The sequence below is a fragment of the Hylobates moloch genome, unplaced genomic scaffold (genome assembly GCF_009828535.3).
Source record: "Hylobates moloch isolate HMO894 unplaced genomic scaffold, HMol_V3 SCAFFOLD_27, whole genome shotgun sequence".
NCBI lineage: Eukaryota > Metazoa > Chordata > Mammalia > Primates > Hylobatidae > Hylobates > Hylobates moloch.
Window position 1 is genome coordinate 1,782,789 of NW_026652302.1, and position 72,089 is coordinate 1,854,877.

A 72,089-nucleotide genomic window follows, 5' to 3' on the forward strand; every position below is an offset into this window, starting at 1 on the left:
TTTTAAAAAGCAACCTTGCAAAATTAGAAGTAAAATAAAACAAATGAACCTCTGTCTTAGAGTAGCATGACCAAACTGAGAGGAGCTATTCCAAGAGACTTTAAAAAATAATAATTTGATTGTACATACCTGATTGAGTTACTGATATGGATTGGCTCTTTGTCCCCATCCAAATCTCATCTTGAATTGTAATCCAAATTGTAATTCGCAGGTGTTGAGGGAGGGATGTGGTGGGAGGTGATTGGATTATAGGTGCGGTTTCCGCCATGCCGTTCTCCTGAAAGTGAGTGAGTTCTCACAAGATTTGGTTGTTTGATAAGTGTCTAGCACTTCCCCCCTCTCATTTGCTCTCCTGCGGCCTTGTGAAGAAGGTGCCTGCTTCCCCTTCTGCCATCATTATAAGTTTCCTGAGGCCTCCCGAGCAGAACTGTGAGTCAATTAAACCTCCTTTGTAAATTATCCAGTCTCAGGTAGTATCTTCATAGCAGTGTGAAAATGGACTAATACTGTTACCCTATGGAAAAAAGAACAGCAATAAATCATAAACTATTTTCAGTAATGTGTTGGCAGGAGTATGAGAATTATACTGAGATTGTTATGTGTATAATACAGTATAAAAAAATGAATCATTGTTAGTGTTGTGGAGATTCAAGATTTTTGGCATAATTGAAAGGAGATACAGTTGTAAGATCAATGAGTTTAAATAAATAGTCTATAATCCTAAGTTTTAATTTGAAATATCAGTATGAGCTCATAATGTATTTTTCTCTTTTAAAAAAACCCATAATTTTTAGCTCTATGAAAAGATTTAGAGCAATGATTGACCCAATTGCAATGAGATCTCTATCATCCAAATTTATTCTCGAATACTATTTCCCAGTAAAAGGAACTAGGGCTCCTTGAAGAAATGCCTGATTCTAGGTTTAAAATCTTGTTTGTCAACAACAGCAGTAAATGAACAAAATGGACCTGGAAATTTTTTTCATATCAGAAAGCAAGGAATTTATCAAAGATGATTAAGATCATGCCAAAAAAAATCAGTGGCCAACCTGAATAAGTTCTCATCAGGCAAAGATGGAATAATTTGAGCATCACCAATAAGGATGATAACTGAATTGAGTTGAAACCCATCACATATGTTTAAACTCATAAGCTCATCTAATATTGTAATAAAACCTTAATTGGTAACCTTTAAAGAATGTTAGAGAACCACTTCCTTATTCTGAAAACTGGCACATATAGGGAGTGTATCAAACACTTTTTATGTTTTTTTCTATATGATCTGTACCTGAGGAAACAAAATCATTCAGGAGGAGGGGTTTCTTTATACACATATTCCAGCTAAGTAAATTACAGTATCATTAATGCAACTTCTAATAAAATAAAGTATCTGAACCAGCAGATTTCTGGGTATGGGCTGCTGAACATCCCTAGGACCCTTTTAGGGAAATCACAAGTTCAATGTTATTTTCATGGCAATGCTAAAACGTTATTGGCCTTTTTCCCTTTGTTCACATTTATATTGGTGATACAAAAGCAATGGTGGACAAAAAAGCTGGTGCCTCAGCACAAATCAAGGCGGTGGCACCAACTGTGCTACTGGCAGTTATATTCTCTACCACCACATGCTGCAGGAGGAAAGGCCAGTTTAATGTAAGAATTTCCTTCATGGAGCAGTAAAAATTATTACTTGTATTGAATCTTGAAATTTGCGTCCTTAAAAAAAAAATCCATGTAATAAAATGTGAAAAACACATGAGGCATTTGTGCTGCATTCTGACCCATGCTGGTCATCTCCTTGAAAACCACTCATGTGATTGTTTGAGTTGCCAGCTAAACTAGCCACATTTTTCATGGTACATGATTTTCACTTTAAGAAGTGACAGACAGAAAAATTATGGTTATACAGATTTGGATCTGGCAGATATATTTTTGAAAATGAGTAGAATAAATCTGACACTTCAAGTAAACTGACAGTACTTACTGCTCAAGATAAGATTCAAGCTTTAAATTAAAAATTTTGGAAAACTTCCATTTGCCAGCATTATTTGGACAGCTTCCCAATATTGACAGGCTTTTCTACCTAATAACATTGATAGTTACTAATGCATGTGGTGTTTCTTTGACATTGAATAATGAAATTTTTCCACATTTGTAAGATCCCATATATTAGTGACTCAATATTTTCCAACTAATATCACAAAATAAGGCAAGGGTAAGATATCTATTAAAAGACTAAGATAAACCAAGGGATTTTAATGTAACAGAATGAAAGTTTGTTGACATGGTTTCAGATTATACACTGCAACTAACCTTTAATAAATTACCATTTCTCAAGTTTTGGTAAAGAAAAATATGTACAATTAACCGAAAAAGATGCTAAAATAATTTTAACACTTTTAAATGTACATCTTTGTGAGGTTGAAGTTCTTTAGATACTTTAACTAAAGCAACAGATTGCAACAGATTGAATGGAGAAGCAGAAAGGAGAATACAAATGTCTACTATTAAATAGACAGAAAGTAAAAAGATGTAAAAATCTAAAACTGTGTCCCTCTTCTTAAACATTTTTTATTTTTGAAAATAATTATTTTCAATAAAAATATTTCTGTCATCTTATAAGGGCTTGTTAGTTTAAATTAATAAATATTTTAAAGCTCCTTTCTCTTTAATTCCTAATATAATAAATATGAATAGATAAAACCCACATTAAAAAAAAGCTCTGCAGGACACTCAGTAATTTTTAAGAATGTAATACGCTCATAAGAAAAAGTTTGATAACTGCTGATCTAAGTAATATCATCAATGGCTGTTGCTGATAGCATCAAAAAATAGAGAAATTCAGGCATTATTATTACTTTCTTCTGAAAGTAGACAACACCACCTATGAAGTAGTCTTGCCAGAAGTTATACTGAGCTTGAATCTGATCAAAGCTGCGAATGTAACTACCAACTTATAGGAAATACAACGGATGAACACATGGGAGATGAAATCAGCAAAACCCAGAGTGAGGGAGACTGTGAAGAAAAGAATGACCTGGTTTCCTAAAAAAAAAAAAAAAAAAAAAGTGGGTGCAGAAGAGAAAGAGAGGAACTGAGAGAGGGAGAGAATTCCACAAGAGACATAAAAGGTAGATCAGCCAATTTTTAAAATGTGGAACTTTTCTGGAACCTGATTCAAACAAACATTGTTAAAAATTATTATAAAAAAACAAAATAATGTGTATACTGACCAGAAATTTGTTAATATTTAAAAAATAATTGTTAATGTTTAGCTGTGATCATGGTTTTGTAGTTATGTACATTTTCCTTTTTTGATAAATGTAGAGATTCTTTATACATTAAAGATGAAACTTTTACAGATGAAGTCATATAATGCTTGGGGTTTGCTGCAAAATAATCCCAGAAGGGAGTAAGTGATAACATAATACACAAAGTCAGATTAGCCATGGGTTCATTGTTGAAGCTGAGTGATATTGCATTGGGTTCATTTTACTACTCTCTTTACTAGTTTATGTGTTTGCAAATTTCCATAATATGTTAAACAAATATACAGGTTATGAAAACTCCACATTGCCCTATAGGATGACCTGTAACCCTGTAGATAGGCACAAGATAGTCTATTGTAGTTAAAACAGAAAATGTGCCCTCTCTCAGGGAGTGAAATTGATGATAACAAAGATCAGAGATGTCATGTATAGGTCAGCATTGAGGAGGCCTAGAACTAGAACTACAAAAGGAGCTGTTATGGCCTGAATGTGTGTGTGCCCCCCAAAATTCATATGTTGAAGCCCTAACCCCCTGTGTGATATACTATGAGGCAGGGCCTTTGGGAGGTCATTAGGTTTAGGTGAGGTCATGGAACCCCCACCATGGGATTGCTACCACTGTAAGGAGACCAGAGAGTACACTTGTTCGAGTTCTCTCTCTCTCCCTGTCTATCCCCCTGACCTCCACCATGTGAGGACACAGCAAGAAGTCAGCCATCTGCAAGCCAGGAAGAAGACTCTCCCCAGGCTCTTGTTGGCACCTTGATCTTTGACTTCCTAGCCTCCAGAAGTGTGAAAAATACATTTCTGTTGTTTAAGCCACCCAGTTGCTGCCACAAAAACAAAACAAAACATAGTTTTTTGTAATAGCAGCCTGATATGGTTTGTCTGTGTCTCCACCCAAATCTCATTTTGAATTGTAGTTCCCATAATCCCCATGTGTCATGGGAGTGACCCAGGGGGAGGTAATTTAATCATGGGGGCAGCTTCCCCTATGCTGTTCTCAAGACAGAGAGTGAATTCTCATAAGATCTAATGGTTTTATAAGGGGCTTCCCCCTTCACTCAGTTTTTACTCTTCTCTCTCCTGCCACCATGGAAATAAGGATGTGTTTGCTTCCCCTTCTACAATGACTGCAAGTTTTCTGAGGCCTCCCCAGCCTTGAGAAACTGTGAGTGAATTAAACCTCTTTCCTTTATAAATTACCCAGTCTCAGGTATGTTTTTATTAGCAGCGTGAGAATGGTCTGATACACAGCCCAAGCAGACAAATACAAGAGCTCTATATAAAAGAATATGGCCACTATCCAGTGTGACAGAGGGGTGGAATCAGAACTGAAAATTTGGAAAATGCCTTATACCATTGATTAACTGTCTTGTCACTTAATATCTACTGAGCATCTATTATTATTTCAGCACTTCTCTCAGCATAGAGATGCAGCAGTGCCCAAGAGAGACAACGTTTCTCTCCTCGTAGAGCTTAAATAAATATATCATTTAGGTGAAGATGATATATTTTTTTCTCATCTTTTTTTAATGAAGAAAATAAAGATGAAAAAAAATAAAGTAGAGAAAGGAATAAAACATGTCATGAAGTACCTGGAGGAAGGAGTGTCTGGATAGAAGGAGCAGCAAACGCAAGGGTACTGAGGCAGCACCCAGGACGGTGTGTTTTGGGAGCAGCAAGAAGGCCTGTGTGCTGGAACAAAGTGAGAGTGGCAGCAATCGGTATTGGGGAGACAGGGCCAAATCACTGTAAGGGCGTTGGAGCTTGTTCCAAATGTGTTGGGAGCCACTGGAGGGTTTTGAGCAGGGGAGCAATATGAGCTGATTCATGATTTAACAGGACTACTCTGGCTGCCGCATGGAATAGAGACCACAGGGACAGAGAACAGAATCAGCGAGGCCACTTAGGAAGCTGCTTCATAGGCCAGGCAAGAGATGAGAATGACTTGGACTCAGGCATGATGATAGTGGTACAGTTAGTAAGAAGTGAACAGAATTTATGATACACTGTGATATGCGCTGAAAGCAGACTGAGAAAAAGAGAGAAACCAAAGTTGACTTCTAAATTCTTGGCATGAGCAAGTGAGTGAATGCATTGCCACATCCTAAGATAGAGAAGATAGAAGATGAGTGATTTTGGGAGTGGGGGGTGGGGAGGAACAAGCGATTTCTTTCAAACACAAAGCCTCAAATGGAGCTGTCCAGATGAGTCTGTAGCTAGGGGAGACAGGTCGCAGAGATATACTTGGGCCATTTCAGCATATAGTTGGTATTGAAAGTCACAGGACAGACTAGATGGAACAAGGCCAAGACTAAAACTTAGGCCACTCCAACATGCAGAACCTAAAAGGGACTCTGAGGAGCGGGAGGAGGGGAGGGAAGGAAAAAGAACAGCCAGTGAGGTCGAGATCTAGAATCTGTGAATAAAGCTGTTTCAAAAAGGGACTGGGCCACTGCGTCCAATGCTGCTGACGGTTCCTGAGAGGCGAGAACTGAAATTGACTTTAAATTGGACACCACAGAGGTCAGTTTCTGACTTTGTCAGGAGCAGTTTCAGCTGGAGCAGTCTCGAGAGACTCAGAGGAGGAAGTGGAGGTGGTAGTATGAGCAATTGTTCTAAGGAGTCATACTGCGAGGGATATGAGAAATGGGGCAAGGGCTGGAGAAGGGTGAGCAGCAAAGGAAGAGTCTCTCTCTTCTAATGGTGGGAGATGATCTATTCAAGCCATAGTTATCAAAGGCTAAATTTTCAGTGTAAGATAAATGGAGTATTCTTCATTATCCCAAAAGGATGAGTAAACTCATATATGTATCACTTGTGCTACGTATCTTAAGATGTGTTTCCAAGAGCATCTGAAATTTCATTTGTACATATATCTTGATCATTTATAAAGCCACTGTGATGTATAAATCAAGAAAATCCACTGTCATGACCATTTGTAAAAGTCAAAAATTAAGACATCCTTAATTAAAAAGTTTCAAATCTAGACATTAAACGTGTGTGAATGTACAAAGATAACAAACCATTTCTAATGCTGTTATATACTCGAGAAATTTTGTTTTGCTTGCTGTTTTAACTTGACAGGTGAAAGGCTTTAGTTGACTTCATATTGTAAGAACTGTTAATAAAAGTTGTCAGCTAAAAAGCCCTATATCTAAAAATACCTTATGAACAGTTATTCTATCAACTTTTAAAGGTTTTTAAACCTGCCCAGAAATTAGCTCGGTATCTGAAGTTTCCCTCTGTCTCCTCCTCTAATTACGCTTGTTATTTGTTATGCACCAGCATTGGAGATAATACAATTTCTTGTTCTGTGTAAAAAACAAAAACAAACAAAATTATCCCAGGTGGGTCTGCAGAAAGGAACAATAGAGGAGAGAGGAAGAAGCTGGTGGTGCAGGAACAAAGTCTTTAGGTGGCTGGGAGGGGATGGAATCCAAGGCATGAGTGGAGGACCTGGCCTTGGGTAGGAGCCCAGATGGTCCATGCATTTGTAACAGCTGGGAAGGTAGAGTCTGTGAATACAGATGCAAAGTGAGTTTGTAGATTTATTGATGGGAGGATGTGGAAGTTCTATTTTGATTGGTGACCACAGGCAAGGTCATCTGCTGAGAGAGCAGGAGGGCAAGGGAGCTGGAGATGGTGCAGAAATAGTCATCCCAAGGAGAGTGAAGGGCTAGATAAACGGAGCAGGGGTGCCAGGAATCCCAGGGTCACACTTGAAGCTGATGGTCATTAGCTCCAGTGAGACCAGTCAGCAGGATTGTGTGTTCTCCTTCAGTTACATTAAGATGCTCAGGTGCAGGTGCAGAGCTAGTGGAGGGTTTACTCTAACCAAACCTGGATTCGGAAGAAAACACAGAGTAAAATGCAAGAGAGGATTTTCACATAGGAAATGAAAAACCGGAACAGTCACACAAACCAGCTTAGAACTAGAACAGTCTTTCTGTTATTCAGCAGAGAGCAAAGGAAGAGTTATCTAGTTCACCAAATAATATGATGAATAAAAACTTCATAATACAGGATCATAACCTTTTTTTTTTTCCTTGAGACACAGTCTCACTCTGTTGCCCAGGCTGGAGTACAGTGGCGTGATCTCAGCTCACTGCAACCACTGCTTCCCAGGTTCAAGTGATTCTCCTGCCTCAGCCTCCCGGGTAGCTGGGACTACAGATGCATGCCACCATGCCCGGCTAATTTTTGCATTTTTAGTAGAGATGAGGTTTCACCATGTTGTCCAGGCTGGTCTTGAACTCCTGACCTCAAGTGATCCACCCACCTCAGTTTCCTAAAGTGCTGGGATTACAGGGGTAAGCCACCGTGCCCAGCTAAGGATCATAAACTTCTTTAAGTTTTAAAGATTTAGTATGATAAAGTACCTACTTAAAGCATACTGGCAACCTTCTTGATGATTCTGAAGACCCCTGGTACCTTGGGGTTATGAGCACCAATTACTGCACTAGTGAAAGAAGTAACTGTCGTGATATTAGAGAGATGAAGAAGAGTTGACTATACTTAATGGAATTCCAGAGAACCCAACTTACATTCTAATCAAAATCACCTTGATATAACCTACCACCCTGAAAATGCTTTAGGAAAGGAAATCACAGGCCTCAAGAAATCTTTTTCCAGGGCCTGAGATCAATGGTGTAGATGGGCAAAGATGATTTACAAGTCACTGACTGCAGGCACAGAGAGACATAAATTTCAGGTACAAAAGAAATGAGCACAAAAGCTATATGAAAGGATGAATTTCTTCTTTAAGTTTTATTGCATTAATTTAATTCTATTCCTGGAAATAATGGGAAATGACTTAAGGCAATTTTTTTTTTCTTTCCAGGAAATTCTGAAAGATTGTGCTTTTGATTGGTAAAAGGAAAGTGGGAATAACTTATAAAAATCACCATGAAAGATTTATAAAATATAAAACCTATAAAGTAGACTTTTCTGAAGAGGTAGACATTTAAGATCTTTGAAAAAAACTATGTTCTCTAAGAAGGTCCACGAGATTAATACAGAAAAGGTTTAAATTTTTTTTGACAAAAACTTAAGGTCCACATGAAAATGGAAATTTGCTGAGGAAGATACCAGATGATAAATAAGACTACAACAATAAATTATATAACCTTGAAAGAACTTAACGTGCACATATCTTGCAGTTCCTTATGGAATTGCTAGGTAAGGGCAGGTTTCTTTGAAGCAAATGGTGTCAATGTTAGTGTGTGGTAGAAAGATACAGGATTGTGCCTTTCTTTAAAATACACACAGCTCCTTTAAAAAAAACCACATACCTCCTATACTTTCAAAGGAACTCTTAAGTGATATGATGAACTAAGGGAATTAGCTAATTTTTTGTTTGTAAAAGCCTTGCACAGTACAGAGTAATCTATAAGCAAAATATTTTAACCTATGTTTCAGTAAGATTCCATTTTTTTCCTGACTATATTACATTCAGAATTTCTTCTTCATATAGGCATGTCACATTTCCTACAATCAAGTTAAGACAAAAAGGATGAATGAAATATTTTCTACAGACAAAAGAAAAACAGAGGTTGTGCATTTCCTACTACCAATACAAACTAAAAGCCTCTGTTGAAGACACTGATAAAATATAAATTTTCAGACCTGGCAGCCTCTGCTTGGTTTTGTCTGACCCTAACATCTTGCAGTCTAGGACACTGATCCTTTCTGTTATCCACCCTCCCCTTGGCCTTGGTGACCCTCCACGGGTTTCCCTCTTGCAGCTATACTTTTCTGAGCCTCCTCTCCCAGCCCTCTTGAGAAGAGGACGCTTATTCACTTACTGCTAAATCAACTTCTTTTCTGTAGTGCTCTCAATTTACTTCCTCCCCATGCAATTCACTGATTTGCTAGTAACAACTCAAAAGCTACAACTGAAACTTAGTCCCGAAACTATCTGTTCTGCTTTTAAATCCAAGGTTTTAGGTTTCCGGAAGGAAAAATATACATGACTCTCTCACTATCAATTAACTTGATAATTGAATTCCATTTGCCCAAAATATAATCATCTTACTTCCCAAACTGATTCTTCAACCCTCTGTTCACTTTCTTTTCTTTTTTTTTTTTTTTTCTGAGGCAGGGTCTCACTGTGTTGCCCAGGCTGGAGAGCAGTGGTTTGATCTCGGCTCACTGTAGCCTCAACCTCCCCAGGCTCAGGTGATCCTCCCATGTCAGCCTCCCAAGTAGCTGGGACCACAGGCATGTGCCACCACACCTGGCTAATTTTTGTAATTTTGTAGAGATGGGGTTTCAGCATGTTGCCCTGGCTGGTCTCCAACTCCTGGTCTCAAGTGATCCTCCTGCCTTGGCCTCCCAAAGTGCTAAGATTACAGGTATAAGCCACCACATCGGGCCTCTTCTCTCTTTAGTAGAGTCAACAACCACGTAGTGAGTACACTGTGAGAGGCCCTCTTGCTATAAAAAGTGAGTAACACCCCTCACTACCTTTGAGGACTTGCTGTACAATGGGAAGCACAAATACTAAACCCTGATGATAACACAATGAATACATGCTTGGCTGGTTATGAGAATGAAGGGCTGTGGTTTCCTAGCCAGTTGCATGCCAAGCAGCTTGGCCTTCATCTTGTATGTAGAGATGATCTATCTGACTTGTGGTTTTAGATGCTGCCATGACTATGTGAAGAATATGCTGGAAAATGCCAGCTATTACCTGGCCAGGTATAATAAAATGCCAAGTATAATGCCAAGTATACTATATAGATAGATGATAGGTAGGTGGGTAGGTGGGTAGGTAGGTAGGTAGGTTACATAGATGATAGCTAGCTAGCTAGCTAGATAGACAGACAGACAGACAGACAGATAGAGAGACTTCATGTATTGCTGGGAGGTGAAGTAAAGACGCATTTAAAGATTCAACAATTCCACTCCAGCATGTGTATATGTATGTGTATGTGTGTGTGTATGTATATATATCCCAAATATGTTCTTGCAAAGGTCTATAAGGATATTCATTGCAATGTTACTTGTGATGATGGGGCCACAGAGGCAACCTGCTGTTCACAGGAGGGTGGATAGGTAAAGACATGGGGTTTGTGCAGCATGGTGTAGCATCCAGTAGTTAGACTGTATGATGGGAAGAACACATTCTTTTGTCACTCAGAATAGAAGGCACCGATAAGGAACTGAGGGCAGAGAAAGAGAAACTTAAACGTAGCATCTCTAATATGGGCATACGACAGAAAAAATGGAGAGATGGAGGCTGCGATGGTCTTAATTTATCCTCCAACTTGAAGAGGATTTGTTAAAAGATCAGATCCAGCTAAGCCTGTGTCTTAGGCTGTGGCTGAGAACTTGGAAGGGTAAAATGTATCCTCCCACCACAACCCTCAAGTCCTGTTCTGGGAAGGTCTCTCTGGTAACCCCACCCTCCCTAGAGAGTTTTACAATGGATCCCCCTGTCGGAGCACCTACCACACAGGGCTGGAATCTTTGGGGAGATGGCAGAGAGAATGGTGAGGTATCTGAACTTTTAGTGACACTGCCTGGTTTAGCATCGTGACTAAATCCATATGGTCACGTGGCCCTGGGCAAGTTATTGAACCTCTCTGAGCTACGGGATTTCCTCTTTCAAGTGGTGCTTATGGTACCCGCTTCACAGGCTGCCCACAGAACTAATCAGATAATCCAGGGAAAGTACTCAGAATGGAGTCTGGCCCATAGTAAAAGCTCCATAAATGTTGATGAATATTATACTTATTAAGCTTCTTAAGACACAAACTAGACTTTTATAGCTTTGTATACACAGCAGCAACCCAAGTTAACATCTGTTGGTGAAGATGAAACTTACTTGTGTATTGACCCAATGGTATATAAGTTTTCTACCTATGTTTTTCACAATATAGTTAAGTTGTAAGAACAAATGAGGTCTTAAGAAAACGTCATAGAACAGGCCACAGGCCTGTTTGCTTGCTTTCTCTCTCTCTCTCTCTCTTTTCTTTCTCTCTCTCTCTCTTTTTTTTTTTTTTTTTTGATGGAGTTTTGCTCTTGTTGCCCAGGCTGGAGTGCAGTGGTGACATCTCAGCTCACTGCAACCTCCGCCTCCTGGGTTCAAGCAATTCTCCTGCCTCAGCCCCCCAGCAGCTGAGAGTACAGGTGCCAGCCACCACATCCGGCTAATTTTTCGCACTTTTAGTAAAGACGGGGTTTCACCATGTTGGCCAGGCTGGTCTCGAACTCCTGACCTCAGGTGATTCACCCGCCTTGGCCTCCCAAAGTGCTGGGATTACAGGCGTGAGCCACCGCCCCCGACCCACATACCTTCTTTCAAAGTCATTTGCTCTGGTGTGTGTCTATGTGTGTGTGTGCGTGCACATGATTCCAATGTCTGTCCCTGCAGGATATCCCCAATTCCCAGACACTTTTGTAATGGGTAATGGGCATAACCTCATTATTTTATATCAGTAACTAGCAAAGATTTACTTTTTAATTAATTCAAGTGCTTACAGTGCCATATCCACTATCAACTTTTAATAAATTGTGGCATAAATAAACAATTATCTCTATGTGAACATGGGCAACTGGGGCAGGGATTGTCGACCTTTTTCTGTAAAAAACCAGATAGTAAATGTTTCAGGCTTTGTGTTCTGCACAAAGATCTGAACAAACTCAAGCTGATGATTCCACAAAGTAAAGGGTCCAAAATGCATTTCCCTCTTTAAAAATAAACGTCCATCTGGATACATTTGTATTGATTATTTCACTCAAGTGTCTCTGATGCAAACGCAGTGGAAATATGTTCACATGATTCCATGATCCAAAGTTGGCCTTCTTTTGATGAGCCAGGCGGGGATTTACTGGGGACCACCTTGAGAACCAAGGTCTTTCAAGGTCCTTGGACACTGGAGGCTTTCTTTGCAACACCCACAGCAGTGACTACCTTTCCCTTATGATAGACCTAACTTCATTCATTTTATAGTGGAACTATGTGAGTTGATATGTACCATATAGAGTACAATGAAACAGATATGAGCAAGGAAGACTAGGAAACAGGCAAGACAGGACAGATAATTCCTTTTCTTGTTTTCTCCTGACTGGTGGTAATAAAAAGTCATTTGAAATATACCAGTAAGGAGTTTTGAGAAGGTGAGAGTTATAGGGATAAATAAATCCCACTCTATCAGTCTTTAAAGCATCATTGTCAAACCTCCTTGAAAATTTTTAAACAGGAATGTTTGTGATTCTTTCTGAATTTAACAAGTTCTTTAAGCACCTGAAACATAGAAGTGGGAAAAGGATGTGGATTTCCAAATGTACATTGTATTCTTTGCAGAGTGAGGTAGGAACCATTGCTTCCTTGGTGATTCTTAACTCTACAGACGCACTGAACCAGGTCAAGTTGGAATCCAGCAGTTTCTTGACAGCAAAGTGAAAATAGATGTGGCAAAAATAACACTTCTCTAACAAAGAAATATAGATTTGCAAGATTTTACAAAGCATAGTAGTTTCAGTTCTGTTTTTTAAAAAACAGAATAGGCTTAAAGCATCACCAGTGATGAAAGGGAAAATTGAATAGGAATGTTAACTTTTCTATATAAAAACTTTAAAAAGAATGATTGTAGCAAGATTTCATGGACAAAAAGGTACACGTAAAGTAACTGAAGTTACTAAAATGTACAACAGGAAAAAATTTATCATTTTTTAAATAATTTTTTTCTTTTCTTTTTTTAAATTGGAAACAGAGCCTCACTCTGTTGCCCAGGCTGGAGTTCAGTGGTGTGATCTTGGCTCACTGCAACCTCCGTCTCCCAGGTTCAAGTGATTCTCCTGCCTCAGCCTCCTGAGTAACTGAGATTACAGGCACCCACCACCACAACTGGCTAATTCTTGTATTTTTAGTAGGGACTGGGTTTCACCATGTTGGCCAGGGTGGTCTCAAACTCCTGACCTCAGATGATCCACCCACCTCGACCTCCCAAAGTGCTGGGATTACATGCGTGAGCCACCGTGCCTGGCCATATTCATTTTTTTTTCTAACTATCCAGACAGGAAGAAACAAAAATATTAAGTGATTGCCTTAGGATGGTGAGGCCATGAGTGAATTTTAATTTGTGTTATATTTAGCTGTATTTTTAATTTTTTGCAATTACCATGGGTCTGTAAGCAAATATAAACAATAATAAAGCAAGAAATATTCTTTTCTTAAGATTCATATTACTCTGGCATAATTTTCTCCAGGAAAGCTTCCTAATCACACCCTACTCCTCTGAAAGGGATTAGAGACTACAACAGAGAGTCTGGCTTGAGTTTTGATGATTGACTGCTGACGGTTTGATGCCTCACCCGTTCCTTTCCCCTTGTGTGTCACAACTAGCCAAGCTGATATGAAAGCCCGAGTTCCCCCTCCTTAGGATCTAGTGGGAGATTCAAACTCAGCCCCTCACCACAATAAAAACCCAGAGCCAGTCTTCTTTCCTTGCCTCGTCAAGCCATTTTGGCCCTGCTAGAGGGGGCTGCCTTGCTCTCACCAGAGACCTGTGTCATGCAAGTAATAAAGCTTCCCATTCCCTCTTGGGGTGTTTGTGGCATCATCAATCTTGACATCTGATCCAAAATTTGGGTGGGGCTCCCTCTTGCTTTTTCAGACTAGCCACAACAGGGAAGGCCCCTTTATCCTGTATTCCCATAATGCCATGATGTACCCCTGTCTATCATTGCACTTATTAAACTGTATATTATCTATTCATGTGTCTGTATGCCCTACTACTTGCGAACAAGGGTATGTATCATTCTTTTTTATTCTTTATCTAGCAGTCCCAGGGTTATAGTAGGTATTTGTAAACACACAATAGTTAGGAATTGCTCCACAAATTTCAAAAGAGTGAAACATTTCTTTGTTTTCCTAAAATTGGGCCACCCTTATGAGGTGGCAGGAAGGATAAAATCTATTTCAAGGTTGCCCACTGCCTCCAACTTTGTCATGGTCATAGTAGAAGAACCCAGAGGCTCTGTACACCAGGAAATTGGAAAAAGACAAAAGAAGGACTAAAGGCTTCCGTTTGCCCTGGCTGCATTTCTTTTTCTTTCTTCTCTTTACTTTTTTTTTTTTTTTTTTTTGAGACAGAGTCTCACTTTGTCACCCAGATTGGTGGAGTGCAATGGCGCGATCTTGGCTCACTACAACCTCCGCCTCCCAGGTTCAAGTGATTCTTCCACCTCAGCCTCCCTCGTCACTGGAATTACAGGCACCTGCCATCATGCCCGGCTAATTTTTGTATTTTTAGTTGAGATGGGTTTTCACCATGTTGGCCAGGCTGATCTTGAACTCTTGACCTCAGGTGATCTGCCCGCCACAGCCTCCCAATGTGCTGGGATTGCAGGCATGAGCCACCACACCTGGACTTCCGTGGCTGCATTTCTTTGTCCAGTCCCTTGTGGGGTCTCTGCTGGTGACATCTCTAATGCCAAGCTCAGTCTCAGTGTACATAGGCCCCAGCTAAATACAAAAAGTTCTCTGAGTGGGGTTCTCCACCTCTTCATTGCATTCCAAACGGTTGCAAGTCTTCTCCACTGGTAGAATCTGCCATTAGACAGTCATCTTCCCATCCCTCCTCTACCCCCATTTCCTTTGCCATATCCCATCTGTTATGGACTGAATGTTTGTTTCCTCCCCAAAATTTATATGTTGAAGCCCAAACCCCCAGTGTGGCTGTATTTGACATCAGGCCTTTAAGTATATAGTTAAGATTAAATGCAGTCATGATGATAGGGCCCTGATCCAATAGGATTAGTGTCCTTATAAGAAGAGACACTACAGAGAGACCCCACTTACTCTTTCCACGATGCATAAAGGAAAGGCCACAGAAGAACAAAGCAAGATGGCAGCCATCCACAAACCTAGAGAGGAGGCCTCACAATGAATTCTAACTTACCAGTCTCTTGGTCTTGGACTTCCCATCTTTCAGAACTGTGAAAAATACATTTTTATTGTGTAAATCATCCGGTGTGGGATATTTTGTTATGGTTGCTTGAGAAAAAAGCCCCCAGACTCAAAGTCCTGGCTTGCCTTCTTGGTTAGCAATTAATTTTCAATAAAGTCTGTTACAAATAATTGTTCAATGAATAAAAGAAAAATTAATTACTTAAATGTTTAATCCAATCTAAGTTTCTTCTTTTAGTATTGGCGTGGTGGAAAGGAAAGATAGACTCAGTTATTGTGGTAAGTGGTATCTTTTTATGCAGTTGTTGCCATCTTTTAAAAATACATTTATTACCTAGGAATCAAACTTACAAGGGATGCGAAGGACCTCTTCAAGGAGAATTACAAACCACTGCTCAACAAAATAAAAGAGGATACAAACAAATGGAAGAACATTTCATGCTCATGGATAGGAAGAATCAATATTGTGAAAATGGCCATACTGCCGAAGGTAATTTATAGATTCAATGCCATCCCCATAAAGCTACCAATGACTTTCTTCACAGAATTGGAAAAAACTACTTTAAAGTTTGTATGGAATCAAAAAAGAGCCTGCATTGCCAAGACAATCCTAAGCAAAAACAACAAAGCTGGAGGCATCACGCTACCTGACTTCAAACTATACTACAAGGCTACAGTAACCAAAACAGCATCGTACTAGTACAAAAACAGATATATGGACAAATGGAACAGAACAGAGCCCTCAGAAATAATGCCACACATCTACAACCATCTGATCTTTGACAAACCTGACAAAAACAAGAAATGGGGAAAGGATTCCCTATTTAATAAATGGTACTGGGAAAACTGACTAGCCATATGTAGAAAGCTGAAAGTGGATCCCTTCCTTACACCTTATACAAAAATTAATTCAAGATGGATTAAAGACTTAAATGTCAGACCTAAAACCATAAAAACCCTAGAAGAAAACCTAGGCAATATCACTCAGGCCATAGGCATGAGCAAGGATTTCATGTCTAAAACACCAAAAGCAATGGCAACAAAAGCCAAAATTGACAAATGGGATCTAATTAGACTAAAGAGCTTCTGCACAGCAAAAGAAACTACTGTCAGAGTGAACAGGCAACCTACAGAATGGGAGAAAATTTTTCCAATCTACCCATCTGACAAAGGGCTGATATCCAGAATCTACAAAGAACTTAAACAAATTTACAAGAAAAAATCAAATAACCCCATCAAAACGTAGGCGAAGGATATAAACAGACACTTCTCAAAAGAACACATGTATGCAGCCAACAGACACATGAAAAAATGCTCATCATCACTGGACATCAGAAGAATGCAAATCAAAACCACAATGAGATACCATCTCACACCAGTTAGAATGGCGATCATTAAAAAGTCAGGAAACAACAGGTGCTAGAGAGGATGTGGAGAAATAGGAACACTTTTACACTGTTGGTAGGACTGTAAACTAGTTCAACCATTGCGGAAGACAGTGTGGCGATTCCTCAGGGATCTAGAACTAGAAATACCATTTGACCCAGCAATCCCATTACTGGGCATATACCCAAAGGATTATAAATCATGCTGCTATAAAGACATGTGTACACGTATGTTTATTGTGGCACTATTCACAATAGCAAAGAGTTGGAACCAACCCAAATGTCCATCAATGATAGACTGGATTAAGAAAATGTGGCACATATACACCATGGAATACCATGCAGCCATAAAAAAGGGATGAGTTCATGTCCTTTGTAGGGACGTGGATGAAGCTGGAAACCATCATTCTCAGCAAACTATCCCAAGGACAGAAAACAAAACACCGCATGTTCTCACTCATAGGTGGGAACTGAACAATGAGAACACTTGGACACAGGATGGGGAACGTCACACACCTGGGCCTGTCATGGAGTGGGGGGAGCGGGGAGCGGGGAGGGATAGCATTAGGAGATATACCTAATGTAAATGATGAGTTAATGGGTGCAGCACACCAACATGGCACATGTATACATATGTAACAACCCTGCACGTTGTGCACATGTACCTTAGAACTTAAAGTATAATAATAAAAAATACATTTATAGGACTTCCTTTATGTTTAAATATTAAAAAGGTATATTTAGGTATAATTTACATCCAATAACACTCACCCATTTGCATTGTATAGTTCTATGAATTTTGTCATACATACATAATCCTGTAACTAGTACCACAATTAAGACATAACATTCCCATCACCCCAAAAAGTTCATCTTTCCTCTTTGTTGTCAATTCCCACTCATACCCTAGCCCCAGGCAACCACTGTTGTGCTTTCCTAACATGATTCTGTCATTTCTAGAATTTCATATAAATGGAATCACAAAATATGTGGTCTTTAGTGTCTGGCTTTTATTGTGTAGCAAAATGTATTTAAGATTTGCTACATTTTGTGTAGCAAAATGAATGTAAGATTCATCCTTTTTGTTGTGTGAATCTGTAATTAGTACCCTTAGATTGAGTAGTATTCTAGTGTAAGAATAGGCCACAGTTCACACTGCCCAAAGTAATTTATAGATTCAATGCCATCCTCATCAAACTACTATTGACTTTCTTCACAGAATTGAAAAAAAACTACTTTAAATTTCATGTGGAACCAAAAAAGAGCTTGCATAGCCAAGACAATCCTAAGCAAAAAGAACAAAGCTGGAGGCATCACACTACCTGACTTCAAACTATACTACAAGGCTACAGTTACCAAAACAGCATGGTACTGGTACAAAAACAGATATATAGACCAAGGGAACAGAACAGAGGCCTCAGAAATAATGCCGCACATCTACAACAATCTGATCTTTAAGAAACCTGACAAAAACAAGAAATGTGGAAAGGATTCCCTATTTAATAAATGGTGTTGGGAAAACTGGATAACCATATGCAGAAAGCTGAAACTGGATCCTTTCCTTACACCTTATACAAAAATTAACTCAAGATGGATTAAAGACTTAAACATAAGACCTGAAACCATAAAAATCCTAGAAGAAAACCTAGGCAATACTATTCAGGACATAGGCATGGGCAAGGACTTCATGACTAAAACACCAAAAGCAATGGCAACAAAAGCCAAAATTGACACATGGGATCTAATTAAACCAAAGAGCTTCTGCACAGCAAAAGAAAATACCATCAGAGTGAACAAGCAACATACAGAATGGGAGAAAATTTTTGCAATCTATCCATCTGACAAAGGGCTAATATCCAGAATCTACAAATAACTTAAACAAATTTACAAGAAAAAAACAAACAACCCCATCAAAAAGTGAGTGAAAAATATGAACAGACACTTCTCAAATGAAGACATTTATGCAGCCAACAAACATGAAAAAATGCTCATCACTGGTCATTAGAGAAATGCAAACCAAAACCACAATGAGATATCATCTCATGCCACTTAGAATGGTGATCATTAAAAAGTCAGGAGACAACAGATGCTGGAGAGGATGTGGGGAAATAGGAACGCTTTTACACTGTTGGTGGGAGTGTAAATTAGTTCAACCATTGTGGAAGACAGTGTGGCAATTCCTCAAGGATCTAGAACTAGAAATACCATTTGACCCAGCAATCCCATTACTGGGTATATACCCAAAGGTTTATAAATCATTCGACTACAAAGACACATGCACACGTATGTTTATTGTGGCACTACTCACAATAGCAAAGACTTGGAACCAACCCAAATGCCCATCAAAGATAGACTGGATAAAGAAAATGTGGCACATATACACCATGGAATACTATGGAACCATAAAAAAGTATGAATTCATGTCCTTTGCAGGGATGTGGATGAAGCTGGAAACCATCATCCTCAGCAAACTAACACAAGAACAGAAAACCAAACACCACATGTTCTCACTCATAAGTGGGAGCTGAACAATAAGAACACATGGACACAGGGAGGGGAACATCACACACCAGGGCCTGTGGTGGGGTTGGGGGCTGGGGGAGGGATAGCATTAGGAGAAATACCTAATGTAGATGACGGGTTGATTGGTGCAGCAAACCACCATGGCACATGTATACCTATATAAAAAACCTGCATGTGTACCCGAGAACTTAAAGTATAATTAAAAAAAAAAAGAAGAATAGGCCACTGTTTATCCATGTAATAGCTGATGGATGTTTGTGTCAACCCCAAAGGAAAAAATTGATGTTCTTTCTAGTTCTTGGCTTTTATGAATGCTGCTGCTATGAACATTTGAGCACTAATCTTTCCATGAATTGATGCTATGCTTTCATTTATCTTGGGTAAAAACCTAGGAGTGAAATTGCTGAGTCATATGGTAAGAATAAGAAACTGTCAAAATGTTTTCCAAAGTGACTGAATGACTTTGCATTCCGACACGTGATGTGGGAGAGTTTGATTTGCTACACATCATCCACAGCACTCACCATTGTCAGCTCTTTTAACTTTCACTGAATGTATTTAATTTCAACTGGATGTGCAGTTGCATTTCTGTTGTGATTAATGATATTGACTATACTTACCTGTGCTTATATCTTTTTTGGTGAAGTGTCAAATTTTTGCCCATTTTATTTTATCAAGTTTTTTTAATATGAGGTAACAAAAGTTCTTAGAAAATCTGGATACATGATTTTTATCAGATATTTATACATCATGAATAATTTTTCTCAGTATGTGGCTTGTCTTTTCACTTTCTTTACATAGTTTTTTTAGGACAAAATTCTTAAATTTTGTTTAATTTATCCATGTTTTTCTCTTGGGGTTCACATTTTTTGTGTCTTGTGATGGTTACTTTCTTTTTTTTTTTTTTTTTTTTTTTTGATATGGAGTCTTGCTCTGTCACCCAGGCTGGAGTGCAATGGCGCGATCTCAGCTCACTGAGACCTCCGCCTCCAGGATTCAAGTGATTCCCATGCTTCAGCCTCCCAAGCAGCTGTGATTACAGGCATGCACCACCATGCCTGGCTAATCTTTGTATTTTTAATAGAGACAGTGTTTCACCATGTTGCCCAGGCTGGTCTTGAACTCTTGACCTTAGGTGATCCACCCACCTTGGCCTCCCAAAGTGCTGAGATTATAGGCATGAGCCACCATGCCCAGCTGTGATGGTTAATTTTATGCATCAACTGGACTGGGCTAAGGGATTCCCAGATAGCTGGGAAAATATTATTTCTGGTGTGTCTGTGAGGGTGTTTCTGGGAGAAATTAGCATTTACATCAATAAACTCAGTGAAGAATATACACCTCACTAATGTGGGCATGATCCAATCTGTTGAGGGCCTAAATAGAACACACTCTGCGTGAGCTGGGACATCCTTTTCCTGCCTTTAAATATTATAGCTCCTGGTTCTCATAGATTGAAAACCTCAATATGTTAAACTTCAATTTTCCCCAATTTGATCTATAGATCCAGGCTTTATTACTATTGTTATTATTATATGTAGAGACTGACAAGCTCATTCTAACATGTACATAAAATTGCAAAAAATTTCGAATAGCCATAACAACTTAGAAAAAGAAGAATAAACCAGAAGTATATCTGATTTCAAGACTTTCCATACAGCAACAGTAATAAAAAAAAAAGTTTAGTATTGGCCTAGATACAGACATATAACTCAATGGGACAGAACAGATAGTTCAGAAACGTTCCCACATGTATATGATCAATTGATTTTCAACAAAAAATCATGACATTTTAATGGAGAAAGAATAATCTTTTCAATAAATGTAGTCTTCAATGTACAGTTTCTGTAAACATTAGTAAAAGTTTATTCCTAAGTATTTCATATTTAGATATTGTAAACATTGCTTTAAAAAATTCCAACTTCTGATAATTTATTGGCCTTAGAAAGAAATACAATTGATTTTTTCACATTTACCTGGTGTCCTGTGACCTTGCTAAATTCGCTTCTTAGTTTGAGTAGGGATTTTTATTTGTTTGTTCGCAGGTTTCCTCGAATTTTTACATAGACAATCATGTTACTTGAGAATAAATGAAGCTTTACTTCTTTTGCAAATTATGTCATTTCTTCTGGTTTTATTGCTCTGGGTAGGCCATCTAGTATAAAGTTGAACATAAGGGGTGAAAGCAAACATCCTTGCCTTGCTGCCTCAAGAGAAGAGAACAGCTTCTTGGTTCCTCTTCCTAAGTACAGCAGAGGCCTACGTCTCCTACAACTTTGAAGCTAGGTTTGGTTTGCCCTGAGGATTCCTGTTCCTCCTCCTACCTTATTAAATAAAGACTTTCTGAATTGCATGCTCAACTACCACTCCTTTGGGTGATTGTCATGATAGTACCTTATGCATAGTTTTTAACACTTTTAGGTGACCTCAGAATCACTGTTCTGCCCTGACCTTTCATCATCTCCTGCCAAGATGACGACAGTAGCTCTTCATTCGTCTCCTTGCTTCTGCCCTTGCTACCATACCATATGTTCCGATCCAGCAGCCATAGTGATCCTCTTAAGATGGAAGTCATGCCATGTCTATCTTCTGCTCAATGCCCACCATTTTTGGTTTTCTTTCAGAGTAGAAGCCAATGGTCTCACAAAGTTCTACAAAGCCACAAAAGATGCTACCACATCTAGCTCCACCAACCTTCTCACATCCTTATTCCACCCAGGGACACTTGTCTCACTGCTAATCCACAAATGCACACATGCTGTCCCCTCAGGACCTTTACTCTTGCTGCTTCCACTGCCTGGAATGTTCTTCCCCCAGGTATCTGCAGCGCCCACTCCTTCAAGTCTTTTCTTAAAAGGGCTTTCCCTAGCCACCCTAATTAAATTACCAAACAAACAAATAAATAAACAAAATCCCTAGCCCACCACCTCACACACTTTGTCCCTTCTTGGCTTTCGTTTTTCTTACTGGAACTTACTATCATCTAGCATAATATTTAATGTAGGTTCAATGACAGCAGAGATTTCTTCGGGGTGGGAGGAAAGTGACTGTTTTGTGTATTGCTATATACTCACGGCCTAGAACACTAGCACGTGGTAAGTGTTCGATGAATATTTTTTGAGTGAATGAGGGGTGATTAGCCATGTAGATGTTCTTAAATAGATCAGGAGAGATATGTTTGGTGGAGAAATCCATAAGGCACGTCTAGACCTAAGAGGCTAGTGTGAAAGAGTTTGTACAATTTCCACAAATTCTTATTAAAGAAAATACTTTGATTAAGTACATAATGAGCAACATTACTCCAATTATTTGGAAACCCAAACATAAGCAGAAGTCAAAGACACTTATTTATTATGATTTTAAAAGGCCTCTATTTAAGTTATCTGGCTCTCTTGGTCTATTCCTCTAAATTAATTTATTTTGATACATGTGGTGCCTAATGTGTTTACGGATTTACAGCAGTGTGATTATAGCAGCTTCAAAGAACTTTGCAATAAAACAAAAATTGGTCTTTTTCTTACTAGCTCTTTATAACACTTTTCTAATTTATCTCCGTCGCTTCATTGTTCAGAGTTTAGTGTGCCATGTTGCATGCTCCTCTGCCTAGAACTGCACCTGTACCCCACAGATAAACTGGAATAGAATGAGGTACTAATGTGTGGGCTCCAGAGCATGGTTGAATCTGGGTTTTAGCATAAACTGAGAATATTAACAAAGACAAAATAGCAGATTCAATTATAGATGTGGAAAGCCTCAGAGACACTAGGAGGAAGGGAAGACAAAGAAACATTCAGTCTTAAAATAACAATAGTGTTAGTATTTCACTGTACAAAGTACTTTTGAGAACTTTATCTTTTGTGAGCCTCATTCACTCTTTGAAATAAGCATTTTTATCCCTTTAAAGATGTGGGAACTAAAGCTCACAGAGGCTGTGAATCCTTAATAGCCACATAACTATTAAGTGACAAAGGATTACCAACTCCACGTCCACCAGCTCTAAATTATATGCCCTTTTCACTGCATTAGGTTCACATACTAATTGATCCTTGATCAAAAATTATTAAAGTGTCTAAAATAAACTGCTTTTTAAAAAGCAGTGCAAAAGCAGTAAAAGAGCACGAAACCTTGCAAACAGGAGGGCTTGTATAATAATTTTAAGTAAAAGGAAGAGGTCAAGATATAGGAAGGAAACCAATGGTCAGTGTCAAAATGAAAAGAAATGTCAAAATAAAGTAAAAACCAGAGACATAACAGAAACAATGATAGTAATAGCGGAGATAAATGGCTTCTCATGTGCTGTCTACATTTCTGTGGATCCACTGTGAAAAGAGAGTTCTTTTGAGCTGAAGAACTTCCTGAGCACTCAAAAAACGATTGCCATTATTATTAAAGGCAGGAAGGAGCTTAAAGTTAAATGAGCCCCTCTGTGTGGTAGATTGTTAAGCAGTCTTAATAATGCCACAATCTAGTATGTTATTTCCTTATAGTAGTCTCATAAAATATTGCCTAATGTATTTTTTACATTATAAACATTTTGGCCTGGTTTTCTGCTATCACGCTAGAGGTCAATGCTCAAAAAAATAATAGACCCATGTTATAAATTTGGATATAGTCAGAATTTCAGAAACAAAGCCAGTGCTTTGCTGATGTGGAAAATATTTCATTAATGAATTGAATGTCTCGTGCATTTTTTAAAATACAAGAAAATAAATATCTTATAAAAATAAAGTAGCAGATCCCGCTGTTGGCGTAAGTTACATAGCCAATATAGTCTTTCTTCTTTCATATTTCAGGGAAAAAAGTTGTTCTAGAAGATAATAATGAAAATTAAATTAAATATAAAACCATTGTGTTGTTTGCAAGACCATTTATAATATAAATGAGTTTATGAGATAAATGTGAAAGAAAGACTGAGTTTATTTCAAATTTTTCAAAGCAGAGTGTATAATAAATTAATTATCTACAAGGATAAATTACACTTTTGTATTCTAGGCATTTTTTTTGTCACCAACTTGATAGATTCTAGTTATAAGTTTTAAGATGGACAACCTGTAAGATGGTAGAATTATTACATTTAATATTTCTTAAACATTTGGTTCACACACTTTTAGTTTACCACAAGGCTTTTCATTTTATCATAATTTATACACCTAATGTAATTTTTGTGAATATACATAAATCAGTTGATTGAGTTATATATTCATATGCAATGCTTGCAGGTTCAGCAACAAGGCAAGCTATTCTCTTTAAAAAAATGGCCTGTAATTTTATTTTTTAATCTTCAAAATTATAAACTAGGTTTTGGAATAAACATTCTTGCTTAAAATGGTGAATATAGAAAGTCAAAACTCTTACAGACATATGTCTTTTCAGACTATACTGCACTTTCATCCATGAATAAGAATTCTCTTTTTCCTTATCAAAGTATTTTTAGAAGATAATTATCATGAGGAATAATATCTGCACATGTTTGATGAAGTTTTGATAGATTCACTTGTTTAAAAAGAAAATACTTAAACTTGCTTTTTTAAAATTTCAATAGTTTTGGGGGTACAGGTGGTTTTTGGTTACATTGATAAGCTTTTTAGCAGTGATTTCTGAGATTTTGGTGCACCCATAACCGAAGCAGTGTACACTGTACCCAACAGGTAGTCTTTTATCCCTCACTCCCTCACCCTCCTTCCTGCTTGAGTGCCCAGTGTCCATTATAGCATTCTTATGCCTTTGGATCTTCTTAGCTTTCACTTATAAGTGAGAACATATGATACTTGGTTTTCCATTCCTGAATTACTTCACTTAGAATAATAGCCTCCAGCTCCATTCAAATTGCTGCAAAAGACATTATTTCATTCCTTTCTATGGCTGAGTAGTATTCCATGGTGTATATATACCATATTTTCCTCATCTACTCATTGGTTGATGAGCATTTAGGTTGGTTTAATATTTTTGCAATTGTGAATTGTCCTGCTATAAACATGTGTGTGGATGTGTCTTTTTCATATGACTTCTTTCCCTTTGAGTAGATACCCAGCAGTGGGATTACTGAATCACACAGTAGTTCTACTTTTTATTCTTCAAGGACTCTCTACAGTTTCCCACAGTGGTTGTACTAGTTTACATTCCCACCAGCAGTGTAAAAGTGTTCCCTTTTCATCCCATTCACACCAACATCTATTATTTTTTTACTTTTTGGTTAAGACTATTTTGCAGGAGTAAGATGGTATCTCATTGTGGTTTTCATTTTTATTTCCCTGATAATTAGTGATGTTGAACATGTTTTCATATGTTTGCCAGCTGTTTGTATATTCTTTTGAGAATTGTCTACTCATGTCCTTTGTCCACTTTGTAATAGGATTATTTGTTTTGTTTTGTTTTGTTTTGTTTTCTCACTGATTTGAGTTCCTTGTATATTCTGTAAATTAGTCCTCTGTGGGATGCATAGTTTGTGAATATTTCCTCCCAGTCTGTGGTTTGTCTGTTTACTCTGCTGATTATCTCTTTTGCTGTGCAGAAGCTTTTTAGTTTAATTAGGTCCCATTTATTTATTTTTTGTTTTGTTGCATTTGCTTTTAGGGTCTTCATCATTAATTCTTTGCCTAAGCCAATGTCTAAAAGAGTTTTTCTGATGTTATCTTCCAGAATTTTTATGGTTTCAGGTTTTAGATTTAAGTCTTTGATCCATCTTGAGTTGATTTTTATACAATGTGAGAGATAAGCATCCAGTTTCATTCTTCTACATGTAGCTTGCCAGTTTTCCCAGCACCATTTATTGAATAGGGTGTCCTTTCTACACTTTATGTTTTTGTATGCTTTGTCAAATATCATTTGGCTATAAGTATTTGGCTTTACTTCTCTGTTGTCTATTCTGATCCATTGGTCTACAGGCCTATTTTTATACCAGTACCATGCTGTTTTGATAATAATAGCCTTGTAGTATAATTTGAAGTCAGGTAATGTGATGCCTTCAGATTTGTTATTTTTGCTTAGTATTGTGTTGGCTATGAAGGCACCTTTTTGGTTCCATATAAATTTTAGGATTGTTTTTTCTAGTTCTGTGGAGAATGATAAAGTTATTTTGATGGGAATTGCATTGAATCTGTAGATTTGCTTGGGCAGTATGGTCATTTTCACAATATTGATTCTACCCATCCATGAGTGTGGGATGTATTTCCATTTGTTTGTGTCATCTATGATTTCTTTCAGCAGTGTTTGGTAGTTTTCCTTGTAGAGATTTTTCACCTCCTTGGTTAAGTATATTCCTAAGTATTTTATTTTATTTTATTTTTTGAAGCTCTTGTAAAGGGACTGAGTCTTTTATTGATTCTCAGCTTAGTTGTTGGTGTACAGCACATTTCTCAGCAGAAACCTTACAAGCCAGAAAGGACTGGGGCCCCATCTTTAGTCTCCTTAAACATAATAATTGTCAGCCAAGAATTTTGTATCAATCAAAACTAAGCTTCATAAATGAAGGAGAGATAAAAGTCTTTTTCAGACAAACAAATGCTGAAGAAATTTGCCACTACCAAACCAGCACTACAAGAAATGCTAAAAGGAATTCTAAATTTTGAAGCAAAACCTTGATATACACCAAAATAGAACCTCCTTAAAGCATAAATTTCACAGGGCCTATAAAACAATAACACAATGAACAAAAAAACAAAGTATCTAGACAACAACTAACATGATGAATAGAACAGTACCTTACATCTCAATATTAACATTGACTGTAAATGGCCTAAATGCTCCACTTAAAAGATACAGAATGGCAGAATGGACAAAAACAAACAAACAACAAAAAAAACCACACCAACCAAATATTATCTGTCTTCAAGAGACTCACCTAACACATAAGAAATCACATAAACTTAAGGTAAAGGGGTGAAAATATACATTCCATGCAGGGCTGGGCATGATGGCTCACACCTATGATCCCAGCACTTTGGGAGGCCAAGGTGGGTGGATCACCTGAGGTCAGGAGTTTGAGACGAGCCTGGACAACATGGTGAAACCCCATTCCTACTAAAAATACAAAAATTACCTGGTCGTGGTGCCAGGTGCCTGTAATCCCAGCTACTTGGGAGGCTGAGGCAGGAGAATCATTTGAACCCAGGAGGCAGAGGCTGCAGGGAGCTGAGACCGTGCCATTGCACTCCAGCCTGGGAGGCAAGAGTGAAACTCCATCTCAAAAAAATAAAAATAAATAAATAAATAAAATAAAGGATACTCCATCCAAATGGAAACCAAAAGCAAGCAGGAGTAGCTATCCTTATATCAGACAAAACAGATTTTAAAGCAACAACAGTTTAAAAAAGACAAAGAAGGACATTATGTAATGATAAAAGGATCAGTCCACCAGGAAGATATTACAATCCTAAATTTATATGCACCTAACACTGGAGCTCCCAAATTTATAAAGCAATTACTACTAGACCTAAGAAACAAGATAGGCAGCAACACAATAATAGTGAGGGACTTCAGTACTCCGCTGGCAGCGCTAGACAGATCATCAAGACAGAACGTCAACAAAGAAACAATGGACTTAAAGTATACCCTAGAACAAATGGACTTAACAGATATTTACAGAACATTCTTCCTAACAACTACAGAGTATACATTATTCTCATCGGCACATAAAGCATTCTCCAAGATAGACGATATGATAGGCCACAAAACAAGTCTCAATAAATTTAAAAAATCAAAGTCATATCAAGTGTCTCCTCAGATGACAGTGAAATAAAACTGGAAGTCAATTCCAAAAGGAATCCTCAAAACTATACAAATACATGGAAATTAAATGATCTGCTCTTGAATGAGTTCGGGGTCAACAATGAAATCAAGATGAAAATTTAAAAATTATTTGAAATGAATAATAATAGTGACACAACTTATCAAAACTGAAATACAGCAAAAGTTGTGCTAAGAGGAAAGTTTAAACTTATATTAAAAGAAATATATACTTTTGTTGAAAATCTAGATACTAAATGACAAAGAAGAAAATAGGACTTATTTATAATCTCATCAACCATGGATAAACACTGTTAACATTTTGGTACATTTTCTTCCCACTTTTATATCTACATATAACATGTAAATTTTCTTCCACTAGTATAGACATATAATTAATATCTTTACACATTCTCCTTTGTTCACATTTCTGATTATTTTCTTAGGTTCAGTTCCTAAAAAAGGAATTACACCATTAAAATGTCTGATACATATTGCTAAAATTACTTTCCATAAAGATTCTACCAGTTTCCCCTCCACCAAAGATGCATATGTCTTACTCAGTTCTAGGCAATATAAGTAATTTAAAATTTTTTCAACAACCAAAATTAACATACCAATATTGTTTATACCTTTATCTCTTTGATTACTAGACAAGTTACACTTTTCGAAATGTTTAGTAATAATTTGCATTTCTTCTTGGTAAACTATTATTATTATTATTTTTTTTTTAGATGAGTCTCTCTCTGTCGCCCAGGCTGGAGTGCAGTGGCACGATCTCAGCTCACTGCAAGCTCCACCTCCTGGGTTCACACCATTCTCCTGCCTCAGCCTCCCGAGTAGCTGGGACTACAGGCGCCCACCACCACGCCCGCTAATTTTTTTTTTGTATTTTTAGTAGAGAAGGGGTTTCACTGTGTTAGCCAGGATGGTCTGGATCTCCTGACCTCGTGATCTGCCCACCTCGGCCTCCCAAAGTGCTGGGATTACAGGCGTGAGCCACCGCACCCGGCCAGTTCTTGGCAAACTATTTGTTCATATAATTGGTCTATTTTTACCAACTGGTACTTTTAAAATTTATTTTACAGAGTGCTTTATTTATTTATGATATTGTACCCAGTTTGTCTTTTAATTTTACCTATAGTTTTTTTGAAACAAAAATTTAACATTTTATGTAGTCAAATTATTTATTCTCTATTTTTACTTTAAGAAGTCATTTCCCAGTCAAAGATGAGCTAACTAGGTAAAGAATCTCTTTAGCTTTTATATCATTTGATTTTTTTCTACTTAACCCTTTAATTCATCTTAAATTTGGTTATAGTATATTGTTAAGTGAGAATATAGTTTAAAAAATAATAACTAGCTATTTTATTAGCTTATCTATTTGACGATCCTTTTTTCTCCACTAGTTTGTGATGCCAACATTTTCTAATTTGGGGTCTGCTGCTACACTGTTTTCTGCTCTGTTCATTAGCTTATCTGTTCTTATGCCAATACTATACAAACTTAATTTTTATTATCTTTTAATCTGCTTAGAATCTGTCTTATAATTTTAACCAAGCCTATGTATTCTTCCCAGTACATTTTACAATCATTTTGTTAAATTCCTTTTATAATGTAATATTTTTGAATACAATAGCCTTAAATCAGTCTTCTACTTCAGGAATAGAGTATAGAGTGTATCTTACTTTTTCTTTTGGTCACTTTCAGTAGCGTTTTTGTATTTTTCTTCAAATGGTTTCCAAACTTTCTGGAATGGGTTTACCTTGATTGACCACCCTGAAGTATTAAACCCCAAACCCTCTTTATCTTACTATTTTTAATGCAAATTCCTTCATGTCTATGATTCTCCCAATCATTTGCATATGCAAATGGGTTCCCTTCTATTTTAGTAAGATATTATTTAATAATTAAAATCCTTCTAGTTTATACTGTTGTTTCACTGCACTTATCTTTAGTAGAATTTGCTTTTTTATCTTATGAGCCTCAAGTACTAAGGCTCAGAAATAATGTAGGTATCCACCTTGCTTCCCTTAATTCCTTGCAAAAATAGGTACAATTAGCTGAGACCCTCCCCATCTACCAAAATTTGCCAACCTACCTGTCTCCCCTTCTTGCTCTCGGCTCACTGCAACCTCTGCCTCCCAGGTTCAAGCGATTCTCCTGCCTCAGACTCCTGAGTAGCTGGGATTACAGGTGTGCCACAATGCCTGGCTAATTTTTGTATTTTTAGTAGAGACGGGGTTTCACCATGTTGGTCAGGCTGGTCTCGAATTTCTGACCTCGTGATCCGCCCTCCTTGACCTCCCAAAGTGCTGGGATTACAGGCGTGAGCCCCCATGTCCGGCCACCTGCCTCCCCTTCTATTGTAGTGGGAGAAGCATTCATGTCCTGAACTCCAACAACCTCTCCACCAGAGTGACAGCGGTCCATTCCTGCATTGTCTACAAGACTCTGCTTCTGCAATTTTACCTTCTCTTTCCTATGTCAGTTTCTCTATCTCAATTGAATTATTCTCATCTGCATACAAACTTCTCTAACATTCCCTTTCTTAAATACTTCCTGGGCTCTATGGCCTGCTCTGGGTACAACACTATTTCCTGTTATTCTTTTAGTGGAACTCTCGAAGTTTTTAATCTAGTCCCCATTTTTTCCTCTTTCCTTAACTTCTCCCAGTCAAACACCTTTTCTCTCCACTCTTCTTGAAAGGTTACCAATGATTTCTGTGTTGTCCAATCCAAAGGGCTCCTCTCTGTTCTCTCAGCAGAACAGAATTAACCACTCCTTCCTCTGGAAATACTTCTTTTCTTGGTTTCTGTATCACTAAACCATCCCGGAAAACACACATATGCCATGCTTTCTAAATCTAGGCGAAGAGGGATGGAATTTAAGGAGTTTAAGCCCTGGGCTTTCCCGCAAGTGACCACAAGGTGTAGGACTAGACAACATCAGCCTGACTCCTGTGTGTCTCAGTCTGCAGTGCCAGGCATGTTGGAGGCAGGTTAGAAAAGCAGACAAGCCACTTTCCTCCCAGAGCTCCTCACATTTGTTGAGAATAAATAGATTCTACTAAAACCACCTTGGAAAAATAAACAATCAAACTTTTACTTTTGTCAAATCCTCATTAACCAAATATGGCAAAATGGGTCTTTAAGGTTTTACAGACAGATGAAAATGTTACGAGTGTTGGATACAGTCACAGACTTTGTCCAGAATGTCCTTTGAACACTGACCATAATTCAGGTTCAAAATCGTTTGTTGAACCCACATAGTCTTAGATCCTATCATTACATACTGTTTATATTAGATCCTGTTATTGCTGTAATATATCCTAGAAGCAAACTAATTAAGTGCCTTTTGATTTGAGTGAAGTGAGAACAGTTAGAGAGGCCAGATTCTAATTTGCTTGTAAAGTTAATGGAGTCATGGACTGGTGGGAAGTAAAGGTGTTGAAGGAGAAACTCAGCAGGGAGAGAGAGCAGAAAGACCCCCATCCTCCTCCCAAATTAGGCTACTTCCTTTGTCAGAGAGGAACACTTGTTAATTATGAAATACTCATAAATCTGCCTCAACTTAAGTGCCCAAGAGCCGAGGATAATGGAATGAAAAACAATTTAAATCACATTATATAGCAAGCAACTGAATAATGTATTTTTGTACCGTCTCAGTGCATTTCATTACTTCAAGGCCACAGATTTGCTCCTGCAGCTTCAAATAGCAGAAGGTAACACACTTGGGTTGTATTGTTCTTTATGATTCATGGGTTCTCAGCAGTAAGCAGAGCTTTTGCTGCCAGAGGGTTTTTCCTTTTCAATGCCTGCTACCAATTTATGGGTTGTTTTTTGAAGGGCTTTGAAAGTGTTGAATCTGCTGAAAATATAGTTAGCTTGGAATGTTATCAGAAATTTTAGAATTTCTATGACTAACAACTCCTTTAAGGAAACCTAAACCATATCTTAAAAAGAAAAAGCTAGTAGTTATGAATTATTTTCAAGGACATAACATTGTTATTTTATCTCTTCTGGGTACTATTAAAATCCATGAGAAGAAAAAAAACCTTTTACTTTGGCATATTTTGTTTTACTTTTATAATATTTGAAAATGGAGTTACAGTAGTCATTAATCAGATGTACAGACCCCAATGTAAGAACTCCCTTAGCTGAGAGAAAATGAATGAGCCACTCAGGTCAGAGAAAAGCTATACATTTGAGTAGAACTATCTCATCCTTACTGATATAACTCTCTGAATGCGATTAATAACAATCAAAGATCCCATCCAATTAAAACTTATTGCACCTAAGAGTCATGGACATTTATTGCCAGAAAGGTCCATAGAGGTCATTTGGTCTAACTTCCTCATTTTTCACAGATGAAGTTACTAAGACACAGAGGGAATTAAAGACTTACCAAAGGTCATGCTGCTAGAACCAGATCAAATTCAATATTTTTTAACTTCAACTGGAGTGAAATTAAAGAGATATTAATTAGGTTCCATTGCAGGCCACCTTATAGACTAAATGTCCAGAAGAAAGGAAAATTGCTGTAAAAAGTGTTAAAGTATTTTACAATGCATGGTTGAGCTGGCAGAAAAATACAAATAATAAGAAGGGCACGAATGATAAGAAAGTACACATTGAGAGTTGCATATAAATGCTGGAGTTGTGTCTGTTCATGGTATTTGCCAATCCCTGGGATCTCCAGTCCTAGAATTTAAGGAGCCACATGCAAAATCTGGAGCCTGAGCTGGGTGGGGTTTGGGGCAACTGACCTCCACATAAAGCAGCAACTTTAAAGATGATAACCTGAGCAATAGTGTGAAGTAGAAAGAGTTAATAAATTCACCTTTTGTCAAATTTGGCTCTGAGTGTCGGGCGAACATTCAGATTTGCTCCTGCAGCTTCAAATAGCAGAAGGAAACACACTTGGGTTTTCTCAAAAACACAGGTTTTCCTGGGAGATTCCTTTCAAGAAACTGGCACTCAGCGGGGTTTGGAACAGGAATGCATGCACTTCCACTGTGGTAAATCTTCACCTACAAATTTAGCTCCAAGTGACCATGGCTTGGCAGCATTTCCAAAGATCTGGCAGAAGCAAAGCCACATACTCTCTGAATACCTTCAAATAAGCTTCACGTCAGACCTGCAATTAAAGTTCCAAGAAACCAAACAAAAGCTGAGCCTCACCCTTTTGAGGTTATGCCTCTATGATATGTAAAAAGAAAATGCAAGAAAAATAGACCTGTGAAGACTTCAGATATTAAAGTGATCAGATACTGAATAAGTTCTGTGCCTATGAGTCTGAATCTGCTGTCTTTTTTTTAAATAATAGAATGTATTTTTAGAGCAGTTTTTGGTTCACAGCAAAATTGAACAGAAGATACAGAGATTTCCTGTATACTTCTGCACCCACACATGCACAGCCTCCCTCAGTATCAACACCCAAACACCACCAGAATGGTGCATTTGCTGCAATTGATGAACCTACATCAACGCATCACTATCATCCAGTCTATAGTTTACATTAGGGTTCATCCTTGGTGGTGTACATTCTGTGGGTTTAAACAAATGTATAACTACATGTGTCCACCGTTATAATATCATACAGAGTATCTTCATTGCCCTCAAAGATCCTCTTTACTCCTCCTCTTCATCTCTCCCTCCCCACTAACTCTTGGCAACCACTGATCTTTTTACTGCCTCCATTGTTTTGCCTTTTCCAGAGGCCATATGGTTGGAATAATACAGTATGTAGCCTTTTCTTATTGGCTTCTTTCACTTAGTGATATGCATTTAGGTTTCCTCAATGTCTTTTCATAGTTTGATAGCTCATTTCTTTTTAGCACTGAATAATATTCCATTGTCTAGATGTGCTACAGTTTTCTTATCATTTACCTACTGAAGAACATCTTGGTTGCTTCCAGGTTTTGGCAGTTGTGAGTAAAACTGCTATAAACTTTGTGTGGGCATAAGTTTTTAGCTCCTTTGGGTAAACACCAACGAGTACAATGGCTAGATTATATGGTAAGAGTGTGTTTTAGTTTTGTAAGAAACTTCCAAACTGTTTTCTAAAGTGGCTGTACCATGTTGCATTCTCACCAGCAATGTTGCTCCATGTCCTTGTAAGCATTTAGTGCCTTCAGTGTTCTAGATTTTGGCCATGTCAATAGATGTGTACCAGTATCTTTTCTTGTTTTAATTTGCATTTCCCTGATGATATGTGATGTGGATCATCTTTTCATATGCTTATTTGTCGGCTGTACATATTCTTTGGTAAGGTATCTGTTAAAGTCTTTGGCCAATTTTTTAGTTGCATTGTTTGCTTTCTTATTGTTGAGTTTTAAATGTTCTTTGTATATTTTGGATAATAGTCTTATCAGATATGTGTTTTAAAAATATTTTCTCCCTTGGCCAGGCGCGGTGGCTCACGCCTGTAATCCCAGCACTTTGGGAGGCCGAGGCGGGCAGATCACGAGGTCAGGAGATCGAGACCATCCTGGCTAACACAGTGAAACCCCGTCTCTACTAAAAATACAAAAAATTAGCCGGGCGAGGTGGCAGGCGCCTGTAGTCCCAGCTACGTGGGAGGCTGAGGCAGGAGAATGGCGGGAACCCCAGGGGGCGGAGCCTGCAGTGAGCCGAGATCGCGCCACTGCACTCCAGCCTGGGTGAAAGAGCGAGACTCCGTCTCAAAAAAATTTTCTCCCTGTCTGTGGCTTGTCTTTTTAATCTCTTAACAGTGTGTTTTGCAGAGCAGAAAATTTAATTTCAATGAAGTCCAGCTTATCAGTCTCTCTTTCATACATTGTACCTTCGGTGCTGTATCTAAAGAGTCACTGCCAAATCCAAGGTCATTTACATTTTATGCTATCTTCTAGTTTTATAGTTTTGTGTTTCACATTTAGGTTTGTGATCTGATCATGTTTCATACTAAGAAAAAGTATTAAACCATGAACAACTAAGCCAGTATGGAAAAAAATACTAACAGGATTTTACATAATTAAAAATATACTGTAATTGAAGTTAAAATTTAATTGATGGAATGAACAGTGCAAAAATGAAATTATAAAAAATTCCTTTTTACAATAGCATAAAAATAATAAAGTGCTTAGAAATAAATGTAATAAAAGTACAAAAATCTATATTCTGAAAATTGTAAAACATTGCTTAAGGAAATTAAGGAAGACCTAATTAACTGGAAAGACATCACATGTTTGTGAATCAGAAGACTTAGTGTTGCTAAGATGACAATATTCCCCAAATTAATATCCAGATTCAACATAGTCTTTATCAGAATTCCAGATGACTTCTTGCAGAAATTGGTAAGACAATTATAAAATTCATATGTAAATTCAAAGAATAGGGAGAGGAAGAAAGGGAGAAAGGAAAGAAGAAAAAAAGAGACAGAAAGCAAAGAAAAAGAACAATGTTGGAAGACTCCCATTTCCTGATTTCTAAAGTTACTACAAAGTTACAATGAAGTGTGGCATAAAGATAGACATGGCGATTCACGGTCTAGAATTGAGCATCAAAAAAAACAAAAAAACAAAAAACCCTAACATTTATGGTCTATTGATTTTTGACAAGGATGCCAAGACCGTTCAACAGGGGGAAAGAATGGTCTTTTCAGCAAATGGTACTGGAACAACTGCATAGTCACATGCAAAGGAATGAAATTGAACCCCTGCTTTACACTGTACAGAAAAATTAAGTTAAAAGCAATCAAATACCTCAGAGAAGAAGAGCTAAAACTATAGAATTCTTAACATAAAACATAGACACAAACTTTTCTTTACCTTGGTTTAGCTAACAGTTTCTTAACTATGACACTAAACATGAAAGCAACCAAATAAAAAATAGGTAAGTTGGATTTCATCAAAATTAAAAAAAAAACCATGTATTTCAAAGGACACATCACAAAAGTAAAAAAGACAACAGAATGGAAAAAATTTGCAAATAATTTTCCGATAAAAGACTAGTATCTAGAATGTATAAAGAACACTTAAAATTCAACAATAAAAGGACAAATAATCCAGTTTTTTAAAAGGCAAGATATTTGAATAGACTATTCTCCAAACAAGATATATGAATACACAATAATTACCTGGAAAGATGCTCAACAAACAACATTAACCATCAGAACAATTGAAATGACAGAAATGATCATGATATACAACTGATAGGATGGTTATAATGAAAAGACAGATGATAACAACTGTTGGCAAGGATGTGGAGAAATTGGAACACTTATACAGTGCTGGTGGCATTGCAAAATGATGCACCTGTTTTGAAAAAAACGTTTGGCAGTTTCTTAAAGTGTTAATGTAGAGTTACTACATCACATGACCAGCAATTCCACTTGTAGGTATATACATATCAAAGCATATATTCAAACAAAAACTGATACAGGAATGTTTATAGGAGCATTATTTATAATAATCAAAATGTGAAAACAATCTAAACATCCATTAAGTGATGAATGGATAAATGCAATGTGGAGGCCAGGTGCGGTGACTCACGCTTGTAATCTCAGCACTTTGGGAGGCCGAGGCAGGCGGATCATGAGGTCAAGAGATGGAGATCATCCTGGCCAACATGGTGAAACCCCATCTCTATTAAAAATACAAAAATTAGCTAGGTGTGGTGGCACACACCTGTAGTCCCAGCTTCTCAGGAGGCTGAGGCAGGATAATCACTTGAACCCGGGAGGCAGATGTTGCAGTGAGCCAAGATTGCACCACTGCACTCCAGCCTGGTGACAGGGCAAGACTCCATCTCAAAAAAAAAAAAAAAGCGTCGTCCAAAAAAAAGTGCAATGTAGAATATACACACAGTAGAATATTATTCAGCAATAAAAGGATGAAGTACAGATATATGCAAAAACATAGGACCCTTGAAGATATTATGATAACTGAAAGAAGCTAGTTACAAAAGACTATATTGTAGTTTCAACTTATATGAAATGTGCAGACAGGCAAATCTGTAGAAACAGAAAGTAGATTAGTATTGACTAGGGCTGGGACATACAGGTTAGGAGATGACTGCTTATGGCTATGGAATTTCTTCTAGGGGTGATGAAAATGTCTTACAATTCATGTTGGTGGTGGTTGCATAACTTTTTGAATATATTAAAAGCCATTTGATTGTATACCTTAAATAGGTGAGTTTTATGGTATGCAAATTATATATCAATAGAGCTGTTTAAAAAAATCAGTGGAGGATTTTTGTTCTAGGAAAGATGGAATGAGCACATGCCACTTTCTTCAACTAGTAATTATGAACATTCTGCAAACTTATTTTTTAAAAACTAGAAGATATAAAAAAAGAATCAAGCTGAAATTTTAAAATCAAAAAAGAAAATAACCAAGATCAGGAACAAGGCAAGGATGTTCATTCACCCTTATCATTCCTATTGACCGTAGTACAGAAAGTCTTAGCCAGTGCAATAATGCAAAGTGATAGATAGATAGATGGATGGATGAATGGATAGATAGATGGATAGATGGCTATCCTTGTCAAAAATTGGCATGCTTGTGAAAAATCAATAGACCATAAATGTGAGGGTTTTTTTAGATGCTCAATTCTAGACCATGAATCTCCATGTCTATCTTTATGCCACTCTGTCATTGTAATTTTGTGGTCACTTCTGAAATCAGGAAATGAGAGATAGAGATAGCTAGCTAGCTAAAATACTGATAGAAAGGGAGAAATAACAGTGTCCCTGTTTGCAGAAGATGTGATTGTCAACACAAATTAACCCAAGAAGTGTACATGAAACCCTTCTCTTTTTTTTAAATTATGCTTTCAGTTCTGGGATAAATGTTCAGAACATGCAGATTTGTTACATAAGTATACATGTGCCATGGTGGTTTACTGCACCCATCAATCCACACCTATGTTAGGTATTTCTCCTAATGATCTCCCTCCCCTAGGCCCCCACCCCCCAACAGGCACAGTGTGTGATGTTCCCCTCCCTGTATCCATGTGTTCTCATTGTTCAACTCCCACTTATGAGTGAGAACATGTGGTGTTTGGTTTTCTGTCCTTTTGTTAGTGTGCTGGGAATGATGGTTTCCAGCTTCATCCATGTCCCTGCAAAGGACATGAACTCGTCCTTTTTTTTTTTTTTTTGCTACATAGTATTCCATGTTGTATATGTGCCACATTTTCTTTATCCAGTCTATCTTTGATGGGTATTTGGGTTGGTTCCAAGTCTTTGCTATTGTGAATAGTCCCACAGTAAATATATGTGTGCATGTGTCTTTATAGTCGAATGATTTATAATCGTTTGCATACATACCCAGTAATGGAATTGCTGGGTCAAGTGGTATTTCTGGTTGTAGATCCTTGAGGAATCGCCGCACTGTCTTCCACAATGGTTGAACTAATTTACACTCCCACCAACAATGTAAAAGGATTCCTATTTCTCCACAGCCTTGCCAGCATCTGTTGTTTCCTGACTTTTTAAAGATTGCCATTCTAACTGGCATGAGATGGTATCTCATTGTGGTTTTGATTTGCATTTCTCTAATGACCAGTGATGATGAGCATTTTTTCATATGTTTGTTGGCCGCATAAATTTCTTCCTTTGAGAAGTGTATGTTCATGTTCTTCACCCACTTTTTGATGAGGTTGTTTTTTTCTTGTAAATTTGTGTAAGTTCTTTGTAGATTCTGGGTATTAGCCCTTTGTCAGATGGATAGGTTGCAAAAATTTTCTCCTATTCTATAGGTTGCCTGTTCACTCTTATGATAGTTTCTTTTGCAATGCAGAAGCTCTTTAGTTTAATTATGTCCCATTTGTCAGTTTTGGCTTTTGTTACCATTGCTTTTGGCGTTTAGTCATGAAGTCTTTGCCCATGCCTATGACCTGAATGGTATTGCCTAGGTTTTCTTCTAGGGTTTTTATGGTTTTAGGCTTTACCTTTAAGTCTTTAATCCATCTTGAGTTAATTTTTGTGTAAGGTGTAAGGAAAAGGTCCAGTTTCAGTTTTCTGCATATGGCTAGCCAGTTTTCCCAACACCATTTACTAAATAGGGAACCCTTTCCACATTGCTTGTTTTTGTCAGGTTTGTCAAAGATCAGATTGTTGTAGATGTGTGGCATTATTTCTGAGGGCTTTGTTCTGTTTCATTGGTCTATATATCTGTTTTTGTACCAGTACCATGCTGTTTTGGTTACTGTAGCCTTGTAGTATAGTTTGAAGTCAGGTAGCGTGATGCCTCCAGCTTTGTTCTTTTTGCTTAGGATTGTCTTGACTATACAGGCTGTTTTTTTGGGGGTGTTCCATATGAAATGTAAAATAGTTCTTTTCTAATTCTGTGAAGAAAGTCAATGGTAGCTTGATGGGGATAGCATTGAATCTATAAATTACTTTGGGCAGTATTGCCATTTTCACGACATTGATTCTTCCTGTCCATGAGCATGAAGTGTTTTTCCATTTGTTTATGTCCTCTCGGATTTCCTTGAGCAGTAGTTTGTAGTTCTCCTTGAAGGGGTCCTTAATGTCCCATGTAAGTTGCATTTCTAGGTATTTTATTCTATTTGTAGCAATTCTGAGTGGGAGTTCACTCATGATTTGGCTCTCTGTTTGTCTGTTATCGGTATGTAGGAATGGTTGTGATTTTTGCACACTGATTTTGTATCCTGAGACTTTGCTGAAGTTGCTTATCAGCTTAAGGAGATTTTGGGCTGAGATGATAGGGTTTCCTAAATATACAATCATGTCACCTGCAAACAGAGACAATTTGACTTTCTCTCTTCCTATGTGAATACCCTTTATTTCTTTCTCTTGCCTGATTGCCCTGTCCAGAACTTCCAATACTATGTTGAATAGGAGTGGTGAGAGGGGAGTGGTGAGAGAGGTCCATGATGAAGGTCCTGGCAGATTCATTGTCTCTTTAGGTCCTGCTTCCTGATTTGCTGATAGCTGTCTTCTCTTTGTATCCTCCTGTGGTGCAGAACAGAGAGAGAAAGGAAGCAAGTTCTCTTGCATCTCTTCTTATAACAGCACTAATTCCATTTATAAAAGCTTCGCCCTCATAAGCTAATCGCCTCCCAAAGGCCCCACCTCCAAATATCAACACATGAGGGATCAGACTTCAACACATGAATCTTGGGGAGATGCAAATTTTATTAGTCAGAATTCTCCAGAGACACAGACCACAGTCAAGTTGACACATAAATTAACCATCAAAAAAACATTCAGCCCATAGCAACAGGTTTTTACAAAATTGAAAATACTATTATACAACCCAGCAATCCCATCAAATATTAGAAAACCCTGTCCTGGATTACAAACAAAAATATCCATTCAAAACAGCCAGACACTCCCTGGCAAGGAAATATCCAAAGAAGAGATCTTTTTCATTTTCAGATGTATAATCACTAGGCTGACTTCCCAACTTAATTTAATTAAGTCATTTTCTCTCCAGAGATGATTATGTGCTACACTGATGACATAAATATTGGGAATTATTGACTACTGTGTTTCTTCATTGCAAATTATCTACTAGGTTTCCACTTTACCGCCGTCTTTGTCAATGTGCTTGCCTGATGACTTTTGGGTCAATGAATTAAGCCATTTCTGAAACTGAAAAATTTGAGAACTGAAAATTGAGATTTGAGATCTGTAAGACACTGCCTGACAACCAGTTATTCTGTAATAAATCACTGTTCTCCAAGGTCATATTAGATGCCAGGAATCTTTAATCCATGGGACACGTAAGACAGACTTCATATTTGGAAGGACAACTGCTAAATCAAATTAATCAATGTTAACAAATGTTTGAATAAGTATCTAGGAGATATAAAATTATGTCAACTAATCACCTGCATCTAAACTCAGCACTTGTAAAGATACAAGTTATGAATAATAATAAGAGACATGGGGTCAGTCCTCCTTGGAGGAGTGCCTATGCCTCACAGAAATTGTTTTGTTTGGTACTGTGAATAATATTAGAAAGAAATTTTCCATAATTTCTTATGTTCTCTGGGCTTTAGTTTTCTCATCTACGTATTGGATTTGAAAACTATAATCCCACTGAGGTCCCTTGAGTCATAATGAGTTTAATGGACTGGGAAGGTGACTGGGATGTTGGACCATCCATTAAACTCATGAAAGTACCATGAATTCCAAGCTCTGGGAGAACTCTGTGGTGGTAGCACTGTGTACGCTGGTGGCCTTGGCTTCCTAGACAGTGTTTCTCAGACTTTGACCTGAGAATCACCTTTCTTTAAAATGCAGATTTTATAGCTCCTCTCCTAGATACTTGGATTCGCCAAATCTTGAATTGAGCCCAAGAATTGCACTTTAAGCAAACACTCCAGGTAATTCTGATGCAGGTATCATCACTGAAATCACTAAGATATCAAGGTTAACAATACCATAAATTGGTTTCATTAATGTAGGTTAATAATATAAATTGGCTACATTAATGTAGATTAAGCTTGGCTTACACTAAGACATCAAAGTTAATAGTACTATAAACTGGCTGCATTAATGTAGATGGCTGAAGATCACTATATCACTATACTGTGTCCTTTATTTTGGAGAAAAATAATCAAAACAAACCTCTATGCAAGGAATTTGAGTCTGTTAGATTTCTTTAGAAAAGGAGTTTTAGAGGAAGGGGTTAGACAGAAGAAAGAGCAAAGAGTTTTCTCTTTAAACAGATTTTCTGAGATTGTCTAATTTTCTATAAGTGCTTCCCAAAACTAGAAAATGTGCATTCTAGGCTGAAGCTTATTCAAATAAGTCCACTGCTCTATTTGATGAGATCCAGAGGCAACTCCCTTTTATAACTGTGAAGATGGGATGGAAAGCAGAAATAGCCATGAGGGTGCAAGAAAAATTATATAATTCAAAGGAAAGAAGAGACAGAAGGAATTTGGGAGAAGCTAATGGGTTGTAGTTTGAGTATAGTTCAGAGATTAGAAGATATTTCCATGTGTGAGTCAAAGTAGATCAGCTCATTCAGAATTCGGGTGTTGTAATTTATCATGAGGTGAAGTGTGAGGAGTGAACGGTGATGTCTTGAGAAATGGAATGGATCCAAGTCCACTGTGTGCAAGTTCAGCTCGGGCATTTCCAGACTGTGTGACCTGGGGAAAGCTGCTCAAACCGTCTGACCTTTGTTTTTTTTCAGCCTTAAGATGGCATAATAGCAACCCATATCATGGGTTTGTTGTAAAAATTAAGTAAATTGACACATCCAAAAATCCACTGTGAAATGTAAGGTTTATTAAAATGAGGGAATAATTACTTGTATGAAATAATCTTCAATTTATCCTAGATAAAATAATTAAATTATATTTTCTTATAATGATAGCAAAAAGAGCACTGAAACTTGAAATTATAAATCCCACAAACCGATGGTGGTTTTGCTCCACCTAAATCTGAGATTTTAGGCAGCAAATAATAGAGAAGGTAAAATGAGAGCTCTCAAGAGACGGGCTTTTGTTGCTCATTGGGAAAAAGAATTGAAAGCGTTTCTTGGAAGCAATACAAAAAACAGTTTAAAAAGAAATCACACTTATTATATAACTAAGTAAGTGTCAAAAGTTTCTGAAAAGCAATCAAACAAAGCCATGCATTTCAGAGACCACTGAGCCAAAGAAGCTTGGGTATAATTGTATGAGTTTAATAGATGGGCCAACATCCCAGTCACCTTTCTCAAAAAGTCTGAATCTCAGTGCAGAGATTTCCAAGAGTTTATTCTGCAGAACAAAATTTCCATTTGACCTCAGAGTGTCTTCATTCTATGAAGCCTTTTATAGCTATCATTGAATGCATTGTCTGATCAGCATTTTTGTTGCTAAGAGAAAGCCTTTTGGTCTGTGATTCATTTAGAATGTCTTGACAACTCACCATAGTGTTACCTATAAGAAGATACGAACATTTTAGCAGTACAGAACCCAATTTCAATATTGATATAAGAGGATGCAAAGTTGTTCAGACCAAGGGAAAAAGTCAGCGGAGTCATGAATGGGATGTGTGGGTGTGCAGGAGGGTGTGTGCTTGGAGTAGGGGGTGATAACGGACAGGAATCCACAAGCTACACTGTGTCCTGGCATAATTTGTAATTAAACTCCTTTCAATCTCTAAAGCATCCACATTTGTGCAATAAATTATAGGTCACTTTAGTGATAGGCCAAATTGGAACTGTGAGTTTACTCTGCCTGATATGATCGATTCAGGTGCTGAATTTTCCTTATCCCAACTGTGGTCTTTTTACTCTCGGTCTCTGTCCCTTTAGGACTCTTTCAAGAAGATCTCCGGTTCCTGAAACATCAGCCTTCAACACTGCCCCTAAGTAAACTGATAATGGTTTAGACCTTCATAAGAACCTACAGCCAACTCTTGGTAGCATTCAGATTCCAAGCACACAGCAAGAATCAGCAGGGCCAGTGTAGCAAAGACACAACAGAGTACTAGCTGCCATCCACAAGATACAGCTCCAAACCTTAATAAAGTAATCTGTTGATCTGGGTTAGGATTCTCTGCGTTTTGTTTGTTTGCTTGCTTGTGTTTAAGATTGGAGCCACCTCTCCAGCTCTGTGCAAGATTAGTGGGGTTAGAAGAATGCTGGGATCTTCCACTCCCCACTTTACCAGAGAAATCTCATTCATATTTGTTTCATCTGTGGGGCATTGTATGTAGGGTTTTATATTGGAAATAAAGTGTTTCCCTGCTTTAAAAAAGTTGCCACTGTGCAACTGAAAGCTACCTCTATTAGATAGAGTTGAGACGCTTGGTATTCTTCTGACAACTCCTACTCCCTTGCTACCAACAGTGGTAGGATTGCAGCTAGACATGGAGGCAGTTCCCAAGTGAAGGCATCACGGACTAACACTGAGGTCATTTCCCTGGTAGTTCCCTGTCTGGGAGATTGTCATAATAAGGTAATTATATCACTTTTGTAGTGATGCCTTTAGGGTTCTGCTCATGTGATCAGCCCTTTCTAATAATCAAAACTCATAAAATGACTGAATGGGGAAATGGGTTTACTTGGACTTAAATATTTCTTCAAGAAATTAAATAGTAGTTCTTTTGGTGATCACTGGAGGACATAAGAATTTCCAGGTGTTCATGTTTTTAATGGAACATGATTACATTTGAACTTTATATCTGAGGAGACAATTGTTTATTATGTGTTAATTCCTGTTCTAAATACTTTACATATAATAACTGATTCAGTCCTCCAACGATCTTATTAGGTAGGCGGTATTGTTAATCTTAGTTTTTCCCCCCACAAATCAGAAAAGGAGCTATACAGAGTTTAAGCAGCTTGCCAGAGTTCTCATCACTAATAACGGGAAGAGTTGAGATTTAAATCCAGCCAGTGTAGCTCCAAGGGTTGAGTTCTCACCGCTGCCCTGTGCCACCCCTATGGAGAAATGATCTGGTGTGGTGCAAAGAAATTTGCCAACCCTATCGCATTTCCCTCCTTCCTCCTCCATAACAGAGCCTCGATTTTCTTGGACTTTCACTATGTCTCATCTTAAGCCTCCTCAGAGAAGGCTCACTTTATCCTCTGGAAAGAACTTAATCTAAGAGTAATCCATTACCCATTATAGTCAGGCATGTGCCTTACACATTGAGATGTGATGTGATATTTGTCATGACTAGAAAAGTTTTTTTAAATTCAAACTTATAAAAAGTTGTAAAATAAAAATAGTACTCTCGTATATTCTTTACTAAAATGTGCCTATTGTTAACATTTACCCGATTTTTGTTGTTTTTTTTTAACTTTTAAGTTACGGGTACATGTGCAGGTTTGTTACATAGGTAAACTTGTGTCATGGGGGTTTGTTGTACAGATTATTTCATCACCCAGGAATTCAGCCTAGTACCCACTAGTTAGTTTTCCTGATCCTCTCCCTCCTGCCACCCTCCACCCTCCAATAGGCCCCAGTGTATGTTGTTCCCTTCTATGTGTCCACGTATTCTCATCATTTAGCTCCCATTTATAAGTGAGAACATGTGGTATTTGGTCTTCTGTATCTGCATTAGTTTGATAAGGATAATGACCTCCAGCCCCATTCATGTTCCTGCAAGGGACATAATCTCATTCTTTTTTATGGCTGCATAGTATTCCAGGGTGTATATGCACCACATTTTCTTTATTCAGTCTACCACTGATGGACATTTAGTTCTTTCTCACTCTTCCACAGAGAGCCTACTAAAGCCCCTGTGTGGCGGTGAATAGATGTGAACCCTGGAAATGCTGCAGTCATCTGGCTTCCCTCTCCAGAAGGAAATCTGTACCTGGAGTTGCAAAGTCAGAGAAACTATGGAGAAATAGAGCCACTAAGTTACATCCACTCTGTCGAATATCTTAATCCTGGATGTCTAATTGTGTGAATCGACTAATTTCCTTCTTCATCAGGACATCAAGTCAATCCCTGGCTGTTTTATACCCTACTATATAGTGAGATATTTTCTTTCAATGATATAATTCATATTTGAACATTTTCACTGTAGCAAAAAGAATCTGTCCAGAATTGTTTTAAGAGGAAGATGATATTCATGATAAGGAGTGAATTACTGGAACAAGAAATTATAATTTGATAAATAAATGTTTTCAACTAATAACATGTTCCATATTTATGAACATGTCGAATCATCTATTTTAAGTCATGTTAAATGCTGATAGAGAGAAACCTTTTATAGATGTAATCTATGGACCACTGAGCTCTGATAGTGATGAAAGTTAATGCAGTAAGAGGTGAAATAGTGTCCCTGAAATTTACTTGTTTCTTGATTGGTGTATTCGTTTGCAAGGGCTGCCATAACAAAGTGCCACTGAATGGGTGGCTTAAACAACAGAAATATATTGTCAGCTTAAACAACAGAAATATATTGTCTCAAGTTCTGGAGGCCAGAAGTTTGAGACCACAGTGTCATCAGGTTTGGTTTTTCTAAGGCCTCTCTCCCTGGTTTGTAGGTGGTTGTCTTCTCCTTACATGGTCTTCCCACTACACTTGCCTATGTCATAACGTCTTCTTCTTATAAGGACGCCAGTCATGCTGGATTAGGGCCCACTCGAGTGATCTTATTTAACTTTAATTTCCTTTTTAAGGAGCGTATCCCCAAGTACAGTCATTCCGAGATAATGGGAGTTAGGACTTCAACATACGCATTTTGGAGGAGGTAAAATTCAGGCTGCAACAATTGGCAGCAAGGAAAGTTTTAATAAATTTTTTAAAACTAAGCACACTACAATCTAAGTTAAGCATAAGCTCTGAGTGAAGTCATTTGTCAGTAATAAATAGTCTTCAGGAAGTGAGGCTTTTTGACTTTTTCCTACTTTCTAAAATGTTTGCTATGGGTTGACAAATTCTATGAAATGTTTTTATTTTATTAAAACTAAGTGGCAAATAGAGATCATGCTAGGGAAAAATAAGATACCATTTTAATTAACAATATTTAGGGCATCAGTGTCATTCTAATTTAAATCCACAATCCCTCCTCGCTACTAATTTAACAGTCCTGAGACCATGAGCCTGTGCCAATGCTTTCAAGCTGCTTCTGCTCCTCAGAGCCTCATCCACGTGCACAGGATGCATCTGGGTGGCGTGCTGGGGGTGGGGGGGTCACGTGGAAGACCTGGCAACCCCCAAAGTGCAGGCGTCTCACAGCAGAAAGAAGTTGAATATGGTCAGGTTTTCGAATCTGAATGGCTTTAGAGTCAGTAGTGCTTATCCTTTTTATCATTCACCTTTGATAAATAGTTTTATGGGAGGAGACCACCCCTCATATTGTCTTATGCCCAATTTCTGCCTCCAAAGAAAGAAGAAGTAAAAACTAAAAGGCAGAAATGAAATCCAAAAGCAGACAGCCTGGTGCCACACCCTGGGCCTGGTAGTTAAAGATCGACCCCTGATCTAATCAGTTATGTTATCTATAGATTCCAGACATTGTATAGAAAAACACCATGAAAATCCCTGTCCTGTTCTCTTCCATTCTCATTACCGGTGAATGCAGGCCCCAGTCACATACCCCCTGCTTGCTCAATCAATCACAACCCTCTCACAATCACAACCCTCTCACGCGGACCCCCTTAGAGTTGTGAGCCCTTAAAAGGGACAGGAATTGCTCACTTGGGGAGCTTGGTTGTTGGACATGTGAGTCTTGCTGAAGCTCCCGACCGAATAAAGCCCTTCCTTCTTTAACTTGGTGTCTGAGGGGTTTTGTCTGCAGCTTGTCCTGCTACAGTTTTGGAGTGCCTGACTCCATGCAAAACAAAAAATTTATTTATACATTTATAAATGTCACAGAAACAGGACATTTAAAAAAACAAATGCACACAGTTAATCTGTTACTTTCTTGCTGCCCGTCTTTGTTCTGTTACGCACATTTCCTGTAGAGTTGAAGCCCCATTTTGGAAACTATTGACTTAGCTGCCTTTTGTTATTGGCAAGCACCTGTGGATACACACCTGGAAGAGACATATAAGTCATTTTGGGGGAAGGTGGAATCAATGTGCAGGTTTTCTCACAGCTCATCTGGCTTTCTCCAGATGCAAAGATTGCACAGGTTGATGGGACCAAATGATCTGTGGTCGCCAACGGTCTTTCCACATTTTCTTACCTTTGAACACACATCCTTAAAACAAAGTGAATTTTTTATGTGTTTAATGCTAACACTGTTAAGAGGCATCTCCTAAAACTGTGTGACTGTAAGTCCTGGCGGTTGCCTCCTGCAAAACCTGCTGCACCTGCCATTTCTCTTGAGACACCACTGTGCAGGCTCCTACATAGATGGGCTTGGAAAGAGCTTTCTCCAAAGTCTGCAGGGGAGGAGGCATGATTTTTATGGTCCTTCCAACTTGGGAAAATATCCCATTGGAATCTTATGTTTGCACAGAGGCCAAGAAAACAGACATCAACAGAGGGGGCCCTGGCTCTGCTGCTCACTCCAGGTTTACAGAACCAAGTAAATTCTCATCAGAAGCTGCATGGTGACAGACCAAGCAGATAGATAGCCTCTCCTTAATAACTTACCTTGTGTGTGTGTGTATGTGTGTGTGTGTGTGTGTGTGTGTGTTCGTTGTTGTTGTTGTTGTTGTTTTCTTATTAGCAGAGGAAATGGCTGGCCTTCTCTTTGGCCATATGGATTTTGATAATTTGAAGACAAGTCAAAGAACTTGTACACATTCATTGCAATATGTATTTGTGTGGATAGGTACACATATATAGTTGATCCTTGAACAACATGGATTGAACTGGGCGAGTCCACTTATATGTACATTTATTTTCGCCTGTGCTACTCCTGAGACAACAAGGCCAACCCCTCCCTTACTCTTCCGCCTCATGCTATTCAGTATGAAGATCATGAGGATGAAGATCTTTATGATGATCCACTTCAAACTCAATAGTCAATATATTTTCTTTATGATTTTCTAAATAACATTTTCTTTTCTGTACCTTACTTTATTGTAAGAATACAGCATATAATACATATAACATACAAAACATGTTAATTTACTGTTTATGTTGTTGGTAAGCCTTCCAGTCAACAATAGGCTATTAGTAGTTAAGTTTTGGGGGAGACAAAAGTTACATGTGAATCTTCAGCCATGTCTAGGGTTAGCAACCCTACCCCTGCATTGTTCAAGGGCCAACTGCACATATTTGTTATACATAGGATGTCATATATGTACAATAGGGGGTTATACATTCTCTCTGCATTTATTTGCTTTCTAGGCATTTTACTTTTTTTTTTTTTTTTTTAGATGGAGTTTCCCTCTGTTGCCCAGGCTAGAGTGCAGTGGTGCAATCTTGGCTCACTGCAACCTCCACCTCCCAGGTTCAAGCGATTCTCCTGCCTCGGCCTCCTGAGTAGCTGGGATTACAGGCATGCACCGCCATATCCGGTTAATTTTTGTATTTTTAGTAGAGACGGGGTTTCACCATGTTGGTCAGGCTGGTCTCAAACTCCTGACCTCAGGTGATCCACCCTCCTTGGCCTCTGAAAGTTCTAGGATTACAGGCATGAGCCACCATGCCTGACCTAGTCATTTTACCTCTGTGGCTTTTCTACTGTAAACTGTAGATGTTTTCTTTTGCCAAAGAGGTAAGTAGCTCATAGAGCTGTAGTTTTAGGATAATTAGTATTTCTTATGTCTCACGATGACTAACTTTTCACTATGTTGCCCTCTGGTCAGTTCAGTTTTTCTGGTGTTCCCTTCCCACTGCTGCCAGAGGTAGAGAATTAGGAGCTGGCTCCCAAGGCTGGATGCCCAGGGTGATTGGCCTTGTTGGTTACATTATCTCTTCTTTGTTGTCACCCAAAGCTACTCCAGTTGTCTGATCATTCAGACAACTGGAGATATTGTCACACCTCCACATATTGACCATCACTGACATTACAATGTAAAGGCAATGGGTTTGGGGGGTTTTGTTCATTATGTTTTTGCTTGATTTGTTTTGTTTTTGCTTTTACAAAGAACTCATAGCTATCATATTTCCAGAACTCTTTCATGTTTGAGAAAGTCTATTGTCTTTTGGTTTAATGAAAGGTTGACTGTCTATAATAATCTTGGATCACCTTTCCTTTCTCTTAGGACTTTGAAGTTTCCACCAAATATTGCTGTGAAGTCTAAGGCCAGCCTGATATTTCACTTACGTTAGTAAACTATTTTTTCTTCCTGTATGTCTAAAGAATGTTTACTTCATCCTTGATTTTTAATAATTTAATCTGGCTATTGTTTTTCTCAAAATACAGTGTGCATTGTTTTTTTCAATCTGTATATTCAGTTGTGTATGTGTGTATCTGTTTTGATTTCAGGAAAATTTCCCCGGATTACTTTTTAAAAAATCTTTTCTTTGTTCTATTTGTTTCTCTGCTTCAGATATAACTATTGTCTTTATGTTGACTCTCTAGTCCCAGAACTATCATTTTTTACTAATCGCTTTCATAATTTTCCTTGACTTTGATTATAATCATGACATGCTTTTCTCTCATGGCTTTTGTCTACACTAGGAATTCAATTTTTTGTTGTGTCTATCTGTTCTTCCCTGTTTTTAATACATTTATTATGTAAAACTGTGTTCAATGTTTCCTATGATCTATAAAGTTTTTCTTCTCAATTATATTATCATCTTATTTTTCAGTTCTAGTTTTATAAATGTTGTTTTAAGCTGTATATAAAATATTATAAACATATAATATTTGTAGTGTTACTATCATGCTGTGTTTCCTTCTCTCCTTATTCATTTCTGTGGCATGTTTTTGTACTGCTGAAGAGGTTCTTCCTGCCCACTGCATAAAGAGCATAGTGTCAGAGGTGTCTGAACCAGAGTGCCTCCATCTTGAATGGGGGCTGGGTAAAATGAGGCTGAGATTTACTGGCTACATTCCCAAGAGGTTAGGCATTCTAAGTCACAGGACAAGATAGGAGGTCAGCTCGAGATACGGGTCATAAAGACCTTGCTGATAAAACAGCTTGCAGTAAAGAAGCTGGCTAAAACCCACCAAAACCAAGAGGGCAACGAGAGTGACCTCTGGTTGTCCTCCCTGCTACACTCCCACCAGCACCATGACAGTTTACAAATGCCATGGCAATGACAGGAAGTTACCCTATATGGTCTAAAAAGGGGAGGCATGAGTAATCCACCTTTTGTTTAACATATAATCAAGAGATAACCATAAAAATGGGCAACCAGCAGCCCTCAGCATTGCTCTGCCTATGGAATAGGCATTCTTTATTCCTTTACTTTCTTAATAAACTTGCTTTCACTTTACTGTATTGACTCACCTCGAATTCTTTCTTGTGTGAGATCCTAGAACCCTCTATTGGGGTCTGGATCCGGACTCCTTTCCGGCTGTAGTAGAGAAAGAGTTTAATAGACATGAGGCTGGCCACACCACACGGGAGATGGGGTTCCTACTCAAATCATCTTGTTCAAAGCTCATAGGTCAGGGTTTTTTCAAAGGCAGTTTGGGGGAACGGGTGGGGGTGGCCAGGTAACAGGTGCTTGCTGCTGATTGATTGGGGCAGAGACGAAATCATAGGGGGTTGATGCTCTCCTCATGCCAGCTGAATAGCTTCTGGGTTGAGCCACAGGAGCGGGGTTGTCTCTGCAGGTGCAGTCATTGGTTCCAGGTGGAGCCATGGGTGTCAGACATGCAGAAAACCTGGAGAGGTATCTCCAAAGTCCAATCTACAGCAGTGGTGGTATTTGCAGGAGTAACTGGGGAAGTTGCATATCTTATAACCTCTGGAATAATGTCTGCCCCTTTGCAGCACGCAGGCTCCTCTCCTCCCCTCAGGCTGATGGCCTCCTATTAGCTTTACAAAAGCGATTGAATTTTGGGCAAGGCCTATCATTGATACGGCTTCGATGAGTGGAGAACACTAGGTTCTTCGTCTCGAGTCAAATTAGAAAAAATGACACGGACACATGTGGAGTAGTTTTAAGGAGGAGGGAGTTTAGTAAGCAAGAAGGAAGGGGGAAGAAAGAAAGAAGAACCTCCTCTGTACAGACAGAGGGAGGGGGCTCCAAAGCCGAGAGAGGGAACCATACCTGCCACGGATACCAGCCAGGTGTACACACAGAGGCTGGAGGAGGCGGTGTCTGATTTGTATAGGGCTCAGGGGATTGGTTTGACTAGGTACGTCATTCACTCATTCACGTAGCCCGTGAAAAAGCTGGCGTCCCACCCTAGCCTTTTAATATGCAAATGCAGGGCGCCATGATGTTCTACACACTGGGGAAATGTGGGGGCGGCCATGTGGGGCAAGGGCAAGAAGGCAGCAGTAATCGCCATGTTTGGGTGGACCCAGTTTCTAATGGCCTGCATTTGCATATCAAAGGTTGCCAGCCTGGCTCTAAGAGCCAGGGCTTTACAAGAAACGTTTCTGGAGCAGCTTTAAAAATGAAAACTTCCCAAGGACATCTTTTCCTCTCTATCTGCCTAAAATAATTTCTTAATAACTCCTACAACATTATCATTTAAACTGTACCCTAAATGCCTTCCGAAGTTAGCTTGGTCCAGTAGCCCAGGAATAATTAAGGGAAAGGCGAGATGGGGGTTGGGTTAGCTTAGGTTACTGTTCTAAGTTTCTCACTGATACAGCTTTCGCAAGGGTGGTTTCATTTGCATGGCTGCCATGCTATTTCTTGTCAGTTTGCTCCTGCTTAACCTGAGCAGCTGTATTCAGACCTTTGCTTTGCTCTTGCATAATATGGGTGAATTCTCCCTGATGTCCTTCCCCACCTTTTTTTTGGAAACTTCATCTCTCCCCACCCCACCTTCATACACCCTGAGCTACTTATGAAGAACTGACTTGTGTGTACTTGTTTGTGGGCTGAGGGTGCGAGAGGTGGCGGGGAAGGCTCTTTGGGGACTGGATGTGCGTGCTCCTTATTAGATGCCTTGGGCTGTGCTGTTAGATGTCCTGGGCCACTGCCTACCCATCCAGGCAGGAGGTTTAACGGTCCCCAGTTGAGCAAGAACCTCAGGAACTGGGAAGAATGGGTAGTACTTCCTACCTTTATTGAGATTCTAGAAGTTTTTTACTGACTTTTCTCCAGTCTGCTTACTTAGCCCTTTAGATTACTTCTCTACAAATTAGGATACTGCAGGGAGTGTGTGGAAGTGGGAGCATGCTAGGGGAACAGGTAGAATTGGCAAGGTATTTTGGCAATTCTTTAAGGGTTTATAAAGGAATCTTTCCTCATTGCCACTTCAGAGTTCTAAGAATGTCCCGCTGTGCCAGGACGTTTCTTTTTCTCTGCTTGTCAGACTTTGGAATTTGAAGGGTAAGTCTCTCCTTTTTTCTTATGAATGCTCTACTGATAATTGGGGGCTGGGGGCAAGATAGAGGAGCCCTTCTCTTTTTCACTTCTTTGGGTGTTCAGGATGGGAGATGCTGTGATCTCTTTCTTCTGTCACCTTTATCTGAGATCCTGCATGGAGATTATCTTTCCACTTTAGTTATTGTGATGCCCTGGGACAATTAACACATCTGTTCTGGTAACATCCTAGGGAACCTGGGTGAAATACTCCGCATCAAAGAGGTTTAATTTCTTTATTCCTCAGTATTCTAGAGAAAAGAATTTTATTTGTTCTAACATATCAAATTGGAAACAAAATGAAAAAAATAAAGCAATTCCTTTAGTTCTATGACTGCGTCATGTTTACTTACTTCACTAGAAATTGAGTTTTCTTATTTACTTATTTTGCCAAAGCTTGACAGCTCTTGGTCAGCCTTGCTGTTAGGCACTTTCATGTAGTGGAATCTTTAAGCTTTTGTTCAATTTTATAACTTTGAAATTTCAAGTAATTTCAAACTTATAGCAAAGATGCAAGAATAGTACATCATTTCCAATTGTTCACATTTTGCCCCACCTGCATTCTCATTCTCTTTTTACCCTAAAAATGTCATTATGTGTTTCTTAAGAACAAGGACATTCTTTTATGTGACAGTATAATTATCAAAATTACAGAATGAATATTGATGTCACCATCTAAACAAGATACTGTATTCAAATTTTGCCAATAGTCCTAATAATGCTCTTTACAGAAAAAAGAAAAGAAAGAAATTAAAATAATTTTATTTTCCTGATCCAGAATCCAAACTGAAATTATATATTACATTTAGTTGTCATGTCTCTTTTCATCTTTTATAATCAGGAACAGCTACTTATCTTTAAAAAATGTGGTTTTGTCTTTTATGACCTTGTTGTTTTTGAAAAGTAAAGACTAGTTACTTTGTAGAACATTCCTCATTTGGGGTTTGTCTTATGTTTTCTCTTGATTTTGCATTTTTGGCAGAGATACCCCAGGAATGATGATTTGATCACTTTGCTAAGGTGGTGTCTGCCAGCCAGGTTTCCCTGCTGTTAAGTTACTATTTTCTCTTTCTAACTATTAAGTAATTTATAGAAGATGCTTTGATACTACGTAAATGTTCTCTTCCTTGTCAAACTTTAACCTACTGGTTTTAACATCCATTGATACTTCTTAACCCATCATGTTTACTATGATGGTGTCAAATAGCAAAATTCTAATTCCCACATTCCTTCTATGTTTATTAGTTGACATCTAAGAGCTTCAATAACAAAGGGCTTTCTTTCTCCCCTAGTTATATATTTATTTATATCAGTATGAACTCATGAGTTATTTTATTCAGTGGTATATTATCTGTTACTATCACTATTTTTTTGTGTATCCATGTGTCCATTTGTCCATGGTATCATGGTGTGCAGATGTGGCCTTTGATTTATCACCTGTATCTTTTTGACTGGTCACCAATCATCCTCTAAGCACACACTTACTTTTCAGTGTCACAAGATATTGCAGATTAATCTTATACTTTCCCAATCACAGCCCTGGATTCAGTCATTTTGCTGAGAAGCCTTGTCTCTTTTAGTGGAAAAGGGTATTTAAAACCGAAATGTGAGCATTAGATATGGTAATTGCTGTCAGAGTATTGCTGCTTCTAGGGCCTCTAAAAGGACAGAAATAGGAAATACATGTATGTGTTTATCATGCACACACACTATACATACATATATACATATATATAAGGTTGGTGCAAAATAATTGCTGTATTTACCATTAACAGTAATGGGAAAAACTACAATTACTTTTGCACCAACCTAATATATGTATTTCTGTTTCTATCTATCCATGTATGTATCTAGCTATCTACCTATCCATCCATTAAAAGCCATAAGTTTATTTGGATATTGACAATTCCAATCCTTCAACACACTGTTCATTCTACTCTTCGTTCTTCCTATACTGGCAACTCCCTTCCCTCTTTCACCATTTTACTACTTAGAGTAGACTTTCTTTTTCTGGGAATGATTTCAGCACAACCCTCTCTTCACTCTTCTATCTAGTTTTTCCAGACCCTCCCCTCTCCTTTGCTTTCTGCAGGGGTTTGTGGCATGAGCTTCAGAGAAGGCACTGCTGAAAACTCAGTGTACAATTTTCTACTTGTGTGTAATTGGAAGTTTGAAGAGTTTTGTGTTTTCTAGTTATACTGAGGATTTGCTTCTTCTTTTTTTGTTTGTTTATTTGTTTTGTTTTAAGGTAAGAAGCTCCAGGTCTTTGTATTGCTTCTGGAATATAGACTAAATTATGAGGTACGTTGGGTTATTAAAGGTATGGATGATAAGTCTAGAAATTGCCAGAACCAAGGCTTGAGGGTTTAATTCAGTTGTTCTACAACAAGCCCCCATGAGTGTAGGAACACATGGGCAGGCATGAATCATATGTCCAGCAGTGTGAAGGATACACCTGACACCTCACACAGGCTGAAAGTTCAGCATAGAGCCTGGATGCTCTGCACAGTCACCCACAGGGTAGACGATACCCTCAGCACCATTCTACACCACCATCACCTGCCCAACCAGGACCTCTCCCGAGCAGGAACTCCTCCATAAAACCATCTAGTTTCTCCACTCTCTACTGACCCACTCTTCTGAGGATCTCCTCAATCATCCTTTTAAATGTTAGACACATTCTACAACCTGCTTGGGCTGTGGAGGGTTCCACCCACGTTCTTTTTGAAGATTCAGTAAGAAAAAAGTTGTCCCTGAGTAAATGTACTATTTCATTTCATTCAAATGGTGCACAGACATTATCATGACAGATCAAATCATCTGGTATCTGGTGACGCCAATTACTCACACAATAGTCAGTTCACAGCCAGCTGCCTCTGCTTACTATAGTATTTATAAAAGCACTCACCAAAAGCCAGGAGGGCAAGATGAAAAGACTCTGGATGTGGTATATCCATAATTGATCAAAATAACTGCTACAGTTGTTTTCTATAGGTCTGTTAACAAGCTTATTAAGACCAGCATGATTATAACAGCCTATATGACATTGCTAGAAGCTGCTTATGAATATGTAAGATGTTCCCTTTTGTGTCACTTCCCTTAACATTATCCTGTCACTGTGCAGAAACCTCCCAGGAAAGGATTGGTCTGTACTGCTGGGAGAAATAGTCTAAAGCCTAACTTCAGAAACAAGTCTCAAGACTTCCCAAGGTATTCTTTAAGGATCCATTGTTATTTCAGATGGATTCAGTAACTGCACCCATATAATTGGCACCGAAAATGAAAGTTTAATGAAAATGAAAGTTTATTTTATATATTATTTTTCTTTGAGATGGAGTTTCACTCTTGTTGCCCAGGCTGGAGTGCAATGGCATGATCTCAGCTCACTGCCACCTCCACCTCCTGGGTTCAAGCGATTCTTCTACCTCAGCCTCCTGAGTAGCTGGGACTATAGGCACGCACCACCATGCCGTGCTAATTTTGTATTTTTAGTAGAGCCGAGGTTTCACCATGTTGGTCAAGCTGGTCTCGAACTCCTGTCCTCAGGTGATCCACCCGCCTCGGCCTCCCAAAGTGCTGGGATTACAGGTGTGAGCCACCACGCCTGGAGGGAAGTTTACTTTAGGGAGAAATATGAAGCAATCTTGAAGATCTAATTACACAAAGAATCTTCAGCAGTCACCTGCTCTAGCTGGTCTATGCTGGTGACAGCAGAAAGTACGTGGATTCCAGTTTTCCTCTGCTATTTATATTGGCAATGCCATGAAAAACCTTGTTCACTGCTCTGAACTTTAATTCCATCATTATAACTGATGAGGAATCCAGTTAGATAAAAACACCAGGCGTCTCCCTTTTGGGCCTGAGATACTCTCTGAGTAAATTCAGGCTGCCATAACAGAATACCATAGACTGGGTGGCTTAAACAGTACACATTTATTTCTCACAATCCTTGGAATTCCAAGGAGCCTACAAATCTGGTGTCTGGTAAGGGCTCCCTTCTTGGTTTACAAACAGCCATCATCTAGTATCCTCACATGGTGGAGAGAGGAAAAGCTCTGATCTCTTTTCCTTTTTTTATAAGGGCATTGATCCCATCATGGGGCACCCCACCCTCATGACCTCATCTAAACCTAATTCCTCCCAAGGACACCATCTTTGTCAATATCATTTTGGGGGTTAAAGTTTCAACATATGAATATTGGAGAGGGGGACACAAGCATGCAGTTCACGACAAATTCCTGGGCTCAAGGGATTATGTGAGGAATCCCCTTCAAGTGTCACCAAACTATTAAGTTAGTAAAAGCCTATAGACTTGGCCAGGTGCAGTGGCTCACACCTGTAATCCCAGCACTTTGGGAGGCTGAGGTGGGCAGATCACCTGAGGTCAGGAGTTCGAGACTAGCCTGACCAACATGGCGAAACCCCGTCTCTACTAAAAATACAAAAATTAGCCAGGTGTGGAGGCACACACCTGTAATCCCAGCTACTCAGGAGGCTGAGACAGCAGAATTGCTTGAACCCAAGAAGTGGAGGTTGCAGTGAGCTGAGATGGCACCATTGCACTCCAGCCTGGGCAACAGAGCAAGACTCTGTCTAAAGAAAAAAAAAGCCTATAGACTTAAAATTATAAGTGTATTTTCGATGAATATCTAAATATTGGTCTGAATTTTGGGTGAGCATGTTTCACTGGGAGACGGTAAAGACACATCTGGGTGTTAATCAATAAAGCTTCTAAAATGCCACCCCTAGGCCTCCTTGCTGAGTGCTTTATAGTAGGAAGACAGAGGCATGACCTTCCCAGCTTTGCTTCTGTCCTGTGGCACACAGCTGAGAGCAGGTGTCCCCCACTTAGAAAAGGGAGACTTGAGAACCTCAGGGATTTGAAGGCCTTCAAGAAATGTTCTCCTGCCTTTCTTTCCACTAGCATTTGCCAAGTCCCACCTGGTAGAGGACTGCAGAATGTGTCCTTCACCTTCAGGGCCTCCTTTTGCCCCTTGTTTGCCCTGTTTTGTTCAAGCTAAGCACATCCTTAATCAGCTAAGCACATCTGTAATCAGGCTGTGACTTGAGTGACTGACTTTGGCCATTTCTAAGTCAAGAATAATAATCTCCTACTTTCTGTGATTATTGAGAGGTTTACATTACATAATATATGAAAAATGCCATGCACGGTGCCAGGTAACTGACAGGCAGTTGCTCTTATTATTGACCTTTATAATAATAATCCTAAAACGTCAAAAATCTTGATTCATGTAAAACTAAGCTCGCTGTTTTGCAGATCCTGTTCAGCTGGAGGACTGGCACTTGCAAACTTGCCTGGCATAGTTCCTGACCTAATCCTCATGAAGAATGAAATGCAGTTAAAGGCTCACAGGGTCATACATACTGACTTGTGCCATCTGGTATTAGACTTGCTGCGGCAGTTCCCAGCATTCGTTGTGCCTGAGTGAGTTCTGGTGACACGGACAGCATATTTTATAAATTGAAAAAGCTGTAATATGGCCTTCTTTGGGAAACACTCCTTTAGGCTCAGATAGGCTGTCTTAGAGTAGGAAATCCACAGGTAGAAGCTAGACTCATTTGCAGTATACCCTGTGGAGTTGAGATCACCCAAATCAAATCCAGAAAAAGTCAGTTCACTCAGCCATTGAACAGATATTTATGGACATCACAAAGAATTATCATGGAAGAGGTCCTAGATTGCATGGCTGTGCTAAAATCTTCAAGGGCTGAAAACCTCAATGGAGAGACAATGACAAAAACAAAAGAGAAAAGTATTGGGTGTATAGTCTATAACGTGAGGATGAAAGTGGGGGCTTTTAAGGAAGACAGATGAAGAATAATCTGGAAACAGCAAAGAGAAACAAGAGGAACACCTCAAGGAGCAGTGGAACAAAGGTGGTAAAAGAGGAGGCCACCTCCATTTAAGAGTGTTGGCAGAAGCATGATGTCTTCAAAGGAGAGCCAGGCTCAGGTGCGATGCAAGTGAAGAGAAGCCACTGACACAGGTATGTTCTTGCTGATAATGGGCTTCTTTCATCATGAGGACAATGGTTTTCCAACTGCAAGTTGCCATATATTAGCATTTTGTGGAATCGACTTAGCACACTGTGATTAGTAGTTTTAAAAAATAAAACAGGATTACATAAACAATATGAGTGGATAGTAGAATTAAGTCCAGTTTTATGAATCTGTTGTTTCAAGCATATGTGTGCATGTGGTATGTACTTGTAGACATGTTATGTGTGATGTGTATATGGTATGTAGGATGTGTTTAGGTGTTGTCATATGTGAATGGTGTGGTTTTGGGTATGTGTGGTGTATGTATGTGTGCATAGTGTATGTGTGTATGTGTACATGATATGTTTGTATGCGCTATGGTCTGAATGTTCATGTTCTACTGAAATTCATATGTTGAAATCTTTATCCTCAAGGTAATGGTATTAGGAGGTGGAACCTTTGGGAAATAATTAGGTCATGGAGACAGAGACCTCATGAATGGCATTAGTGGCCTTATAAAAGAGGCTGGAGAGACCACTTGCCCTTCCACTATGTGAGATTAGAGTGAGAAAACGGTCATCCATGATAAAGCATCCCCCACTCACCCAGACACCAAATCTGCTGGTGTCTTAATCTTGAACTTCCCAGCCTCCATAACTGTGAGAAACAGATTTCTGTTGTTTATAAGTCATCCAGTCTATGGTATTTTGTTATAGCAGCCAGAACAGACTAAGACAGTGAGAGTAAGTGTGTCTACATAGGATGTCCTGGTTGTCATATGATTCATATCCTTTGTGTGGGTCACAGTGTGGTTAAGGGGATGTACAGACTCATGTGGTGATGCATGGTGACCTAGTAGTAGTCTTGAGCTTCTCGTGAACTTACAAAAACAGGTATAATGGACAAAGACAAGATGAGGGCCATCGTTTTTTATCTTCAAGACAGCCTGTAGCAAGAATGAGGCAAGCCTAATCTCCAATGCTGACAGTTATACAATCAAGAGAGGTAGGGCCAGAGGAGATTTTACTGGGTTTGCTAAGGCCAATGGAAAGGAAGCCAAATGATATGGTTTGGCTGTGTCCCCACCCAAATCGCATCTTAAATTTTAGTTCCCATACTGCTCACCTATCATGGAAGGGACCTGGTGGGAGGTAATTGAATCATGGGAACAGTTACCTCTATGCTGTTCTTGTGATAGTGAGTTCTCACGAGATCTATGGTTTTATAAGGGGCTTTTGCCTCCCCTTCATTCTGCACTTTCTCTCCTGCTGCTGTGTGAAGAAGAATGTGTTTGCTTCCCCTTCTGCCATGATCATAAGTTTTCTAAAGCCTCCCCAGGCTTGCATAACTGGGAGTCAATTAAACCTCTTTCCTTTATAAATTACCCAGTCTCGAGTATGTCCTTACAGTAGTGTGAGAATGGACTAATAAACCAAATATCAAAATAACAAGGCTTAGGCCAGAATTTAGGACAAAAGATTGTCAGTTACAAAGAGTTCTTACTTCAGCAAACATTGTTTGATGTCTTGGGCCTGGCCTGCGTGAGCTCAGTGCAGTTGTATTTGGAATTTGTGGGAAGTTACTGCCAGTCCTAGAACCATCCTAACTATAGGCTTAGACTCATAGATGTCCAGGGAACTTGGCGGAGTCAGGGACCAATTGGTTTCTGGCAATTTAGGAGATTTTATTCACTCATAGTTGGAGGACCTTAAAGTCCAGAGAGAGAACAGTATTCAGGTCTAAGTTCCCTCCAAATCCTCTAACTCCTTTTCTCTTGATGTTAACCAGAAAGATCTAAAGGGAAAACTCCAGGGATCCATCTAGTCCTCTCCTCCAGGCTCTGGTTCTCCCACACTCCACAGGCCAGGCCACACTTCCTTTTTTACACTGTGCCTTTAAGGATCCCATTGTCCATATCAAAGGACTGGGCTCTATCAAGATGACAAAGAGCAGAGTAAAAAAGGTATTCTAAAGCAATTAGTTTAGAACAAACAAAGGAACAAAAAGCAAGTCATTATGCAAATATATGGCCATCCAAGGCACTTAGCCTTTAAGGAGTGTTGTCATTTCAAGAAGATTCAGGGTTTTTAGTTTTGTTTTGTTTTCCTTTTTGGTTTAGTTCAAACAATTTCGTATGAAAATGTGACCTCCTTTTGATTGGTCTTATTTAACCTTTATAGCATAAGACTTTACACCTATATATTTTGCCTAATTAAAGGTTAATTTTCTTTTCCTGGTCTAGGAAGGCCCAGCAAGCCCTCCACTAGCTCCTAGTAGCAGCCACAAGGTAGGCCGGTGCATGTCCTGTTCCCCAGGCTGCCTGGGGAGAGCAGTGAGCCACAGGGCCCTCCCGTTTATGAAACTAGCTACGTGCCTACTTATTCTCACTGAGAGCAGCCCCACACCACAAACTGTGCTATATTCAAGTAGCTAGTAAACCAACAGTCCTTTAAAAAAAAGTTTTGCTAGGCCAGGCACAGCGGCTCATGCCTGTAATCCCTGCACTTTGTGAGGTTGAGGCGGGCAGATCACTTGAGGCCAGGAGTTCAAGACCAACCTGGGCAACATGGTGAAACCCCATATCTACTAAAAATACAAAAATTAGCTGGGCAGGGTGGCGCATGACTCTAATACCAGCTAGTCGGGTGGCAGAGGCAGGGGAATTGCTTAAACTCGGGAGGCGGAGGCTGAAGTGAACTGAGATCACACCACTGCACTTCAGCCTGGGTGACAGAGCGAGACTTAGTCTGAAAAAAAAAAAAGTTTTGCTAAATGCCAACCCATGCTTACATTTCAAATGTAATGAGGTGGGTTGGTCAATTCTACAAGGCAATTTTTCTGAAGATGCATGCACCCTTTGTTGGTTCTGCTGTCTCATTGGTGAGTGATTTTGGCATTAGAATTGTGAAGAAGGGTTTACATTTAATATAGGGCTATGATTTTTAAGATTTTTAAGTAAGGAAGTCTCAATGGATAGGATCATCTTGACTGAGAAAGATGTTAAATTTGGTTTTCCCAAAAGATGTGTCATTGGGATGTCTTGTCATGGGCTCTGCATACAAGGTGAAGTGTCACCTATGTTTCTGTCAATGAAGAGTCGCCAAGTTTACAGTGTTGAAATGGTTGATGTAGGTTTGAAGATGAAAGCAGAAATGCTCTTGCTATATCTTACCATTTTTGAGACTGTAATTTGATCACAATGAGTGGTAGTATTTTTGTGAAATAATTTCATTGTGTGCTTGAGTACCTATGAGAACATGTACTGTGACATGCAGCCATCAGGATCATAGCACAAATCTATTTAGGGTCCTGTGTTCTGTTTTTTGCTTTAATATAGAAGGAAAGACTCTCAGTTCATAGATGCAAAGGAAGGATATGATGACATCAACTTTCAATGTGCCCATAGCTCACAGCTTTAGGCTGCAGTTTGGAGTTGATTACTCTTCCAGAATAAATTTAAATGGCTCTTTAGTGTCTGCTGCAGGCCTGCTTTCTATTCCTTTCAGAAACATGGAGTCATTTCCAGATGTTATGTCTGAGTGGCCTGGACAAAGGGAGAGGCAGAGTCTACTCTAGCATGGTAGCTTGTTTTAGCTCAAACACAGAATTAGCCAGGCCTAGCTTCTGGTACTGTTCAAATACAGATGCCTGACAGGCATGCTAAATAAGAAACCAAAAAGAATAAGAAGTACCTGGGGCTGGGCACAGTGGCTCACGCCTATAATCCCAGCATTTTGGGAGGCTGAGGTGGGCAGATCACCTGAGGTGGGGAGTTCGAGACTAGCCTGGCCAACATGGAGAAACCCCATCTCTACTAAAAATACAAAAATTAGCTGGGCATGGTGGTGGAGACCTGTAATCCCAGCTACTCGGGAAGCTGAGGCAGGAGAATCACTTGAAACCAGGAGGTGGAGGTTGCAATCTCTACTAAAAATACAAAAATTAGCTGGGTGTGGTGGCAGGTGCCTGTAATCCCAGCTACTTGGAGGCTGAGGCAGGAGAATCGCTTGAAATTGGGAGGTGGAGGTTGCAGTGAGCCAAGATTGCACCATTGCGCTCCAGCCTGGGCAACAAGAGTGAAACTCCATCTCAGAAAAAAAAACAAACAAAACAAAACAAAAAAACGAATAGGAAGTACCCACTTTCCAGACTAAACAACTGCTCTCCTAAAAACATCCAAGCAACTTGGTAACCTCCATTCCTCTGAGAAATTGTTGGTAACTTTAAGCTATTTATTTATTTATTGAGATACAGGGTTTCACTCATGTCACCTGGGATGGAGTACAGTGGCATGCTCTCGGCTCACTACAACCTCCGTCTCCCTTACTTAAGCAATCCTCCTGCCTCAGCCTCCCAAGTAACTGGGACTACAGGTGTGCACCACCACATCCAGCTAATTTTTGTATTTTTAGCAGAATCGGGGTTTCACCATGTTGGCCAGGCTGATCTTGAACTCCTGACCTCAAGTGATCCACCCACCTTGGCCTCCCAAAGTGCTGGGATTACAGGTGTGAGCCACTGCGCTCTGTCACTTTAAGCTATTTAAATCAGCTTAAGGATATTTCTTGACATGATCTCTTATTATTTTAAATCTATTTTATCCTTTTTCTCTTTCACTGTATTTGCTTTACTTTAGTTTTTCATTTTAGCATTTTATCTCATTTTTAAATCTTTTGTTTTAGTGGAAAGTTAGTATAAAGAAAACAATCTCCAAATAAAGTCCATATGTCCTTCTTCCCAGTCCTCCACAGTCCTCCACAGTTAGCTCCACCAAGACCTTCCCCCAGTCTCACAATAAATCTTCCAATTTCATCCTGAATTATTCTGTTGACATTAAAGAATTCCCCATGGGAAAGATTCCCAGTCTCAAATACAACTCTCTGTTCCCTGGAAAACCCCAATATAGCAGCAAGCGCAGCCCCTACAACCCGAAAGCTATTAGAAATGAGTGGCTAAATGAGTCTCACAGAGGACTAGAAAGGAGGAATGTGCTTAGTATCTTTCGTATTGCTATGACAGAATACCAGAGACTGGGAACTTTATAATAGACGGAAATGCATTGGCTCACGGTTCTGGAGGCTGAGAATTCCAATATCAAGGTGGAAGCATCTGTCTCGGGCATTGCTGAATCATCGCATGGTAGAGGACGTCACATTGCAGAAGGACAAAGAGAAGGGGAGGCAGCATGAGCAAGAGAGGGTGAACCCAACTCCCTCAGTAAGCAACCTAATCTTGCTGTAATGACATTAGCTCATTCATAAAGGAGGAACCCTCATGACCTAAATAATTATTAAAGCTCTCAACTCCCAACACTGTCACTATGGCAATTAATTTCAAAATGAGTTTTGGAGGGGACAATCATTCAAACCATAGTATGAGAATGAGCACAAGCCCATGAACAGCTTGGAGACTGTACTCTACTCAGTTGACCACAGAGCCACCATTATTAGCAATAATGGTTTTCCTTAGATGTGTTCCTTCATGATTTTCCTTAGATGTGTTGGAACATAAAACATGTTGAAAGTCTTTGCCATGGAGGTTGGGGAGTTTTTGAGAAGATTTTAAGGAAAGGCTAGCCCAGGCAGATGTGTATAGAAGAGACCAGATTACTTTGGCTGTAGCATACAGGATGGCCTAGAAAGAAAAGTGAGAAATTAGAAGGCTGTTGTAAAGAGCCAGGTGGGGTGTCTGAAGCAAAGCAGAAGCTTTGGGAAAGGAGGTGAGGAGGCAAATGTTAGGGATATTTGGGAAGTAAACTGTAAGATAGAAATCAGGGAACCCAACATTACAATTAAGAGTCCTATGATTCTAAGAAAATGTTTTGCTCCTAAGCCAAGACATAGATTGTAGTCCCAGTCTGAACTGACTGAGTTATTAGAGGAACACAGATTTCAAAATAAACTCTTGATTTGGGAAGGTGGATTTCAAGGACTGGGCGACTTGACCCAGGAAAATTTTCCAGTTACAGATATTCTTTAGAACTCATGATTCTGTTGCATTAGAAGACATTAAAATCCTGGTGTCCTTTAAGCCACTAGCTCAAAGTATTATTTTGAAGAGGCAGAAAAAAAGAGTATACAAAAGGGCAGATGGAGGGTGGGAGTGGGCACAGCTGGAAAAACATTTTTAAAATACATCCTTTTGGGGAAGTCTGTTTTCGTCAGTAATTTTTATTTTTTCTGGCAGAAAGTTATCTAAGAAGTGGTGAATTTGCTGAGAAATGTCATTATAACCTGGTACGCAAAGGCACACATCCACGTCTGAGATCTTTTTCTTTTAAGAGAGTCTTCTTTTTGGTGGTGTAATAAGTTTGTGAAATTGCACTGTATCCAAAACTTTTGAGGTCTTGAAATATACAACAGAAAGCTATACAATAGAAAACGCTGACTCTCTCTTCCTCATTTTATAGTTTTGTTTTAAACAAAGCATACTTATGAACTGGTTTAAGTCAAACCCTCATGTCTGGTTCCACGAGAATATGCATGAGCAGCTGACGGCCTAGATCTTGCTGTGAACTGCAAGGGCTCAAAACTTGGCATGTCTGCGATGATTCACACATGGCCATCTTTCAGTAGTTACTGACAAATTAGGCAGGAGGACAAAAGTTTGAACTAATTTCTTTTAAAGATGGATGGTCGGTCTCCATTGCAGAAGCAGTTTTCAAGCCTGTTCTGCAATTCCAAGCTTCCTCAAACCTGGCTATGCGTGAGGACACCTACTTAAAAGTCAAATGCATCCAGTTTGGTTGGGATTCCGATATCTGCAATTTTGGGGGAAACTACTGCTTTAATAAATGAATGTGCTAATTATTTTATCCTGCTAAGAAGATAAGCCCATGTTTAGTTTTCAGCATCTAGCGTAGATCACACATGACTTTTATCATAAATCCTACATGACTTGACAAATATGTCATGGACCAGAGAAAGAGCTTAAATAATTTCCCTGGGGTTATAAATATGCGAACGTCAAAGCCACAACCAGAATTCACAGTCTCTGAATTTCTAGCCTGCGTTATGAGATCTGCTGTCATCCTTCAGCCCATCCTGATATAGTCAAGTGGAATGAGGGTAAAAGAAAAAGAAAGAGCTTCTGAGATGTTGGTATTTTTAAGTTTTCTTTGGTAAGTTTTAGGATGCAGGGTCAGAGTCCTGAGTATGATGAGAGGGATTTTTAATATGGAGTCATATTTCAGGTAACAAAATTGTGAATTAAAAATGATTGCACTGGAGGCTGAGGTGAGAGGAGCACTTGAGCCCAGGAGCCAGATGTTGCCATGAGCCAAGATCATGTCACTGCACTCCAGCCTGTGTGACAGAGTGAGACTTTGTCTCAAATAATAATTGCAGAACAAATAGAGACCTAAAATCTGAAGAGACTTCAAAGCTTGATGATAGAGGAGGAAAGACAACAGAAAAGTACACAGCATAAGTCTAAGGACTGGACACAGTTACTAGCCCAGGAACAAAAGGGCAATAGTTGTATCAAGAATGATGTAAAGGAAGAGGGTTCACAAGTTATGCAAACCCAATTCAATTTAAAAGAAAGACTTACCATATTCTATCTACTGCTGATATGAATAACCCAAACACTAAACTCTTGGCTGTTGGACATACATTGACATAGCCATACACATGTATGTTGTATGTTTATATAAGCAGAAAGAATATGGATTGAACTGTGTTGGTAAGATCCATGCAAAACTAATTTTAAATGTCTTCAATTATGAAACTAAATTGAAGTCAGTGGTGAGGGGCAGAAGGATGACCTTTGGTTTGGGGATTTGGAGGTTTGGGTTCCTGATCAATGAAGTCTCAGTCATGGGACCTAAGAAGGGCCTGAAAGGCAGTGGAGAGCAAAACATCTGATCCAGAATGAAGGCTCTGCCTCTAGGGGCTAGCAACTGGCAAAGGGAGCCAAAGAGTTCTTTTGAGGCAATGGCCTTAAGTAGGAGAGTGGAGATTCTCCCTGGCTTGGGACAATCCCCTGCCTGCACCCTCAAGTCTCTGAGCTATAGGCTCATTCCCAGGACCCCAGAGAGGAGGAGGATGGAGCCTGGCCTGAGAGTCGAGACCAGTCTCTATAGCCTCCTTTGTGGGGCAGGCGTGGTCTGCAGGGGTTGAGGGTGGGTTGGGAGAGGAAGGGTAGAAAGAGGTTGGGCTCCAGGTGATAGAGGAGGCTCCCAAACTGATGACCAAGGAGCAAAGAAATCTGTTGGAGGTGGGTTGGGGAGCCAGTGTCATAAAGGTAAAGGCATTTGAGCTGGCCTTGGAAGAGAAGGATTAGAAAAGTGTAGTGATTTTTGGGAGTGGAGGAGGGAAAGTGGTGGAAGGTGTTGGAGGGCTGGGGTGTAAGTTGGGGACAGATTATGAGATGACTGCACACCTTTTAATGTTATTCTTGGCATTGCAGGCCAAATGTAAGGAGCAAAAAGTTTACACTATAAAGAATAATCCCTAACTTCAAGGAATTTTCTTTTCTTTTGAAAGAGTCACTCTGAAGCATTATGTGTGTTTGAGTCCCGTCAAAAGCCTAAGCTGGCCGGGCACGGTGGCTCACACCTATAATCCCAGCACTTTGGGAGGCCGAGATGGGTGGATCACCTGAGGTTGGGAGTTTGAGACCAGCCTGACCAACATGAAGAATCCCCATCTCTACTAAAAATACAAAATTAGCTGGGCATGGTGGTACACGCTTGTAGTCCCAGCTACTCGGGAGGCGGAGGCAGGAGAATTGCTTTAACCTGGGAGGCAGAAGTTGCGGTGAGCCGAGATCACGCCATTGCACTCCAGTCTAGCAGCAAGAGTTGCCTCCGTCTCGAAGGAAATAAAGGGTATTCAATTAGGAAAAGAGGAAGTCAAATTGTCCCTGTTTGCAGATGACATGATTGTATATCTAGAAAACCCCATTGTCTCAGCCCAAAATCTCCTTAAGCTGATAAGCAACTTCAGCAAAGTCTCAGGATACAAAATCAATGTACAAAAATCACAAGCATTCTTGTACACCAATAACAGACAAACAGAGAGCCAAATCATGAGTGAACTCCCATTCACAATTGCTTCAAAGAAAATAAAATACCTAGGAATCCAACTTACAAGGGACGTGAAGGACCTCTTCAAAGAGAACTACAAACCACTGCTCAATGAAATAAAAGAGGATACAAACAAATGGAAGAAAATTCCATGCTCATGGGTTGGAAGAATCAATATTGTGAAAATGGCCATATTGCCCAAGGTAATTTATAGATTCAATGCCATCCCCATCAAGCTACCAATGACTTTCTTCACAGAATTGGAAAAAACTACTTTAAAGTTCACATGGAACCAAAAAAGAGCCCGCATCGCCAAGTCAATCCTAAGGCAAAAGAACAAAGCTGGAGGCATCATGCTACCTGACTTCAAACTATACTACAAGGCTACAGTAACCAAAACAGCATGGTACTGGTACCAAAACAGAGGTACAGATCAATGGAACAGAACAGAGCCCTCAGAAATATTGCCACATATCTACAACTATCTGATCTTTGACAAACCTGACAAAAGCAAGAAATGGGATAAGGATTCCCTATTTAATAAATAGTGCTGGGAAAACTGGCTAGCCATATGCAGAAAGCTGAAACTGGATCCCTTCCTTACACCTTATACAAAAATTAATTCAAGATGGATTAAAGACTTACATATTAGACCTAAAATCATAAAAACCCTAGAAGAAAACCTAGGCAATACCATTCAGGACATAGGCATGGGCAAGGACTTCATGTCTAAAACACCAAAAGAAATGGCAACAAAAGCCAAAATTGACAAATGGGATCTAATTAAACTAAAGAGCTTCTGCACAGCAAAAGAAACTACCATCAGAGTGAACAGGCAACCTACAAAATGGGAGAAAATTTTCGCAACTTACTCGTCTGACAAAGGGCTAATATCCAGAATCTACAATGAGCTCAAACAAATTTACAAGAAAAAAACAAACAACCCCATCAAAAAGTGGGCGGACATGAACAGACACTCCTCAAAAGAAGACATTTATGCAGACAAAAAACACATAAAAAATGCTCTTCATCACTGGCCATCAGAGAAATGCAAATCAAAACCACAGTGAGATACCATCTCACACCAGTTAGAATGGCCATCATTAAAAAGTCAGGAAACAACAGGTGCTGGAGAGGATGTGGAGAAATAGGAACACTTACACTGTTGGTGGGACTGTAAACTAGTTCAACCATTGTGGAAGTCGGTGTGGCAATTCCTCAGGGATCTAGAACTAGAAATACCATTTGACCCAGCCATCCCATTACTGGGTATATACCCAAAGCACTATAAATCATGCTGCTATAAAGACACATGCACACATATGTTTATTGCAGCACTATTCACAATAGCAAAGACTTGGAACCAACCCAAATGTCCAAAAACGATAGACTGGATTAAGAAAATGTGGCACATATACACCACGGAATACTATGCAGCCATAAAAAATGATGAGTTCATGTCCTTTGTAGGGACATGGATGAAACTGGAAACCATCATTCTCAGTAAACTATTGCAAAGACAAAAAACCAAACACCGCATGTTCTCACTCATAGGTGGGAATTGAACAATGAGAACACATGGACACAGGAAGGGGAACATCACACTCCGGGGACTGTTGTGGGGTGGAGGGAGAGGGGAGGGACAGCATTAGGAGATATACCTAATGCTAAATGACGAGTTAGTGGGTGCAGCACACCAACATGGCAGATGGATACATATGTAACAAACCTGCATATTGTGCACACGTACCCTAAAACTTAAAGTATAATAATAAAAAAAAAGAGTTGCCTCCGTCTCAAATGAAAAAAAAAAAAAAGGCCTAAGCTGCATTATTCATCCTCTGATTCAGACATGCGTAGCTGGGTTTGGAGGATTAGTGGGGTGGTCCTTTCAGGGATTCTATTAGCAAGAGGGACCAACGTGGCTTGTAAGAAAGAATGCACCCTAAGTGAAGTATCAGTCACAGCCTAAAAGTTTCAGGGTTGAGGGTCAGGACACACAATATTCTGTCACATGGAGCATACCTGGGGTTCACTCCTCGCTCCCAGGGAGAGAGGCCTGGTTCAGAGTGTGGAAATTAGCCAGTGGGGACGTTGACTGAGGGCTGTCGTACCCAAGCTTCCGCAAAGTGCTGAGTCCCTAGTGTCAGCAGCACTTGGGCCAGGCCTGGCACAGGCAGCGCTGGGGACTCGGCCGTCCTGTGGTTCCTGCGGTCTTCACAATAGCTTTCTGAGCCATGTCCAGACAGCCTTCATAGTATGCTCAGAGAGACTGGGGCAGATAAATGGGAGAAGAGGAAGGAGGGGTTCCGCTGTGGCTGAGAGCACGTGTATACATGGACATACCAGGCAGCTCCTAAACAAATTTATCGGGCTTTTTAACTGCGAAGTTAGACATCCTGCAGTCACAGGAAAGAACAAAAACAGCCAGAATGCATTTTCTCATCATGGTGTTCACCTGGCCTGTCAGAACCTGCCAGCTTGGATGACACGGGGTAAATAGAAGCCGCAGGAAGCGGAAGAGGAAGGAGGGGAAGTTCCGAAGTGGGCTGGCCTTATGGAGAAGTTGGCTTTAAGGATAAGCAGAAATTTGGATTTGAGGAAGGTACAAAGAACATATTTAAAGCAAGGAGAAGAGCTTTACCCAGTGGTTCTCAAAGTGTGGTCCCTGGACTAGCAGTAGTAGGATTACATGGAAATTTATCACAGGTGCAGATTATTGGACCCTATCCCAAATCTACTGAATTAGAAACTTTGAGAGGCAGGACCCAGCAGCCTGTGTTTTAACAGGACCTCCAGGTGATTCTGATACAGGTTAAAGATTGAGAACCACTGGCCTAACCCCTAAGGCCCTTATTCCCAATATTGACTTGCAGTCTGGCCTACTAGAATCACCTGGGAACTTCAAAAGATTGATTCCTGAACCACACCACAGAACAACTGTGGCTCTGAATGTTAGAGCTGAGCACCTTAAATATTAAAAAAAAAAAAAAATCCCCCAGGTCATTCTGTTATGCAACCAAGTTTGAAATAATTACCTTTCTAAGACATGGAGACCAAAATGAACTGAAAGTTTCAGCGTGATTGTAGAAGGGCTCATTTGTTAGCTTGCGGAGATAGCATAGACTCAGACTAATAATATAGATTTAGGAGTCAGGCAGGCTTGGGCTAAATTCCCAGAATTATTCAGAGGCTTAGTGTTCTTATCTCTTAAGGGAAATAAAAATAGGCCTACCTCAGGGTATTGTTATACAGATTAATTGAGATAATGCATATAAAGCCCTTAGCACAGTACTTGGCATGCTGTAAATTGTTAATATAGTAATATTAATCTTTTGAAATGAGACTGGATATTAGGGTGGGGTTGAATTAAGGAAGAACTTGAAACCTGGGTGGAGGTTGTCTTAGGGTTCTCCGTAAAAACAGAAATAATAGGAGATTTTATATATATATATATATGTGTGTGTGTGTGTGTGTGTATATATAATGTATTATAAGGATTGACCACAGAATTATGGAGGCTGGGAAGACCCAGGATCTGCAGTCTATAAACTGAATTCCCAGGAAAGCTAGTATTATAGTTCCAGCTTGAATACAAAGGCCTGGGAACCAGAAGAGCTGATGGGGTAAGTTCCAGTTCCAGGGCAGGAGAAGACCAATGTCTCAGCTCAAGTGACAAGGCTTGAAGCTCTCTCCTTCTCAGCCTTTTGTTCTATTCGGGTCTTCAATTGATCAGACGAGACCCAATCTGCTTTACTCAGTCTGCCAATTCAAATATATATCTTATCCAGAAACACCTTCACAGACACACCCAGAATAATGTTTGGCCAAATATCTGGGCACCCTGTCACCCAGTGAAATTGACACACAAAACTAACCATCACGGAGGTATCTGGCCTGAGCCATTGGATGTATTTGACAGATGAGTGATATACACAAGGCTGTGTCAAGAAAGATATTGAATTCGTTACAAACAAAACAAGATGAAAAAACTCAGGAGTTAGCACAAAGGCAATAGTTTATATTCATATAAAAGCATGTTATTTGTTATAAAATAAAACCTGCATTTCAGTGGGCAGAGGCAGGTGTGAATTAAAGTATTTGACAAGAGTTCCATTGGACCACAGTCCTAATAGGGGCAAAGTACAATTTGTGCATTTTGCTCTTTTGGCAGCTCCATTAGGAAGAAGCCCATCAATCAGCAACAGGAATGCGGGAAGTCAGCAGAACCGCGTCTCAGCTGAGAGATTTGAGTGCTCGGCAGTTTATAATAGATGTAAGAATCATGAAGAGGCACCGACAGACACTAAAATGCATCTAATAAAGGAAATATTTGTAAAGAAATAGATGTCATCCCTGAAGATAAATGAAGGTTGTGTACTTTCAAGGAAAGAGGATTATGGAAACATTTGTCTTCATTTGTTATCTGGACCTTGT